This window comes from Anastrepha ludens, chromosome 2, assembly GCF_028408465.1.
Source record: "Anastrepha ludens isolate Willacy chromosome 2, idAnaLude1.1, whole genome shotgun sequence".
NCBI classification, from domain to species: Eukaryota; Metazoa; Arthropoda; class Insecta; order Diptera; family Tephritidae; genus Anastrepha; species Anastrepha ludens.
This window is the reverse complement of record NC_071498.1, coordinates 175837915-175910003: the sequence shown is the minus strand read 5'-3', so window position 1 is coordinate 175910003 and position 72089 is coordinate 175837915. Positions and strand designations below refer to the sequence as shown.

General features: G+C 38.3%; 4 protein-coding genes and 1 long non-coding RNA gene across 6 annotated transcripts; 3 read left to right on the top strand and 2 right to left on the bottom strand.

Moving 5' to 3' along the window:
* Positions 1–18659: 18659 nt before the first annotated feature.
* LOC128860545 (trypsin alpha-3-like) lies at positions 18660–19540 on the top strand. Its single transcript, XM_054098137.1, has one exon. The coding sequence runs from the start codon at positions 18660–18662 to the stop codon at positions 19452–19454; it is 795 nt and encodes a 264-aa protein (XP_053954112.1). The 3' UTR covers positions 19455–19540.
* Positions 19541–31451: 11911 nt separating this feature from the next.
* LOC128860539 (uncharacterized) lies at positions 31452–32341 on the bottom strand. Its single transcript, XR_008454257.1, has 3 exons — positions 31979–32341; positions 31862–31910; positions 31452–31769 (listed from the first exon to the last, which is right to left on the bottom strand). It is a non-coding gene; the product is annotated as an uncharacterized LOC128860539 (long non-coding RNA).
* A 1759-nt stretch (positions 32342–34100) lies between these two features.
* On the top strand, positions 34101–34916 carry LOC128860531 (jerky protein homolog-like). The gene is made up of 2 exons (XM_054098118.1): positions 34101–34532; positions 34601–34916. The coding sequence occupies exons 1-2, from the start codon at positions 34173–34175 to the stop codon at positions 34772–34774; spliced, it is 534 nt and encodes a 177-aa protein (XP_053954093.1). The 5' UTR covers positions 34101–34172; the 3' UTR covers positions 34775–34916.
* Positions 34917–35938: 1022 nt separating this feature from the next.
* Positions 35939–38151, top strand: LOC128855912 (histone H1, gonadal-like). Its single transcript, XM_054091151.1, has one exon. The coding sequence runs from the start codon at positions 36060–36062 to the stop codon at positions 36777–36779; it is 720 nt and encodes a 239-aa protein (XP_053947126.1). The 5' UTR covers positions 35939–36059; the 3' UTR covers positions 36780–38151.
* A 1519-nt stretch (positions 38152–39670) lies between these two features.
* LOC128855911 (calnexin) lies at positions 39671–47990 on the bottom strand. Of its 2 annotated transcripts, none has more exons than XM_054091150.1 (12): positions 47881–47990; positions 47520–47784; positions 46066–46392; positions 45777–45848; positions 45563–45696; positions 44750–44957; positions 44567–44687; positions 44224–44483; positions 41746–41886; positions 41492–41617; positions 40731–41006; positions 39671–40639 (listed from the first exon to the last, which is right to left on the bottom strand). In XM_054091150.1, the coding sequence occupies exons 2-12, from the start codon at positions 47664–47666 to the stop codon at positions 40586–40588; spliced, it is 1866 nt and encodes a 621-aa protein (XP_053947125.1). In that variant the 5' UTR covers positions 47667–47784; positions 47881–47990; the 3' UTR covers positions 39671–40585. The 2 variants fall into 2 exon arrangements, with proteins under 2 accessions (XP_053947125.1, XP_053947124.1); XM_054091149.1 differs by lacking the exon at positions 41492–41617 and adding an exon at positions 41111–41242 and having other exon boundaries at positions 47881–47989.
* Between the last annotated feature and the right edge of the window lie 24099 nt (positions 47991–72089).

Below are 72089 nucleotides of genomic sequence, written 5' to 3'. Positions count from 1 at the left end.
AGACCTGGGGTCTGAAACCTGCTGTGGTGCTATGGATATACACATCACTTATCAGACCAATCATCACTTACGTTTCTTTGGTATGGTGGAGACGAAGCATGGTTAAGTCCACAATACGGGTACTATACAGGCTGCAAAGAAGTGTATGTTTATGCATCACGGGTGCCATGAGTACAACCTCTGGTGATGCCCTAAATGCTATGCTTGATTTGCTCCCTCTGGATCTTAAGATACAACAGGAATCAATAAAAGCTATGTGTAGACTCCATAAATAAGGTTTCTTGCACGAAGACGGAACTTCGGGACACAGAGAAATCTTTAAGTTGCTGTCGGAGCAGTATCCTCTGTTTTGGCACCTAAAGACGACCTGATACCCACAGTTTCATTTGGAAGGAAATTTGATGTCAGATTTCCATTCGAATGGATAATCGAGTGGAGATGGAGAGGTAAACAGATTGGAGTCTTCAGTGACAGTCAGGCTGCACTGAAGGCCCTGGACAACGCGAAGCAAACCTCAAAGATTGTTCAAGAATATAAGAAGAAGCTTAATTCTGTCGGAAGACAAAACAGGCTTGTACTTATATGGGTTCCAGGACACTCCGGTATTCAAGGAAACGAAATTGCCGATGAATTGGCCAACCGTGGATCAGCGGTTCCACCACAAGGGTCAGAGCCAATAATCGGAATCAGTTCCGCAGGAATCATGAACTGGATCAGCGATTATGTAGGTAATCTACATAAAGAGCGATGGTCCGGTCTAGAACACTGCAGAACTGCAAAGTGTTTTGTGACCAGTCTGAACAGAAAACTGGCAAACTTTCTACTAAAACTTAGAAGAAAAGACATTCGGTTGATGGTCGGTATCATTAGAGGACACAACCCAAGGGGCCAGCATATCTCCACTATTGCAATCAAAGAGGACCCAATGTGCTTATCTGCTTATCTGCTGGAGGAGGCGTCTAGCACTGAGCACTTTTTTTGTGAGTGTTCTGCCCTTGCTGGGACAAGATCACGAGTTTTGGGTTCCGATGCCGTGAGAATGAGTAATATTCGTTCTCTAAAACTGGAGGATATTTACAGATTTGCCAAAGAATCTGGAAAATTCTCACAGGACTAACTATCTCTATCTCTGTCTCTATTCTTCTCTATCTCTTTCTCTGATACTTTTCTCCTTCCCTCCTTGATTATCCACCCTCTTTCCAGAGATTTAAATACAATGGGCTTTTTAGCCTGAGTGTTTTAGGAGTCACCAAATCTCCTGGTGCTCCTTGGCTCGACCTTTTCAAATTTCAATTTAAAAAAAAAGTAAGAATGGTCGAGCGCTATATCTGCCCACAAGTGCTCGATCGGGCTTAGATCCGCGACTGAGATGATGTTTCCAAGACGTTCGAGGTGTAATAAGATGTGATCAATTGAGAGCTATGGATTTTAAATAGAAATAAAACAACGAAAATTGTAATTTATTGGGTAATATTTATTAATTTTTTGTAGAACCATTCATGACATTTATTTTTTAAAGATAATCCCTTTCAAATGTGCGCCGTAGTTCGGGCATCCGTAACACCAATTTTGAATGACTCGCTGGAGGACTTCGCTCGGTCGGTCGGTATCTCGTGAATAACTTCAGTAATATTGGCTTTCAATACCTCAATCGAAGCTGGTTTATACACAAAGCATTTAGACTTTACTTAGACCCGCAAATAAAAGTCAAAAGGTGTGATATCAACCGATCTTGTCGGACAATCCACTAGTCCGAGACGAGGGATAAGTTGCTCACCGAAATGCCGACGTAATAAATTCATTGTTTCATGAGCTCTATAGCAAGTAGCTCCGTCTTATTGGAATCAAAAGTTGTGGAGATCACGAGCTCCTATTTCCGGCATCCGGCATCAAAAAGTCGTTTATCATGAAAGAAATGGTTGGAAAAAAGCGATTATTGTAACTCTTTTTTAATTGTTGTCTTTTCTTTTTTCTTTGAAAATTCTCTTATCTTCTACACATCCAAGTATGCACTCTTATGAGTTCTTAAAATTCTCTATTAAAATCCAATATTTTTGTATGCTCCTTCCTTTACTCAAGTGCATCCTTTCAACATTTAAAAGCCCTAATAAACTTTTATAGCACCTGGCTACCACAATAAATTGCTTGCAAATATTTAACTGCTTATTTGTGTATACCTGCATATCGCACCGATATACAAAAATGCACAGCAAGCCGACCACAAAACATATACGTACGAGCATTCATAGAAAATATTCATTCACCCCAAAACTATGCAACTTTCACGCTTCTCGCTTTACACACACACACACGCACGCTCAAGCTGCTGCATTACAATCGTCAGTGAGCCAGCCAAACACCCAGTGAGCTTAATTTCTCGGATAATTTAAGTGCAGTAAGTAGAAAGTTTAAATTAAAATGTTGTTTTCCATAATTTTTTTTTTTTTTTTTTTTTTATTTTACATTGCGACTAGTTACAAAGAAAAAATTTTATTAACTAACGAGCAATTTGTTTAGAATTTAGAAAATAAGGTATATAGAACAGTTAACGCTAAGGTGTGGTTAGTACATTAAGTCTTTGGGCTTTCTGCGTTTCAGTCTTCTTCTCCAATTAGCTGGATTAGCGAGAATAGTGGCCTCCGTATTGACGTGGTTTTTTAACCTTTCATCATGGGCTTTTGCTATCTTTTTTATCGTGTCTACCACCGAGTCAATATATGAATATGAATCTTCTTGTTTTACTCTGTGGAATCCAAATTGGTGCGTCGGTATAATTTTTTTGTTTTCTATTATTATGTTGATCCTTTTGATTAACAATTTTTCCACCATTTTCGATAGTATTGGAAGAAGGGAGATAGGCCTGTATGATGTTACATCGTGAGTATCTTTACCTGGCTTATTGAACATAACGACTTCCGCTGTTTTCCAATATATTGAAAAATATTTTAGCTTAAATGTGGTGTTGACGATATTCGTCAATATAGCAATAATATTGTTCGGGAGCTGTTTCAATATTTCAGCAGTAATGAGGTCGTAGCCTGGCGATTTTTTTTATCTTTAGATATGAAATTTCTTCTAATATTTCGTCTTGTGAAACCGGAGGGATCTCGTTTATAGCATTGCTATCGCCGTCGTGATCCATATCATCAGCCATTACCGATCCATACGGTGTGAACGTCTCCTCGAGGTAGTTTGCGAATGTATCTGCTTTTTGTTTATTTGTTTTGGCGCACTTATTGCCATGTATCTCGATGGGTGCGTTCTGAGATAACGGTTGTTTTCATTTTTTAGTACATTTCCACAGTGAATAATTTGTCTTCCGTTAATTTGTTAATTCTTGCAGGTATTTTGTGAATGAACTGTTTTTGTACGCTTTAATTTCGTCGCTAAGTGTTTTGGTTATTTTATTTAGCTGAGCTTTGTCAAGAGGTGATCTTGTTTGATGCCATCTTCTTCGTATTTTCCGTTTCTTCAATACCATTTCCTTTATTTCTTTGGTATACTTGTGACCTGAAATGGTTTTCCTTATAGTTGGTGTACTCTGCCAAGCTGCGCGTTGGATGTTATTTGTCAATCGAAGTACTTCGTCATCGAGTTGATCCTTTGTGCTGATTATCGGCAGGTGGTCATCTGGGCCTTCCAAAATGTGTTTAAAGTAATCCCAATCAGTAAGGTGGTTAGTCAATTTAAAAGGATGTTGTATTGTCGTTACATTTTCGTGCAGTGTTAGATAAATAGGAGAGTGATCTGATGACATATCCATGCCATTCTCAATGTTTACATAAGCGGTATACTTTTTTAGCGATGAAAAAATCAATTAAGTCCGGTGTTTTATGTGGATCTGTTGGCCAGTACGTTGGGCTGCTCGTCGATATAGCAATGCATCCTGTCTTCTTAAGTGCATCGTAAAGTTCTCTTCCTTTGGTTGTTGTGAGTCGCGATCCCCAGTGAGTATGCTTGGCATTGAAGTCGCCACCCATTATAAATCTATTGTTGTGGCTGTTTATCAGTTCAATATATTGGGCGCATTTGATTGTATGTCGTGGAGGGTTATATACTGCGGAAATTGATATTTCAGTTTTGGCGTATATCGTAACAGTTGTTACCTGGAATTCTTCCGTGAATATTTTTTGGTCTTCGTGATGTTTCAAGTTTTTTTTGATGATAATTGCACTCCCTCCTCTTGCACGGTTGCTAGGGTGGATAGTGTGATAAACATTGTAATTTTTAATTTTTATTGATGACTCCTTTGTGAAGTGTGTCTCTGCAATCAAACATACATCCACTTTTTGAGAATCTAAAACAAATTCCAGCTCTTTTTGATGCTTTAAAAGCCCGTTTGCGTTCCAGAGCATTACTTTCAGGAAGTTTGGCATTATGACTTATTTTGCAGATATTTTTCGACGTTTTGCAGTCTTTTTTCGAGTACCAAATTGAATTCATGTTGTTTTGTTAGTTTCTCTAGGATCAGTTTCAAAATGTTATCTTCCTCAATTTTGTTAGCCTTCAATGCTTCTGCAAATGTAAGCACCTTTGGTGCCGTATCTGATGATAGCAGAGTTTGCTGTTTATTTTCTGTTTCAGGTAGCCCATCTTTATTATCGGCTTCAGCTACTTCTTTGTTTGGGTGTAAAGTTCCGGTAGTAGCTTTATTTTTTTTGTTAGTTTGCTTGTCACGTATCTTTTGTAGCTCTTTTGCTACAATGCAACCTCTGTAACTAGCCGGATGGGCTTCTCCACAATTGCAACATTTCGGATGATGTTCCTCCGGTTTTGTGCAGAGAGAAGTTTGATGCTTGCCTGCTGCATGCAGGATTGCGCTCTCCAGTAATCGATTAAGCCTCGTTGTTCCTGCTCACGCAAAAAGTCCCTTTCCAAGCTGTTATTTACCTCGCAGAAAGGTTCAGGACTTTTGAAGAGAGTGTTTGCCTCCTTCTTCGCTAAAGTGTCCGCAATTTGTTTCCCTTCGTGCCCTTCATGTCCCGGAACCCACATCAAGGTAACAAAGTTTCTTAATGCTAGGGTGTTGAGGATTTTAAAACATTCCCAGACCAACCTTGATTGGAATTAAAAGCTATCCAGCCAATTTAGAGCTGCTTGACTGTCAGAGAGAATGTTAAGAACGGAATGTTAACCCTGGGCTGGGCAAACCGCTGTTCGAGAGTCTCGAACAACTAAAACTTGGTTAGATGTCAACAACCGGATAAGGTTCTTGAATCGTACAGATTGGGCATAGTCATGCTGCAAATAACTGGTAAACAAGTTGGTAACGAGGATGTGGCAACAAAATGGTGCGGAAGCGCTAGTTGGTTTCTGGACGATGGCCTACAAGCCTGAGTGTATCCCACAGGGCAACCGCTTCAACCTAACCTAACGAATAAATTTATTTCATAATCCATTCCTCTAATAAAAAAACATCACTAAATTGGCGGAAAGAATAATTTCAAAGAAAATCGTATAACTCTTTCCAAATTTGGAGAAAAGGAGGCGACTCAACCTTCTTGAAATGGGTAAACTTTTTTAATACTTTTAAAACGTGCGGTGGGCGTACAGACCTCTATACTTTTCTAAGTCGTTTTTGTGAGTTCCTATTTATAGAAGCTTTAGAATTTAAAACAAAATCAATAAATCCGATTTTATGCTGCAATTCCACATGCTCACCAAATAAGACGGGTTTTGCTTACTGGGTTATATTTTATTTTTCCTTTAGTCTGGCATTTTTGCTGCTGCGGTGCTAAGCAATTGCATTTTCCATTGCTCTTCTGCGTGTTTGTTGTTGCCTTTGCTATGTTAGCTTTCATCTTCCATTCAATTTGCTCATTTCAAAAATATATTTCCCCCAGTCTCATTAAAGGGTATTTTTCCTCTTCGTTTATTTTCCATGCTTGCGCACACACAAAGGGTTAACATTTACCCTTAAACGCCAATGCATGTACGTACTTGTATGTGTGTGAGTATATGTTAAGTATGTGTGCTTGGTTAGAGGAAGAAGTGCACATGAAGTTGCAACGCTTTACCTAACACCCAATGCAAAAGTGAAAATATCGCAGTCTGTCGCATAAGCACAATCCACTTTTACGGAGCGAACACAACAGAAAAGAGGAGAAGAATTTTTTTTTAATTTGCTTAGCAACGAAATGCAACTGTAAATAGTATAAAATGTTGGGGAATGCTGCCGAAGTGAGAGTGCTTGGATAGATATAAATCCGGGGATGTTCCGTCAACGTAGAACTAACAGGCGTCCGAAGCAAATCAACTTAATTTCAGACGAATCGGCTAATTAAATTTTGCAGTGTTCGTCTTCTTCTCAATTGGCGCGATAAACGGTTACATGATTTTGGCCGAGTTTAACAAAGCGCGCCAGTCGTTTCTTTCCCGTGCTAACCGGCGCCAGTTGGACACACCAAGTGAAGCCAAGTCCTTCTCCACCAGATTTTTCCAGCGCAAGGAGATCTTCCTTTTCCTCTGCTACTGGTACCGTATCGAATACTTTCAAAACCGGAGCGTTTGAACCCATTCGGACGACATGACCCAGCCAACGTACCCGCTGGATCTTTATTCGCTGCGCTATGTCTATGTCGTCGTAAAGCTCGCCTGCGATATTCGCCGTTGCCAACGTGCAAAGGTCCAAAAATCTTACCCAGAAACTTTCTCTCAAACACTCCAAGAGTCGTTTCATCGGATGTTGTCATCGTCCACGCTTCTGCGCCATACGTTAGGACGGACATGATGAGAGCCTTGTAGATTGTTAGTTTTGTTCGTCGAGAGAGGACTTTAATTACTCCAAAGTAGCTCTTGTTGGCAAGAGGGATTCTACTTTGGATTTCAAGGCTGGCAGGGCACGTACTATTGGCGCCACCCTAGGAGGCACCTCAGCTTTATATATTCAATGTGTATTCAATCGCGATTTTGAACTTCAGTTTTAAATAAAGGCACAAGAAGTCAGGATAGTCGGCTTTGTAATCTGTATACTCGCCAGCGAGAAAAACTGAAACGTATTGACTGTCCGCGCCCCTCTGGCGAAAAGTATTTTAGAACAATTAAAGAAAGATGAAATGAATTTTCAAGATTGTCGGTCACAGTGCTACGATAATGCTGCTGTAATGGCGTGAATGAAAAACTGCCACAAATAAATAGACGTGGCAATGGTCACTTCTTTTGGAACGATCGAAAGTTCGTATGCGAAAGTCGCGTTCAACACAACGTTGGGAAAAACTTAAGGAAGGTCATGAAATCCAAATCTGATGCCAGATGGAGTGCAAACGTAGAAGCAATACAGCCAGCTTACAACCATTTGGATCAAATTCTGGAAGTTCTTGAAGAAATGACCGATGACAAGTGAAACAAGAGTGATGCCCAGCAACTAAACAACCGAATGTTGAAGTATGTTTTCTTGATTTTGCCGTGATTTTGGAATAAAGTACTAATCCGCATTGACCGCGTTCAAAAGAGGCTGCAAGATCCCACGATGAACTTCCACGAAGCTGCTGAAGATTTGAAGGCTCTTCAAAATTATTTCGAAAATAAAAGATAAGCCATCGTTGATAGTTCGCTCGAGCAAGGGATAATTTTATGTCAAAAATGGGACGTTGCAACTGAAAGACGCCGACGAAGAATAAAAAAAATGGATGGTGAGATTTCGATTGATGCAGGTTTGAGTGCCATTGAAGAAATGAAAAGGGTCTCGAAAGAAAGAGTTGATCGTCTATTTCAAGAAATGAACGGAAAATTCGTGCGGTTGAATGAAATCGATGAAAAATTTGGATTCCTTATCGATGTCAAAGGTCGTATTTTCCAGGAAAAAGAATACGGTCTCAAAAAAAGTGCAACGAGTTAGGTCAATTCTGCGGAGTGATACTGATAGAAATGAACTTCACGAAGAAGTTCTTGACTGCAGGATGTTGCTCACGAGCCGAAAAAACGCCATTTTAAGACCAGAAACACTCCTCGAATTCATTGTTCAGTTCGGAGATGAAGGCGTGTTCCCGAATCTTCGCGTCGCAATTCACATTCTACTGACCATAGCAGTTTCCATTGCTAGCTACGAGAGATCCTGCAGCAAGTTAAAACGTATACTGTCTTATTTAAGAGCAACAGTGGGTGAAGAAAGATTGTGCGATTTGGCGTTTTTAAGTGTAGAAAGGGATGAAACTGAAAAAACTGATCTCGATGATATTCCCAATGAATTCGCGTCAAAAAAGCAACAAAAGGAACTGTAATTTTTTCGCTGCCATGGGCGCTACGTCCTCCAGGTACGCCTCTGATATGTGGCAAGAAGTATTCAAGTAGAGAGTCAGTTGGAGATGATCAGCGCTCCTGCCGGCTGATTAAGACGACATACACTGTTTCAGCCCAATACATATTTTGGAGGAAATTAGTGGGAGCGGGCGTGGAGATTTGGGATGATGCTTGAATTTCTCGTAGATCAGGCAGAAATCAAGAAAAAACAACGATAAATGGGTGTGAATGATTTAATTTAAGGCAGCCTCCGATACAAACCTAACCTCAAAACCGCTTATGAATGCCATAGAGAGCGCGTTGATGCATGTAAAACACCGAAATTTTGTCCATATATTTATAATAATAATATAAGTTAACACCAAGTTAATGGCTGTAATCGGTTTACTTTAAAGCCTACCTCACATACCAACTTAACCTCAAAAACGAGCCAAAACTGCTTTTCAAAGGTCGCCGCTGGGTGGTTGCATAGACGTTTCAGTTTTTGTGACTACTATTCGGTAGAGCCCAGGATCACTATGGTCATGAAACACCAAATGGGAGAAAAAGTATTTTTTTAACCCTTTGGGGACGAGTGTCGGCATATGGCCACCCAAATTAGTTCATAGCTGCAAGGCTCGCGACGTCTGTCGTTTTGAGCGATAAGATACGCATCGGTATAGTAAAAGAGCGACGTTTTCATTCAAAGACATTGCAGGCCATTAGAGATGAAGAATTATCTTCCATATACAGTAGGTTCTGTTTTTATGCGGTAGATACGTTCCGCAAGAAACAGCATAAAAAAAAAACACCATAAAAAAGCTACTAGTTCTATAGTAAAACTATAGATACGTTTCAAAGTGCTAAAACCGCATAAATCTGAAATAATTAAATAAAATCGCATAAACAAAAAATTGTATTTTTGAAAATTACATCTTTATTTAAGAAACGTCAGAATCGAAAAATAAATTTACTTCGTCAGAAATTGAATCAGACAATACCCGCATGTTGCGCATTCGTTTAGGATTTGGCGTAAAATCACTTCCGTCACTTGAGGAAATGTACAGGTCTGATCTGGATGGTGATGCAGGCGGTTCCATACTTGTAGGGTTAGCATTTTTGATGTAATCTGTGATGAGTTTTTGCTTAGCTGGTTTAGAATCTTGTTTATATTTACAATTCCCGATAGGTCGACATGTATTTTGTAATTAAAAAAAAAAACCGCACTATTTCAAAACCGCATAAAAAAAAGCCGCATAAAAACAGAACCTACTGTAATGTAAACTTGCGATGTGAAACGACGGTAGAGTCAAAACGAATTTCAGTTCTTCGATTCACTCTCTCAGTGCCACTGCCAGAGGAACCAGCAGGCCTTTTTATATATTTTATCAAACGTAAGAAAGCTAAGCGGTCTAGAGATGATACGTTAGATAGTGACAGTTCTGACGAATATTACTTTGAATCTGGTAAGACGAAAGATAACGACATTACTTCGTCAAGTGGAAGTGAAATCCGTGTAAAAGGAATCAACTCAGGCATTTCAACATTCGCAGTGATAGCAGTTTGTTTATAACAGTTTTTCGATTTATTTTCTTTACTGCGCACCCCAATATCTCTCATCCTCAGCAACGCTCGCCCGTCGAACGGCTCCGTCCACAAATATTAATTAAACTAAATTAATACCCATCGATCTTCGGTAGCCCACGGCAAACCTACGCATATATTTCAGCCGTGAAAATGCTCCTCATAAAAAACCAACTACCGTTTGGCGCGTAATAAATCTGTAGTTTCATCTAACATCAATGCGTATACAACATATCCGACTAGAATCACCAGGTGACGCTTTAAGTCAACTGATTTTCCGTTCTGTTGTTTTTTTTTCTTTTGTTAGGTTGCCACATCTGTGATTAATATTCCTACCGAAGTTTTTTTGCCATTGCTTGGCATTTATAAAAGTTATCTCTGCAAGTGTTTTTGATTTTTATAATTTGAAAAATAGATTTGGAGTTGCAGTGACAAGATTGTATTTAATTGCGTGTTAGAAATAGATTCAATGGTGCGAAAACCTTAAACAATTTTGAAAAACTGTTTCGGTAATGGTTTTCTAAAGAAAACAGTGGCATGAATGCTTCAGAAAAGATCGTGATTCCATCTAGGATGATGAAAGCAGTGGCAGGACGTCGTCATCGAAAACTGATGAAAACATCAATAAAGGGGAAAAATGTGGATTGATAATCTCAAAGCAACCATCAGAAAGCTGGTAGAAAACTTAAGCATTGCCTATAGATTCGTTAAGGGCATTGGAGTTAATTATTTGGGTTTGGGTCGTGTTGCTGCAAAGATAGTCTCAAAGAACCTGAATTTCATTCAATGAAAATATGTCGCCAACCCAACCCATGTCGGACCCAACATTCATTAAATTGGATACGAGACGTGAGTTTATGAGTACGACACGCAATCCAGATATCAGGCGGGTGAGTGGGGAGCGGCGAATGAACCAAGACCAAAAAAACTACGTCCTTTTCAGTCGAAAGTGATGCTCACGATTTTTATTGATTGCAACGGACACCTTGAATTTTTGCAAAAAGGCCAGATAATTAATAAAGAACCTTCGAACCTACGTTCTCTCTGAGTTCCGAATGATAGTCACGCACCAACCCATTCGGCAACGGCGGTCGCCCAATAATAAAGACTATTACTTGGGCGTTGTGATACATTTACGTGAAGCAATTCGCCAAAAAAGAAGAATTTCTGCGAAAACAACTCGTGGATTTTACACCACGATAACACACCATCGCACAGTACCGTGAATTTTTTAGCAAAAACGAAATACCAACCCACAGCCATCGAATTCACCTGATATGGCTCCCTACAATTTTTTGTGTGATCGAATCAAAAAACCACTATTTTCACAGCCGAAAGGAAGTAATGGAAAAATTGAAGACGGCTCTGATGGCTATACTGAAAATAGAGTTGCAGAAATGTTTTGAGAGCTGGATTAAGAGCTAGGTATTCAGGCCATAAGCTACACTTAAGCTACGAACACTATAGCAATCTCAGCAACTTTCAGTTCATCCTCATGGTGCTGGATCATTGTACACCCTCGCTAGGTCCGAGCGGAACTTTATCCATTCATATTCCTTCACGGGAAGAGTGGGCGGGGTGCAACTTTGGGGCATGGCAAATATGTTTACGGATAGCTCGAAGTTGGACGGAAGAGTTGGTGGGGGAGTATTCCGCAAGAAGCTCCCCATCAAGCTCAAATTTAGACTTCCGGACCACTGTAGTGTTTTCAAAGCAGAAGTAGCTGCAATTAAGGAAGCTGTAGATTGACTGCTCGCTTCTGTAATTAGAGTAAAGGAAGTAAATATCTACTCTGACAGCCAAGCGGCAATTAGAGCCTTGAGCTCGCTGTTTGTGCGTTCGAAAGTAATCGGTCAATGGCTGACTTCCGTCTTGACTGCATCGGAATACTTCGATATTAGCCTCATTTGGGTTCCCGGTCACAGGGGCATGGAGGGAAACTGCTGGGCCCTGGGCCGATGAGTTCGCCAGACAGGGAATGCTTGAGATGGCTTCATCGCAATATGAGAGGATTGCAGTTCCCTTAAGTACCTGTTTTCTGCTACTGGAAAGATGGGCCCCGCGTCAATTCAGCGAGTGCTGGGCAAACGTGCAAAGTGGCGAGGTCTTTCTGGCTGCAGGTAAATCGGGGGCGTTTGAGAGAACTTCTAAGGCTAACAGCTATCGAATTTCGCAGGTTTCCTCACCGGACACTGTCCGTTAGGTTGGGCTTGGCATTGCGTCAAGCCCTTTTTGCAGAAGCTGTCTGGAGGACGAGGTAGAATCATCTCAGCACCTTATTCTCATCTGCCCTGCTCTCGTCGGACCAATGTTTAAACTTCAGGAATCTCACTTTTTCGCTGCACCAGTGGATATTGCGGACTTAAATTTCACTAATCTGGTGAAATTCATTAGCAGCATCAAGCGGTTAACACAAACGTAAATCGCCACTCGTTGGTCGTCATCCTCAAATCTTTTAATCCAAGTCCTGGACTCTACTCCCTCACCTCTCCCTGTATGGTATCACAACAGACAAATTTTAATTTTTGTCCAAGTGGGCCCCTCGCATGGGCAGCCATTTAACCTAGCCTAACCTGGATCAAAGGCTGGAAATCGTCAGTGCGTTGCAGTTGATGGGGAGTACTTTGAAGGCGGTAATATCACTTTTGAGGAACGAACTTTTATTTTGAATTTTCTGAATATACATTGTGTAAAATAAGTACCCGGAATTTAAAAAAAAAACACACTTTTTCATATTATTCATCATTATTTGTTGGATCGCCTTCAAAATAGGCAAAAAATGTTCTGAGCGGTCATGTGAGAGATGTTAAGCTCACGACCGATCTCTCTGGTACTCAAACGACGATTTTCAAATATAATTTTCTTAATTTCTTCGACGTTTTCGTCGGTCGTAACGATCGATGGTCGTCCGGAGCGAGGCAAATCTTCTACCACTTCACGGCCCTCTTTGAACGTCTTGTACCACTCGTAGGTTTGTGTTTTGGATAAACACGAGTCACCATAGGCTTCCCACAACATATTTAATGTATTGGCACACGTAATTTTGTTCGCAACGCAAAATTTAATGCAAACCCTCTGCTCCACAAGTTTATCCATAGTAAAATTCGCCAAGTAAACAAAAGATCAACTCACTTTGACTGCAGAATAAAACACACTAAGTAATAGATCCCGTTCTAATAAGGTGTGCATTCAAGGACATGTGTACCAACATGAAAAAACCAAATTTGAAGTGTCAGGTATTCCCGGGAGAGTTTAAATTATAAATTCCGGGTACTTATTTTACACAATGTATTCCGGGTACTTTCTGATCAAGGAACTTTTTGATCGTCGATTACAAGGAAGTGGTCCCTTGGGGGAACCTGTTATCCCTATAGGGCGCGTCCCCAGGTGGTGGATAGGGGAACGCCTCCCAGATATGGAAGATAAGAGAGTAGGTCTCCCGCGAACCACATAGGTCGAAGACGTAAACTTCGTTAAAAAAAACTTCCTCAACCCAAGGCTGTCTTCGTACGGAGCCCTCCTGATATCAGGTCGCCTCAGGTTGTAACGGTGGCCTTGCCATGGTATGGGGCGCTGCGACATGGCGACATGCGCAGCTCCCTCGGCGGGGCAGGTGACCGTACGAACCAGATGAAATGAAACCACAAAAACTTAAAAATTCGGATGACGGGAAAACAAACACGGAACAAACGGACAAAATGACGGGAAAACATACCGACGCATCGACAGCACGGACTGATAAAAAACCAAACACGGGGACAGAACTACAGGACAAGCAAACAGACAGACAGGAGGAACCGACCGACGCACTTAAAAAACAGTCAGACAATTGGACAAGACGTACAAGCAAGGACGCACTGAGGATGACGAGGTCACCCTCAGAGGATGAGCTCTTGGCCTCCAGCCAAGAAACAGTTAAGGGCAAAGCTGTGAGCCACAGTACGCCAACAACTATAAATCAACCAACAACATCCGCTCAAGCCATGGGGCAAAAGCGTGGTAATAAAGGTCCCTCGAGGTATAAACTTTACCAGAGGTCTCTCGCTATCCTTGGCAGGATTCGGAAAAACGAGACCGAAGGTAAAGTTCATCCCAAAGATGAGACCGACAAGGCAAGATGTCAAAAGGTGGTTGATGAATACTTGGCATTCCAAGCCGGCAACAGGACAGATGCCAAAAAACGAAACCGCTCGCATGACGAAACTGGGAAGGTAACAAAGAAGCACAAGATATCGGATCAGGGTGCAGTTGCCTCCAAACCTATCAAGCGATTTAGTGAGGTGGCACGGGACCATCTCCAAATGGCATTGGTAGACGAAACCTCTAACCGCGGAAAACCAGTGCTTGACAAATGGTCAGAGATTGAGGCACGGTTGTCTCGCATAGTCGTTGACCATGTCATGGCGAACCCGGAGGGCCAAACACCAGGTTTCGACTCGGTGGAGGTAGTCCGCGGTTACCGAGTCATTAAATGCGATGACCAATTCTCATTGCATTTCTTGACAAACGTGATTGGTAAAATCCAGAACAGCTGGGAAGGCTTGAAACTCAAGCGAATTCCGGCTAGCGAGATTCCTCGAAGGCCGAGGGCTCACATCTGGGTACCAAACATGGAGTTTGATGCCAATCAACTAATCCCCTACCTTCAGGCGCATAATCGCTCGGTGCCGATGACCGATTGGTCGATCATCAAAGCGGAGGCTCCGCAAAGGCACAGCAGGTCGTTCCTCCTTCTAATTACAGAAGAGAGTCTGGAACCACTGGAGAAAGTGGGAAACAAACTTCAGTTTGGGATCAGGAAGACCCAGCTGAAGATATTCCGTTCTGCAAACCCGGAAGAGGAGCAGGATGAGGTCGATGGTGCCAATGAACTGCTGACTGGCATGCAGCTAGATGACACCGAGTCCGAAAAAGGAAACCAATAAACATGGGTTTAAAGGTTGTCCAAATTAATCTGCAGCACTCACGGTGTGCAACGGACAACCTAACCGTTCTCCTGGCGGAGGAGGACGTGGACATCGCACTAATTCAGGAACCCTAGGTGCGGAGCACCGAGGTGAAAGGGTTCACTGGGAAAACCTAAAATATCTATTATAAACGGATAGAAGGTAATCCCAGAACATGTATTGTAGCTAAAAAACATTAAAACACATTTTTAATTCCATTATATAGTTCACAGGATGTGACGGCTGTTGAGGTGGAAGAAACTGACGGAGTCAGAATAACGCTTGCCTCTATATACATGGCACACGAAAGACCAGCACCGCCTGAGGAGGCTCGTAAACTTGTGCAGGAAAACCCGAACAAAACCCTGCTTCTCGGATGCGATGCCAATGCAAGGCATGCTCTATGGGGAAGCTCCGAAACAAACGACCGAGGTGAGTCTCTTTATGGTTTCATAATTAACACTAACTTGTCGGTATGTAACAGGGGTAACACTCCCACTTTCACCATTCCAAGTACGAAGTACTTCAGGGGATGGGAGGAAGTGATCGATGTTACCCTAATGTCTGAAAACAGTTCAGTAAGGTTAGACAATTGGAGGGTCTCTGATAAAAGGTCTTTTTCGGATCACAGCTGGATCCTGTACGATCTGGATCTTAATGTTGATCCGCCCTTACCGTATAGGAATACACTAAGAACCAACTGGAAAAGGTTCAGAAACATAGTCAATAAAAGGATAGGAGAGATTCCCATCCACAAAATCACTCTCACCGAAAACCTTGAGAGTAGGGTCACAACACTGGAGAAGGCATTTAGTAGGGCCTACAAAACGTCCTGTCCCATAAAATTTAGCAAAAAATCCCATCCCCCTTGGTGGAGCAGTGAGCTTTCAAAACTAAGGGAAAAATCTAGATCAACATTTAACCTCAGCTACTCGACAGGAAGTTGGCAATTGTACAAAGAGAGTCGGAGGCAGTACAAGAAGGCAATTAGGGCCGCCAAGAAAGAGAGCTGGAGCGAATTTTGTTCGTCAATCGAATCCACCAGGGATTCTGCTAGGCTTAGCCGTGTTCTGTCCAAAGATCATTCAATGGCTTCTTGGGTCAAGAAGCCTGATGGTACTTGGACAGCTACGACAGAGAAATCGCTAGAACTTCTGCTAAACACGCATTTCCCGGGGTGCAGCGTCCACGAAAGTGGGAGGGGAAGTATCAGGCGGAGCCAATATAATCCACAGCACCTCGCAAAAGAAATAATTACAAAGGAGAAAGGTGCATGGGCAATTAAATCTTTTCCACCTTTTAAATCTCCGGGGCCAGATGGGATCATCCCAAAGATGTTACAGGAAACCTTGGACTGTATCCTACCATGGCTAGAGGAAATTTTTAAAGCGTGTTTAAACCTAGGTCACATTCCAGATAGTTGGAAACTAGTCAAGGTCGTCTTCATTCCAAAAATAGGCAGGAGGGGACATGAATCAGCGAAAGACTATAGGCCAATCAGTCTTTCGTCTTTCCTGTTAAAAACCTTTGAAAGACTTTTGGATATATATCTTAGAAGCTCTTTGAAGAGCTCTGGTATATCTACTGCTCAACATGCGTACCTTAAAGGCAAATCTACGGAGACAGCGCTTCAAGAGGTAATCCGAACAATAGAGGGCTCTCTAGAGAACAAACATTATACCATGGATGTAGAAGGCGCCTTTAACAATGTTAGTACAGATGCGATCCAACGGGCGTTGATAGACTTAGAGGTGGACAATTGCATCAGTAATTGGGTCATCTCTATGCTAGAAACCAGGATCATCAAAGCTAATAAGCAAACATCTTAATTAAACTTAATAGAGGGGGGTAAAGTAAAAAGTAAAGTAAAAGTGGTGGTGCACGCTGATGATGTAGTGCTAATGGTGTCAGGACTGTGTCCCAATACGATCAGTGGGATCATCCAAAGGCATTAGGCGGGCTTAACTCTTGGGCCACAGGATGTGGCTTAAGTTTAAGCCCACGTAAAACAGAACTTATGCTTTTTACCACCAGATACAGGGTACCAACTTTTAGCCTACCAAATATCAGCGGACAAACTCTTTCACTTTCACCCCGTGCAAAGTACTTAGGGGTAATTCTGGACTCCAAACTTAGCTGGAAGTTAAACGTCGAAGAAGGGGTAAGGAAAGCAAAAATTGCTTTATATGCCTGCAAACGTATGCTTGAAAGAAGATGGGGTCTTCAACCTAAGCGTACATTATGGCTGTATAAGACGGCTATACGACCTATTCTATCATATGGTTCGGTAGTTTGGTGGAAGGCTCTAGAGAGAGAGTACAATACCAAACTACTAGGCAGAATACAAAGATCAGCATGTGCAATAACGGTCGGTGCAATCAGATCATGTCCTAGAGAGGCCCTCAATGCACTGACACACGTCATTCCGATAAACCTACATATTAAGAAGACGGCAACCATGAGTGCATTTAGGTTAAACGAAGCGGGCCGCTAGAGAGAAAAAACTTATGGTCATGCTAGTCTATTATTGCGACAAACTCAGTTAATCTCGGTGAGAACTGACTACATCGTCCCGACGGTAACTTTTAATAGGAATTTTGCCACTCTCTTTCCAACTAAGGAAGAATGGAATAAGGGATTCTCTCTAAACAACTTCGACACTACAGTTTATACGGATCGAAGTAAAATGGGCTGCGGTGTTGGAGCTGGTATATATTCTCACAGACTTAAAATTGAGAAATCTGTGCGTCTCCCCAATACCAGCAGTGTCTTCCAGGCGGAAGTACTGGCAATTGGGCAAGCCTGTAGGCTTCGCAGATTTCTCTTTTAAGGGTAATATCGCCATTCTCTCGGATAGCCAAGCTGCAATCCAGGCACTGGGTTCGGCCAAAACAACCTCCAAAGTGGTGGAACAAAGTAGGAATAACCTCACCATCTTGAGTGAAAACCATAAAGTACCATAATCTGGGTCCCGGGACATCGGAACATTGAAGGTAACGAAAAAGCAGATGAACTGGCAAGAGGGGGATCTGCCATGAATAACGCTCTTGCAGAATCGGTACTCACACCATTAGGTGCAGTCAAGAGCACAATTTCCCTAAAATACCTCCGAATCGCTGACTGTAGGTGGAAATGCAAAATTAATATAGCAGAACGTCATGGCCCACCTACAACCTCAAGCAATCGTCGGCATTAATAAGAATGAAACAACGGGACGCCTGGACACTAACGGCAGTCCTAACTGGCTTCTGGTCTATCGGAGAACAAGCAGTCAAAATGGGTATCCCTCACAATACATACTGTCACAGTTGCAAACAACCGGAGAAAAAGGAAACCATCTTCCATTTCCTCTGTGAATGTCCTGCCCTATGGAAGGACAGAATGTTAACCCTGTGCCAACCGCTGTTCGAGAATCTCGAACAACTATCTGGCTTAGACGTTAACAACCTAATAAGGTTCCTTAACCGCACAGACTGGATATAGTTTTGCTGTAAATAACCGTTAAACAAGTTGGTAACGAGGATGTGGCAACAAAATGGCGCGGAAGCGCTAGTTGGATTCTGGAAGAATCACCACTTTAACCAACCAACCAAACAAGGAAGTGGTTGCCTGGCGATATATGCAGCAATACTTTTCATACATCCAACATCCATCATCCATCTTACTCATTATTTCCTTTCCCTCAATATCGAAATGTTTGAGAACCCAGGTGATAGTCCCAACCCGCGATGCTATGCAGCAATAGTTTGTCGAATGGCTTGTCTATATGTTAACAATTATTAACTTTTATCTTTCACTTAACATTCCATGCGCTCTACTATATTTTCAATTATCATCACCTGTCAAGTTTTCGTCATTCACGCCGGTATATAAATTCTGGAGCTGTCACAAAACCACTATCGTAGTCGCGAAATGCGCCGCAGTATATTTTGGCTCGCTGCGATCGCCGTCTCTATAAGTACAATCAACACCGCTAAAGCCAGTCGTAGGGAAGATAACTCGCCCGAAGCAGCTCACGTGTCATTGCGCATTATCGGTGGTCATCCGGTGTCGATCGCAAACTATTCCTATCTGGTATCGATGCGAATATGGGGCTTACATTTTTGTGGCGGCAGCATAATAAGTAAACGAGTTGTATTGACCGCCGCGCATTGTTTCAAATATGAGAAGAATGCACGCAAGTACAGCATTCAGTATGGCGTCACACAAATTGGGGGCACAAAAAATATCATTCACGCCTCAAGGTTGCGAAAGCACCCCAAATTCAAACATACCGATTCGGACTACGATGTCGGTTTGATATTCCTCGTCCATGCCATACCGCTTGGTGTTCACGCGCATTCCATTGCGCTCGCTACCCGTCTACCAAAAACTGGTAGCCCAGCCAACATCGCGGGCTGGGGCACAATCGAGGAAGATGGCAATGAACTACAGCATTTGCAAGCTGTCATCGTGCATACACTCGCTCGTGCGGAATGTTCCACAAATTACAAGGACTATATTAAAATAACCCCACGAATGCTGTGCGCTGGCGAGCCTATTGACGGCAGAGATACCTGCGCAGGTGACTCTGGTGGCCCGCTGGTGGTGGGTGGTGTGCAAGCGGGTATAGTCTCGTTTGGCACAGGCTGTGGACATAAGGAGTATCCGGGTGTTTATACTAATGTAGCCGCTCTTCACAGTTGGATCGAGAAGAATATCAAGTGAAAATTGTGTATAAAAAAGTATGTAGTACAGTCTGTGAAAAAAATATGGTACTTCAAAATTTTGACACGTTTTTTATTACTAAGCTATTTATCTATCTATTTTTTTTATTTAAACTATTTTTTTGTAAAAACATATATTAGTTCACTCTTTAATAAAGACGATATTAACCTAAGTTTTAAAACTCCATGCAAAATTTATAAAAATTCGACTAATTATAATCAAATGTTTTATTAATATTAAATATTAATTAATCGGAATTAAAAAAAAAAATGGGTACGTAGTTTTATAGCCCACCACATTTTAGTGCAATAGAGAGTAAATTTAAGTTGCTCCAAATTCTAGTTGATTCTGGATAGTTGTTTCCTGACGCAGTTCATAAAAGAAGGAAGAAAAGGAGGATGGAATCCGAAGTGAGCAACCTTGAACAACAGGTACCTGGCAGTTGTACCAACTAACGCAGAGGAACGAGTTCCGCGGGAGCTAAGATTGTAGAAGTAGAGCGAAAGCGAATCCGTCTCGGGGTCCTCTATCGTCTGTTGGAGGTAAATATGCTGCTACAGGGGCGACCGGTATGATGATGGAGATCTTGTGGTGATAGATATATCCAATTGAACTTTGTCGACAGCCAAGGTTAGGAAGCTATAGGGTAATCAAAAGATGTACCTAGATTGGAACGAATGAGAGTTGAGTCTGTAATGCCAGTTTTTGAGGCGTGTAATTTTGCCGTTCAGCAAACGAACAAGATTCAAAACCTGGTGAGCGCGAGCGCGCTGATCTTTGGGCTTCCAAGGCAGCCGCGAGCGATCATCTCTAGGCTTCATACTTTAAACGATGGATTTGAAACGACGCACTGGAGGTCATACCACTATTCCAAAGCGGTAACGGATCCTAAATATGGAAACGTTTCCCACGTAATTCTTGATACGGACCCAGTCATGAAAGTCATACGGTCTAGGTATGGAATGAGCTTAAATCTCGGCCGAGTACTTGTTACTGTACTTGATTCAGATATGGGCAAGGTGTAACTTGAAATTATGACTGTCCCATATGACTCTCAACATTTTCTTGACACAAACTAACTTGCACCACAGCATTTCGACTACGGCTTAAGAATGCCGGCATAAGAGTGCGGTAGCCATGCGAAACTGCACAGAAATCCTCAAATACTATTAATTCAAGAACCGTGCGTGTCTAAAGGACAAATACAGGGCTTGGGAGATATAAAATGGGGATCTATCCTTTATAAAAAGGGAGAGGTCCGTCCGTGTATTAATTGCCAAAAGCGGTCAATTGGACTGATCGAATAGACCATGTAACGGCGGATTTATGACGGATATCATATTCAAAAAATAAATCCCATGATATTATCTGCCAAATTATTAGATTAGGCAATAAGTTCGTAGCGTTTTTACCAAAGACTTTTATTTAAGCAAGAAATAATAATTATATCACTAAGTTCATCAATTACACATTTTGCCGTTGCTGTTTACAACCTCTTCCCACCTCTCGACCAACTCGTTCATGCCGTTCCGCCTAAAATCCCCTGGTCTCGTGTCAAAGAAGTTGGTGAGCCAGTTTTTAAGAACCTCTTTGCTATTGAAGGTCACGCCTTTCATATGGTTTGGCAGGGAGTAGGGAACGGAAAAGATGGTAATTGGTCGGTGCAAGGTCCGGAAAATTCGGCGGAAGCTGAAGGACCTCCCACTCGAGCTCTTGGAGTGCGGCTTTGACGACTTGTGCAACATGAGGCCAGGCGTTGTCGTGAAGGAGTATGCTTTGACCATGTCGATCAGATTGCTTCAGTCAATGTAGCTGGGCAATATAGAGCTGCTTGTTGACCATGGCCTTCAGTTGGAGCATTTCCCAGTGCACCATTCACGCCCAGTCCCGCCAAACACATATCATGACTTTCTTTGGATGAATATCCGGCTTGACTCTCGGCTTTGACGTGTCTCCTCGAGCCACACACTCCTTTCTCTGCTTCATATTGATGTAGAGGCGCCATTTCTCATCTCCCGTGACGATTCGGAACAAAAGCGCTGTTTATTCGAGCAACACGCTCGAAGGCGGGCGAGATGCTGAGAAGCAATTTGAAGGCGACTTTCTTTTACAACTATCTCGATTCAAAAAACAGTAATAATAATTGCCGCATAAACTTCTGTTAGGTATTCGACCGAGCTCGTTGTCTTATTTGTGTTGTGCGTCTTGTGTTGTTCCCTAAATGGTGTGACCTCCAGCTTCAAGCGGACACCGTACGGTGAATGCTTTTTTTATGAGGAGCTCTTTTCATCGCAGAAATTCACTCCTGGGTTTGCCTTTCCCTGTCGTGTGTTTGCCTTTTCCGACCGCTTTTAGAAAAACTTTTTCTTCATTTTGGTGTTTCACGATGCTACGTACTCTGAACTACACAAATTATTTCTCGAGAAAGAGCAGAAGAGAAGGAGCTCCATTTATTCATGTGCTATTTCGAAAACCGTTTGGCCCCAATACGATGCACGGAGGACTCAAGAAGTCCTTTGGAATTCTCGCCATTCAATTTTGTAGCTGCGTTTACCGGTCACTGGACGATCGGCACGCACGCGGAAAAGCTAGGGTTACCATGTAACCCTTATTGCAGAAGCTGTGGGGACTTTTCAGTGAAGAAGACTGGTGAGCACTTTCTCTGTAAATGTCCGGGTTTGGCAGTTAGACGAATAATATTACTGGGTGCTCCTTTCTTCGACAGCGAGGGGCAGTGCGCCAACCTAAATCCCATCAGTCTTCTCCGTTACATCAACAGCTCTGGCTGGCTGTAGATATCTTTCATCATTCTCCATGTGCTTCGGAGACCATGGTCTTTTGTCTTCAACTTTCCCTAGTTTTTTATTTTTTTTATTGCAACTAGTTCATAAATATTTACAAATGACTAACAAGCGACTTAATTATGATAAAATTACACAATTTTATTTAACTCTACATGACATAAAGCATTTCTATGGAGGAGTGAGATCGCTAGGTTTAGTGCGTCTGAGCCTTCGTATTAATCCGTTGGTTTCAATTACATTAAGTGCTTCTTCATTGATGTGGTTTATTAGTCTTTCTTTATGGGCAACTGCAATCTTTGCGATTTCAGTGTTGACGGAGTTTATTTTAAGGTCGCGCTCAATGCCGGAACTTCTGCAGTACCATGGTGCTTTTGCAATGCACCTAAGGACCTTATTTTGGAAGTGTTGGATTTGGTTTTTCATACTTTGACTGGCTCACCACCATAGCTGCGCACCATAACTCCATACTGGCCTTAGTATTTGCTTGTAAATTAACAGGTTGTTTTCTATCGTGAGAGCTGATCTGCTACCCATGAGCCATTGCATGTTTTTGAGTTTGATGTCCAATTCTTGCCTCTTTTTCTTGACATGCTCTTTCCATCGCAGTTTGCAGTCAAGTGTCATACCTAGGTACTTCGCATAGTTCGAGTATGGGACCTGTTGATCATCTATGTATAGTGGTATATGATGTATTTTAGTGTTTGTGAAAACTACGTCTACAGATTTTGTATGAGACGAACTGATATCTACTTTCAGATCACGGGCAAAAGCAGCAATACTCGTACTTTCTGTACTAGGAACCGCACTAATCCGCATTGCAAATAAGTTTCCAACGCTTCGAAAAGCTATTCAAGCCTAAAGGTATCCATACAGAGTTTCTGCCAGCTTTCTGAGCACGAAATAGCAGTCAGTGTTAAAGTAACCAGCCGATTGCCCACCCTTTACATGTATGCAAAAGTCTAACTAATCAAATTTACTATACTAAAACTGCTTTAATTCACGAAAGTAAATAGAGGAGCTAACTGCGTACTTGAACGCGAAAGTTGTTTTAGATGTTATAATGGGTAGTATTGCACATGTTTACATACATACATATTGTACATACACTAGATATGTCTATGAAATGAAAAATAAAATATCCAGCTGACTTCTAAGCATCCATAGGGCGAGATTTTATCATTATATAATATAATTTTATTGCTACTCCACATATACGCACATATGCGCCTTCTACTAATACATACATAGCTGTGCTCCCATGTGGTTTGCCCTCAACCTCCAATTAGGCAATTCAAAACATCTGAAAATGGCCTTTTACCCTTAGATTTGTTGATGTGTGTGGACGATTACGTTTTTATATTTGATTTTGTGTTTTTTCTTATTTTTAGATAAACAGTTAAGGGTCTGAAGCAGTCATATAAAATTACTTTGTCTTGCCATTATTAGTGCTTTCATTCACTCTGAGATATGAGCACCCATTGTCCGCTGTGCAGTGAAATTTATAACGAAAACATTTTTTTTAATAAAACAGCCGCGTACGCACATTTACGTAAATACGAAATTACTTACTTATTGTATGTATGTATGTCTGGATGTATGTATGTATGTATGCATCTGTAGTTACGAGTAAAATAAATATGAATGGATTATATAACAGTCCAATAACAGGGAATTATACTCCTTCAAGTGCACATCCGCTTTTTTGGCCATATGAGCCACCCATTGGCGGAATATGTGAACACATATACATTCATACATACATATCTAGATACAGTTGCTTACATTAAACTACGGACATAATTTTTAATTTAAAACTACGAACATAGTTTTTGCTCCATTTCCTTTCACATGCGAATGTTTTGAATTTTTCTTTTTTTGCAGTTTATTTTATGGCTACATAGATTCTTACAAAAAAAGTACCGGGGATTGGTCAGTAAACACACAAAATATACTGAGGTATAAAAAATAACGAGATTCCGACCTTGGATTCTGCGAAAAAGAACAAAAAAAAAGAAAAGTGTATCAGCGATTTGAAAATTTGGGTCTAAGTTTTATTATAGGGATGGTTAAAGCTCCCACTTCGCGCACACTCTATTGATACTTCGGCATAAGAAACTATGCCGTCTTTTTTCATGATTCAAAGCGTGTCAAACATATCTTTCTTGTGCTAACCGGCACCTATTGGACACACCAAGTGAAGCCAAGTCCTTCGCCACCTGATCTCTGTAACGGAGAGGAGACCTTCCTCTTCGGCTACCCCAGACAGCTGGTACCGCATCGAATACTCTCAGAATCGGAACGTTTGCATCCATTTGGACGACATGATCCAGCCAACGTAGCCGCTCGATCTTTTTACGCTATGCTATGTCTATGTCTTCGTAAAACTCATACAGCTCATCGTTCCATTGCCTGCGATATTCACCGTTGCCAACGTGCTAACAGTACTTTTTGGCAAGAGAGATTCTACGCTGGATTTCAAGGTTGACATTTTTATCGGTGTTTATGCTAGTTGCTAAATAAATGAAGTCTCTTACGTGGGTGCTGTTCGCTCGATCAAACTCAGGTAAATTCTTGCGCCTTCTCTTTGTTACCTGCGAGTTAAAACATCTCCAAACTTCCATACAAGTTTGACGTCAGGTTATTTTCAGAACAGTCCATTGGCGAAACTCCCAATTCGGGCAATTTATTTTTTTATATGAAATCCCATCATAATCATTGGGCAACAACTTACCTAACAATGCGTCGAACACACCCGTCGCCATTGAAGGCAAGAGTTAGCGCGGCGGGAAATAAGAATACTGCTCTGTGGTAACTCTGGACGTTAGAAATGCTTTTAACACAGCTAGCTGGCAGCGTGTGCTGGAAACCCTCGCAAAATTAAGGTCGCCTAGTTATATAATCAAAATAATTGAGAGCTATTTCAGGGACCGTAAACTGAGGTTTAGAAGTGACAAAGGCGTTGAGGAGTATATCGTATCAGCAGGGGCTCCTCAAGGATCAGTTCTGGGCCCACTGCTATGGAACCTAATGTATGACGGAGTTCTAAGACTGGATATGCACCCTAGAACTAAAGTCATTGGATTCGCGGATGACATTGAACATATCCACGAAATTGAGAGGATCGCCAGCGAATCAGTAAGCAGGATCAGGACTTGGCTAAGGTCGATGAAGCTGGAATTAGCTGAGCATAAGACCGATGTAGTTCTAACAAGCAGCAGGAAGATAGTAGAAACTATAAATGTAAATGTTGGGTCTGTAACCATTATTTCAAAACCCGCTATTAAATACCTAGGAGTGATGGTTGACAGCCGTTTAAACTTCAAAATGCACCTGGAATACGCAAAATAATACTATATAGCAGGGTAGTCAGCTCGGTTATTTTGTATGCCGCATCGATCTGGGCTGATGCACTAAACTTAAATAGCTTCACAAAAAACTGACAGCCGTCCATCGGCTAAGCGCTTTGCCAACCATCTGCGGCTTTCGTACAATTTCGGACGATGTTTCCTTCGTTATAGCAGGGCTAGTCCCCGTAGACATTTTGGCGAAAGAAATGCAGAGAGTGTGTGTAAGGCTATCTGAACACAACGGTAGAGCAAGTCGTAAAACTATTGCCGAAGAAGAAAGGCGTCGTTCGATCGCCCACTGGCAAGACCGGTGGAACAGATCACCGAAAGATAGATGAACGCATGGGCTAGTACCCATTCTAACGACGCAGTTAGAAAGAAACCATGGGGAACAAATTTCCACCTAACCCAATTTCTTTCAGGGCACGGAGTATTTCGAAAATACCTCCATACATTTGGCCATGACTGCCAAACTGCCCAATCTGCACGGATAGGGAAGAAGACGCTATGCTCCCGAAACTTGTGGTATTTTAAACGGAGAAAATATGATTGATTTTATACTAAAATCGACCGATAACTGGAAGCGAATCTGCACGCATGCAAAATATATCCACAATGATCTAAGACGCGCGGCGGTTCGTAGACGAAATAACTAGTAGCCTATGAGCAAACCAGCCCCGTGAGGTTATTCCTCCTTGGACAGTTCCGCGGGGAGGGTGGTAGATAGTGGAGAAGTGTTTAGCTCGTAGGCGTAGCTGTGGGGCTACAAGTCGAGCATACTGCTATGCCGATATAGCAGTACTCATGAGAGTTCCCTCTTCACGGGCGTCATCCCGAAAAAAAACCGTCGCTATAGCACGCACCGCCTCTACTCCTTATCTAAGGCATACTGGGGGGCCAACGAGTCTAAATTTGAAAATTTTACTAAATTTTAGTCCCATCTCGGTGTGGTTTTGACCTCATTGCAACATTTTTGTCGCATTTTCGCTGTTCAAAGTCTAAAAGTTTGGAGCAGCACGCCAAGCGGTTAAGGGGTTACATCTAGTTAGAAGCCCTGAAAAATGAGGTTTTTAAAAAAATTTTCCTGAGAAAACTTCTGAATTAATTGTTTTAAGCCTTTGTACACATATTATGGTAACTTTGAATAATATTTAAAAAAATTTTATTTGCAAGAATAACAGTTTTTATAGCTGCTACAGCAGATTTCCAGGAACCCCTCCAAAATAAGACGTTTTACGGTGACCACTATATCTCCGAAGTGGATTATCTGAAATGAAAAAACCAAACGGATTTGATTAAAGTATTGTATATTCTTGTAATTAATCGAAGGAATAAGCAAAAAAAAATTTATTGACAAAATGGCGGCTTCTCAAAAAAAAAAAAATCTATTTTTTGGAATAGTTTTGGCCTTAAATTGTGTATAAACAAAAAAATGTTTATCGGTTTTAAAAATGCTTCCATTAAGTACTAGAAAATATAGTTCAGAAGCCGGTGCAAAAATTTCAGACTAACCGGTTTAGCCGTTTCCGAGAAATCGTGGTCACCGACTTTCAAAACACAGTTTTGAGAAAAACAAGGTTAAAGTTTTAAAAACTAATTTAAAGTGCTCTGACGCGTCGTTACATTTATGCGTATAACTTCAAAAATAATCTTCGGAATGACTTGAAATTTTCATAGTGTTTACTTAAATATATGTACATTACAAAAATTAAATAAAAAAAAATCGATTTTTTGAAAATTCTAACTAGATGTAACCCCTTAAATCAGCACTTTGAAGACTTCAACCAACGAATTTTCCTTTAATGTCATTGACAGTATTTTTGACGCCTTACACATTTTTTTCTAAATTTTATTTTCTTTGCTAATTAACGCTTTTACCTTGTTCATGAATGTAAGAAGAAGCATAATTCTATTGCAAAACGGAATACTGTTGTACTTACATGGGTTCCAGAACACTACCCAGTTCAAGAAAATGAAATTCTCGATGAACTAGCCAACTTCGGATCAACTGTTAGCCCACAGGGACCAACACCAAATGTGTTTTGCAAAAAGGCCGATGATCCGGTCTAGAACGGTGGAGAACTGTAAAGTATTTTGTGACAAGCCGGCACAGAAAACTGTCAAGCTTTCTACTAAAACTTGGAAGAAAGACGTTCGGTTGATGGTCGGTATTATTACAGGACACAACTCATGGGGTGAGGATATGACCAGCATTGGAATCATTGATGACCCGATTTTCCTATCATTGCTTAGAGGAGGCGGAAGCACTGAGCATTTTTGCTGTGGGTGTTCTGCATTTGCTGGAGCAAGGCTACGGATTTTGGATTCCAATGTCATGAGAATGGGTAATATTCGTTTTAGCAAACTGAGGGATATTTTCTGTTGTGCCAAAAAATCTGGAAAATTCTCGATTAGGACGAGAAATAAATGACTGGCGCGCTTTGTTAAACTCGGTCAAAATCGCGTAAGCGGTTACCGCACCAGTTACGTCTGCCTCTGCCTCTATTCTACACTATCTCTTTCTCTCTGTCACTTCTCTCCGCTCCTTCTTGACTAACTACTATTTTACTTTCCAGAGCTTCGAAGACCATGAACTTTTTAGCCTGTCTGTTTTAGGAGTTAATATTCTCACGGTGCATCTTTGCTCGCGTTTTTCAAATTTCAATTTCAACTGTTTCACCACAATTACACAACCAATTTTCACACAGCACAAACACTTTATAAATGTAAAAGCCACTAATTACATTTATTTTTACTGAAAATCTAGATTACGTGCACAATCTTATACTTTTTGGTGCCTAAATCATTTAAAATGCCAGCCTACTATTTATCCGGTTTTTTATGCACCAAACTGTATACTTAAATGTTTTATACAACATCCGCTGCTTTGCGTTGTTGGCTTTTAAATCTCTTGCTCTGCCATACTTGGTCCATATGTCTACTTAAATTGAATTTGCAAAGTCCGGTGCATACTCGAATCTACCCCTTGCGGCTAAATTTAATATTCTAACTGCTGTTTTTTTTTTATCATTTTGAGCAACTGCTTGCTTGTTCACAAAGGATGACCGTCATGTGTAGAAAAATGCTCACTTGAGTTAATCCGTCTGGCATAAGCGGAAATTTGTAATACCTTTCATGTTCCTCCTTCTGTGTTATTGATTCCCTAAGTGATAAAAAATGTGTAAGCGAATGCCATACATAAACATTTCTATTGTAATATTTTTTTTTGTTTTTTATACATATTTTTAAGTATCCGAATTTATTAATTTGATTGTATCTTGTTATAAGAATAGTTGTTGTACAAAATTTGGAGGAATATAAAAGATCATTCAAGGAATTCATTTGATGCTAATCTCAGATATTAGAGTAATGAGTTTGAAGTCGATAAAAAAATGGTATTTATAGAACTTCTTTTAAAACTCCAAAATATCCCCTTGCCAGCAAATAAAAAACTTTTTTCAAGCGAATTCTTCTTATAAAAAACACATTTTTTTAAATTAGGAACCAAGTTTTGCTTATGTTCGCAAAAATTGGTCTCGGAATCCCATCAAAAATATTTAAAAAAAAAGTAGGCGAGGTATATGAAAGTTAATTTGGAGGCTTACTTGGCCAATTCATGATAATAAAAAGTGTTACACCACACACCGAAGTCTACTTTTACTAAGGCTGATATAAAGGGTGATTTTAGCTGCATGAGAACTATCGATCTCGATAACTATGCTTTGACAGCTGAGAATGGAAAACTGTGTTGGCAACTCTTCTAATTTTAATAATTTAAAAAATGACGCTGAAGTTGACGCTGCCGAAAAATTCGAGCTGGACGGTATTGACTATTTTCGCTCTTCTATTTATCTGAAACACAAAAACCAAAAAAAGTATTACTAAGAATGACGGTAACTATGTTCCGCACTAGAATAAAAAAAATAGACAAAGTGGCGCGGTTTTTACAGTTTTTCAATAAAAAAAATACGAAATAATTGAAATAATAATATGATTCTAGTACCCACGATAGCCATTGATGTTGTGAACAACATATAAAATTTCAGACGATTCGGTTGAATAGTTTTTTTTTTTCAAAAACAGGCCAAAAAAGTCATTTCGCTCTCTACATAGTTAATGGGCTGTAGAAGCTATAAAATGAAAATTTCGCAACACGTTCTTAAATACTATACTTTCAAAATATCGAAAAAGAAAAAAACTAGCTTTTTTTAAATTTTTAGACCACCGAGTCCCCTTAAAGGAACAGATACCTGTAAAATTTCGAAAAAAAATTTTTTTTTTTATAAAATGTTAATATAATCCTTTAAGAATATGTCAAAAAAAATTTTAGAACGTAAATTTAAGTATTTCCTATATTATAGACGACTCTATTCTTTCCGTTCGAGCGCTGGGAGAGGTATAGTTACGTTGTATTTAAATTTTAAACGCGTTTTTCTCAAAACTATATTTTTCGAATTGGCGTACACGATAAATCGAAAAGTTATTAGCCGATCTTCCTGAAATTTGGCACACATCTTTTTTATGATTTAACTTTCTATGCGAATTTCCAAGTTTTCGAAAATTTTTCGAAAAAATAATTTTTTCGAAGCAAAAATAGTAGGAAAATTCACCACAAAATTCATTTTTTCTAAGCATTTTATTCTGCGATTCTTCCCCCCATTTTTGTTAAACTCATATAGAAATTATGACATTAATAAACAAAAAAATGTTTGGTTTTTTGTATGCAGGTCACTGACGCTGATGCTACAATGCCCGCCAATTGAGAAGCCCCGCTGCGACCTTCCTGGAAGAATTGAGTGTACATCCGCCATTTTAAATGATTAAAATAAAAAAATAAAAATATTATTTTAATGTATAAGTAAATTGTATGCCAATTTAAAAAAAATACAATATATATTGACTTCTTCATTTTAAATAATTTTAATGAAAATCAGGGAAAATATGGCCGTTTACAGGTATCTGTCCCCTTAAATAGCCAGCGTTATATTAAATATTGGTATTTGTATGTATGTTCGCTTTCGCTTTGTAAGCAAAACAGTCATTAATAAATAAGTAAATAAATAAAGAGTTCGTGCCAACACTTGTTTAAGCAGCAAAGGGCAAATACATGATTCAATTATACAAGGTTAAGTAAAGTTTGACAACTGATTTCGGATGCTACTTAATCCATTGATGCAATTTGGAAGCAAGGGAAAAAAGGGCATAAGTTTATCCCCTTTCTGAAAATGTAATATAGTAAAAAATTTAAAAAGGTCGTTGTACGCCATAGAATAATTTTATGTTATTTTATAAGTGGTACTTAATTATTTATATTTTTAACTTAACTATTCCCATGAATTTGTGTCATATATATATGTATTTTGACCATGCATCGGATTGGAATCTATATGTGCCACTTGTAAACCTACACTGAAGTAATAAATAAAACAACTTGAGGAACGAGGAAAAACCACTTTTATTTGCTAGTATAGGTGGTATAGGTACATATATTGTGAGTGCTGCTAAGGGATAAAATACCCTTTTATACTTAATGATACACTGTTGGTATGAAATATATCTATTAGGGAGTACCACCTGGCACTCCAATGCTAGGATACACTCGTTGCATGTGAATGCTACATTTATCATAGCGAATGTTTTTTTATCGTATCACAGCAATGTTCCAAACAGTCCACATTTTCCCATGATCCCTAAAGTCTCTGAAGCATTAATACAGCGAGTAATGTTCTTAGGGCTGAACTCGATAGGGCCACCTTCATGAAGATTGTCTTACCGAAGCATAATTGTTCAAAGGAATGGATCGTGTGATTATATCAACAATAGCCCCAAATGCCCCCTAGCTTAAGTTCCACTTCAGCTTTTAGGATCTAGAGAGCAACTGTTAAAACAGTTCGTCAATAGTAAAAAGAAATTTGAAGTTTGGTCTATGTGGGACGTTAATGAACATTTTAGACTGCTGAAGATTTTCAAATGAATGAATTTCTTCACCAAAGTACTTCTTTGAAATATTTCTTTATTTTTTCCGTTCTTTCATGGCACCCACATAATTGGAGTATTGTAGTGATTGTACTCGCCAGCTCGTTCAGTCTGTATAAGTCCTCGCACTTTATTTTGAAGTTTTCCCATATATCCGAGGTGACCTTGATAACTGCTTGTCTATCCGACTATTTCAGAAGCACAACCACCATCGACCCAAATAATTAAAAACGTTATTAATTTAAAAATTAATTCAATTTTATCGTAATATGATACTTACTCAATGAAAAGCACAACTGTAGGATCGCAGCAACGGGCTCTAATCACACCTGTGTATATAAATTTTAAGCAGTTATTAACAAAAAATCAGATTGATAATCTGCAACAAAAGACTTACCTAAATGTGGCTATATGGTAGCTATTTATCGCAATGATAAGCACAATTGTAATGTAATTTTCACAGAACTTTCAATAGAATTGAAAGATGCGAAAGTCTAAGCAAAATGGAATAGGCAAAACAGTATTGCCTGCTAACTTTTTCAGCAAAAATTTTAATTTCTACGCTTTTGAGTACTTTTTCTTTAGAATTTGCTCTGAAATAAAAAGTAGCTTTTCCAAGAGGACAACACGGATTTATTAAGTAGCTTCAAGATGGCTAACACAGGGTGAAATTAGGCTACTTACATCACCTTTAATTATTGCTTCATGGGGCAAATACACATATTTTTAATAAATTTGCGTCACACGGCGGTATATTCAACTAATTTTATTAATCAGTTGAAAAACGGGAATGTAGCTTGACAAACACCATACGAATAATTAATATAATAGCCAGCTCGAATGCCTTTGGAGCTTTAGCAATAAAAACTACAAAAGAATTGATGCAAAAAAATGCTTGCCTTCAAATTTCTTCGACGCCATGGGAGCCAAGTATTTTTTATGGCACTGAAAGCTTTATTTAGTAAAAATTCTAATATTTACTTATCTATTTAATTAATACAGCTAGCAACACATGAGATCAAAGAAAAGCTTTATTACTTACCTATCAGCCGCAGCCCTGCCGCAACGCTCAAAACGTATTCGTTCCGATAGGCAGGCATAAAGCCGAACAGGTGGTTTGTAAGTTGTGCTACTGGTTTTAACTGACGCGTCTTGAATTTTTTGCGCACATTCACATCTCACTTTGAATTTATCAGCTAATCAGTTGAACTATAAATTTACATGCACTTTACTTAATTCACTTCTCTTTTCTACACAAAACAAACGTTAAACTTCCAACTTTCTGCGTGGTAGAGCAAAATATTTAGCACAAAGTCAAATATTCCCGCATCCGCTGGAAATGGCATCATGTCGATATGGCAGTGCATTGCTTAAAACGCTTAAGGTGCGCCAACCGTCAGTTAATATTAAATAATATACATTAGGACGGCCCTATTTGCTGAAGTGCATAATTTATATATAAATAAGTGGTTTGAACCCAAGCGTCGTCAGACTAGTCACAGAATCTTTTTTATAATCGCTTTCAAATTGAAGAATTTCGGAAAGATGTTCCAGGGCAATGTGAAATAGATAGTAAATTTTCGAAAATATATTTTTATTGTGGTGGAACAATTTTAAAGCATTGTTTAGAAACAGCATACTATGTATATACCGCTGTTTTGAGAAATTCCCTTATATTTTTTGTTTGTTTATTTATTATTATTATTATTTTTTTTTTGTTAAACACAATTGATCCATTTTTAAATTATTGTAATAACAATCAAAGTACATATATCACAATCCACGTCACCATTAAAATTTCTACGAATCATAAAAACTAATACTTTTTTTTTGCAAAATGGAATCTTTCTAGTGTAAGGCAGCAAGTTGAAAGTAACTTTTGAACAGATTTTCTGGCTAAACCATTTTCCTTTTCGCAATTCAAACAAAATAGTCTTGGATGTTCTCAAAAAAATTATAGAAAATTGCCTTGAATTCAATGCCAGTGAAGGATGGCTTCAAAATTTTAAAGAGATATGGCGTTCGGTTGATCTAAGTTTCTGGAGAAAAACTGTCTGCACAACCCCAGTTAGTTGACCCAAAGGCGTTAAAGATGAAAATGGAGGAGATTGGATTAAGTAGTGAGCAACTATACAACGCCGATGAATCCGGTATATGCCGGAAACTTTTGCCACAAAAGGCGTATGTGTCATCGTTAGAAAAAACTACCCAGGGGCAAAGATGGAAAAGCAAAGAGTAACTTTCTTGTGTTTTTCAAATGCGTCAGGATCTCATCAACTCAAGCTTCTTGTAGTCGGAAAGGCTGAAAATCCCCGTTGTTTTAAAGGTTTCGACTGCCCAGTTCATTATCGACATTCGAAATCAGCATGGATGACTGCGGCTATTTTTAAAGATTGGTTCCACCGTTCATTCCTACCTGAGGTAAGCTTTCATATTTTTATCTCAGTAGGTTAAAACTCATAAAATTTATTTAGATTACAAAGTTTTTAATGGAAAAGGGATTACCAATAAAAGCTCTCCTTTTAATTCATAACGCTCCATCGCATCCACCCGAAGATGAACTAATAACTGAAGATGGCTGCATATTAAAAATGTTTATCCCACCAAATGTCACCCCTCTTATACAACCTATGGATCAAAATGCCATCAGGATTACGAAACTTTACTATAGAAACAGTCTTTTGGCTTTTGTTGCTGCAAAGGGGTTTGATTTGCTTGAGGCTCTAAAGCAAATTATGCTTAAGGAAGCGATTGTTACCTTAGAACCTGCATGGAGTAACGTAGATGCTGTTGTGCTATGCAAATGCTGGAGCAATGTCTTAAGTATGGTAGAAAACCAAGAGGATCCTGAAGATGACGTTCCTTTGAGTGTTCTTCGAAGCAACTTAATTATAAATTTAAGGGACTTGGAGGGTGATGCAGCCAATCTTTGGTCACACTTGAGACCTGAGGTTTGTGTTTTAGAACCGTTAGTCAAAGGAGTTTGTTTTTTATTTTTTTATTTTTTATTTCACTTTAGGCGGAATTCACTGCTTTCAACGTTAGAGAATGGAACGATGATGCTATTGAATGCAATAACAATGATATACAGGAAATTTTCGACGATGATGTGGACTGTTCTGTGAAGCCAAAAAAGACGATTACATCAAAGGAAGCTATTGACATGCTTACTAAAACTTTGGAAAGGTGCTGAGATTGAAATGGTTGATAAATGGGATTTAAACGTGTTGAAGAAGCTAAGGGAAAAGGCAGTTTTTAAGATGCTTGAACAAAAGAAACAACAAAAGCGGATTACTCTTTTTTTTTCGACGTGAACTCAATTTTTTTTTAAATTAAACAAAGCATGAATTGAAGTATGAACAACTTTTTGACTGTAACTAATCCTTTATTTGTTAAATGTGAAAAAATGAATAAACAACGTTTCTTTTGCGGTTTTAAATAAAACAAAAATATCTCAAAACTAATTAAATAGAATATTTTTTAATTTAGTTGCCATTCGTAAATATGAACAATCTCGCAAAACTGAACAAGCGTGGTTTTAATTAGTTCATATTATCGCGAGTGCATTGTATGATAAAAAATTAGGAAGTCAGACGTTTTGTTTGACTTTGAAAAAATATGCTATTGCGGTTATTACTTAAGTAAACGGAGTTACCGTTACTATTAAAAGTGCAATTTTGCATATTGAATAGTTGAAAATGAAATGTATTCAACTCAAATGATTTCTGAAAAATCTGTGCATAATTGCTTTATTAATCATAATTTAATTTGTTTGAATATTGGTGTCCCTGTTTCTTTTTGGTAGAAGAAGAGGTTTTCTTCCATGAAAATATACTTTAAATTAGGTTATGAATTGCTACCTCACTCAACATAACTATGCTCCAGTTTAAACCTTCCCTTTCACATATAGAAATGGCTCGGTGATGATAAATGGCTTGGTGGATTATATTAAAAGGTCGCAAGAAAAGGAGTAGAAAAAACGTTCGTCTCAGATGTGATGAAATGAGCCTACATTAAAAATTATCTGTTTTTTTGCTGAGTGGTCTTCTTTATTTGGATTTCCAGAGATTTAAAGGGGGGGCCCTTGTATATTCACACAAAAGATAACATAAATAATTAACCCTTTTGTATCATTGGACGCGGAATAATACGCGAACAAAAGCTCTCTCTTATCTCCAAGAACGGAATAATCCGCAATAAATTTTTTTTTTGTTTAAGTTTGAGGTAAATAAATAATTTTGATAATGCTGTAAAATTTTTCCTCATTGGAACAAACAGTAAAAGTCTTGCCGACGTAAGGCATTTTGAGTACAGCGCGCATTTCGAGCGGTGATACAAAAGGGTTAATAACCACACCGCTAATGAAACCCGTTATTCGAAAGATAAACATTTGATTTAATTTTTAGCTAAGTTTAGTAATTCATTTTTATTTATCCATACATCTGCGCCTTATACTTTGCAAATTTTTTTGCATTTCAATGTTCTCATACCTAATGCAGCCGCCCATCGCGCATTCCACACTGATGAATTCGCACACCTTCAACATTCGCTTGAACACGCATCGGTTGCCCTCAACGGTGTCTATGGTGGAAGAAGCGACACTTACACTGGACAGCACGCGCGGCATCTCGCTGCAGAGGCTGAAGAAATACATTAGCGAAAAGTATCAGATTGATTTGACCGCGCGACGCTACAGCCTGATCAAGGAACATTTGCGTGCACAATTGGCCATTGGTGCGCTTAGGAATGTAAGCGGACGCGGCTTGTCGGGTAGTTTCCGACTGCAAGCAAAAAAGAAGAAAGCAATTGCCAGCGACTCCAGGGATATTCTCGCAGCGAACACATTGCCGGTTGCAGGCAAAAAACGAAGAGGTAACGGTGGTGGTGGCAATGGTGGAAGCATCGTTGATGAGCACACCGTTGCGCATAAACGCAATAAGGCAACAGGTAAAAAGAAAAGTGAACCATCAAAGAATGGCAAATCTAAAGGTAGGAATCAGCAGATAAATGCTACGACATTCACAAGAACGCCGCCTAATTGTGCTCCACTTGCAATGGCGCCGTTTGCACCGCATCGCAATTCATTGGCGGCCGCCATGAGCCATGTGAATCAAGGGAGTTCAACTCCGCTTAGCGCTGGCGAGCAGGTGGGACGAAAACGAAAGCTTTTACCAGCAACAGAATCGCAGGGATTTTAAGAAATGCAGTGCGTAGTTGTTGCTGTAGCAGTGCTGCGTAAACTCAAGTGTTGAGTTTATTACATCAACAAAGGGCAGTGACTGGTGAAATACTCGCTATGAAGATGGACTTCATACCTTTGTATTATATGTGCGAAAATTCGAATTTTTTTGTAGAAAAAAAAACTCTCGAATTTAATGTTTTATTGACGTTTTTTGTCAATATTTACTATTAGGCTGCATTAAATTTATAGGTTATAAGGCAGAAATAGTTGAACAAATATTTGGCTTATTGGCTAATTTACTATGTGAAATCTGTAGGAGGATAAAGTCCATATATGGCAACAAATTTGTAATAGTATTTGAAAAGGTGGCTTAGTAAAAAAATTCCAACGCACAAAATGTTAACCAAGTTACAAAAGAACTGAGAAAATTTTGTGTTGAAAATTCAGACTTTGAAACGATTTAAGTAAAGTGTCCATACTGGGTGATGGCAGCTGTTGTTGTAGCAGCATAAACATGCCCCATAAATATACGGGGAATGCTGCTGAAGTGACAGTCCTTGGCCAGATATAAATCCGGGTTGTTGCGGTTACGTAGAACCGACTGTCGTGGGAGCTCTGGTGCTGGCAGCTCGCTTAATTCGCTTAAAGCTGAGCTTTGCGAGTAGACAAGACAGTTAAGAATTAAGAACTGGTTTCACTTGATTTGGAAATATGAACTGTAATTAATTTGCTTGCTTTCCTTAAATTGCAGAAAAAATTTCTAAGTTTTAATTAAAAAAAAAAATTTTGTTTGTTAGATAAATATTTTTGGTTGAATCTAAGAAAAAAAATTCTAGTTCTGGAAAAAAAAAATCGCAGCAAAAAATTTCTAAGATTAAGTTAAAAAAAAAAAAATGTTTTGTAAATATTCTTGGTTAAATTTAAGAAAAAAATCGCAGAAAAATATTTCTTAGATTTAGTTAAAAAAAATTTTTTTTTGTTAGATAAATATTTTTGGTTAATCTAAGAAAAAAATTCTGAGTTTTAGTTAAAAAAAATACTTTTTGTTAGATAAATATTTTTGTTTGAATCTAAGCAAAAAATTTCTAATTTTAGAAAAAATAATCGTAGAAAAAAAATTCTTAGTTTTAGTTAAAAAAAATACTTTTTGTTAGATAAATATTTTTGTTTGAATCTAAGCAAAAATTTCTAATTTTAGAAAAAAAATGGCAGAAAAAATTTCTAGTAAAAAAAAAATTTTTTTTAAGATAAATATTTTTGGTTACATCTAAGAAAGCAATTTCTAATTTTAGAAAAAAAAATCGCAGAAAAAAATTTCTAAGATTTAGTTAAAAAAAATTTTTTTTGTAAATATTCTTGGTTAAATTTAAGGAAATTTAAAATTTTAATACTTCTGAGTTTTAGTTAAATTTTTGTGAGATAAATATTTTTGTTTGAATCTAAGAAAAAAATTTCTAATTTTAGAAAAAAATCGCAGAAAAAAATTTCTAAGTTTTAGTTAAGAAAACAAAAAAAAAATTTTTTGTTTAATAAATATTTTTGGTTAAATCTAAGTAAAAAATGTTTAATTTTAGAAGAAAAAAAATTATAGAAACAAATTTGTAAGTTTTAGTTAAAAAAACATTTTTTTTTGTAAATATTCTTGGTTAAATCTAAGAAAAAAATTTCTAATAAAAAAAAAATTGCGTAAAAAAAAATTCTGAGTTTTAGTTAAAAGAAAAATACTGTTTGTTAGATAAATATTTTTGGTTAAATCTAAGAAAAAAACTTCTAATTTTAGAAAAAAAAATCACAGAAAAAAATTTCTAAGTTTTATTAAAAAAAAAATACATACTTTTTGTTCGATAAATATTCTTGGTTAAATCTAAGTAAAAAATTTCTAATTTTAGAAAAAAAGTAGCAGAAAAAAATTTCTAAGTTTAGTTAAAAAAAATACTTTTTGTTAGATAAATATTTTTGGTTAAATCCAAGAAAAAAATTTCTAATGAAATAAAAAATCGCCGAAAAATATTTCTGTTTTAGTTTAAAAAATTTTTTTTGTAAATATTCTTGGCTAAATCTAAGAAAAAAATTTAAAATTTTAGAAAAAAAAATCGCAGAAAAAAATTTTAAGTTTTAATTATATTACAAAAAATTTTTTTTTGTCAGATAAATATTCCTGGTAAAATCTAAGAAAACAATTTCTAATTTTAGAAAAAAATTCTGAGTTTTAGTTAAAAAAAATACTTTTTGTTAGATAAATATTTTTGGTTAAATCTAAGAAAAAAATTTCTAAGTTTTAATTAAACAATTTTTAATTTTTTTTTTTAGAAACTATTTTTGTTTATTATAATAGAATTACACTTAATTTCGTGTGGTGCTCATAGCTAATTCAGAGTTATGCTGTTTTGCTTTAGCGGCTCAAAATTTTCTGATAATACCGCTGAGGTGACAAACCTTGAACAAATAAAATGTTGTTGTAGCAGCAAAAACATTCCACATACATGTACGAGGAGTGCTGCTGGGGTGGCAGTCTTTGGCCGGATGTATATTTTAGTAAATGCGGGTCATTCCGGTAGCGCAGAACCACCTGTTGGCGGAACGCCAGTCGTAAGAGCGGTTAATTTTAATCTTTAGATCTCCAAAAAAATTAAGCTACTGCTATGTCTAATTAAAATCATTGAAATCTAAAAGTAATGAAACTTTCAAAAAACCAGACTCCCCAAATGTCACTTTCATGTGAACTGCATATTTTCATTTACGCTCGCACTCACTTCTTAGCTGTTCGCATAAAGTGTTTAACCTGCAGCTGAATTTCTTAATTTACTTTTAATGGCACTTTTTTTTGTTTTTGTTTACGGTTATTAGTGAATTCTCATTTCAACAGTCAGTCAGCTTAAGTGCATCCGAAGTGCAAATGAGGTAATGCTTTTTATAAAGTTCACTGTTTATTATTTTTATTGTTGTTGTTGGCGTTAATTAATATTACAATTAAATACGCATTTAATAAAAATTACATTTTAAATTAAAGTAATGCTTGTTGTTGTTGTTTGATTATTTCCATAGGTCGACTAATATTACTTTACACTAATTTTTTTGTAGCTGTTTTGGAGAATTTTCTTTGCATTATTTCTTTTTTTCTTTTTATTACTCGTATTTTCATATTTTTGCTTTGTTTTAGAATTCATTTGTTGGAGAAAATACATAAATTTGGTGAAGAAAATTCCTGTAATGAAAATTTGGCTAAATATAAACAATACGAAACCAATTTTATTTTAATACTTTTTTTTTTAAAACTTGCAAAAAAAAAAAAAAAATTAAAAAAATGCTGGCTGGCTGGAAATTTTTAATTTTTGTTTAATGAAATTACAAAGTTTATGAGCTCTCTCCCATAAAACTGGCCGTTATCCCACTAGTATACATATATTTGGTGTGTATGTATTTTGTATGTGTCTGTGTGACGCACAAAGAGATTTTACTATTCATACGCGCCTGTGCGCTCACACACATCTCACGCGCTCCAATTATGTTTCATTCCGCATTAACTGGACTACAAAGTACGTAAAAACAAAAACAAAAAAAAATTAAATAATAAAAGCTCACATAGCGCGCAAGTTTGGTATGCGATTTAGTTGAGAAAGTGCTTGTGTGAGCTTAGATAAAAACTAAACTACAAAGAAATGCGTACCGCATCACATCACGCACGCAGTGATTGATAACTTTCCCCTTTTTCGTTTGCGACTTTTTGCCGCAGCACGCAGCTGCAATTCTACTATAAATTTATTTAAATATTTTATTTTTGGAATTATTGAGTTGAAATGCGTTGCACAGCGCACGCTCGCCTTAAGATTGATCCTTGGGCACACGACGTTTGCGCACGGTTTTCGTCGTAGTTTCCTGTAATGGATATGAGAAAAGAAGAAAGAAAAAAAAAACCAAAAAAATGTTGTAATAACCCAATCTCATGCGCTGCATTCCGTCAACATACCCCAGTCTCGGCATCGTCTGCATCATCATCCTGCGAATCCTTCTGATCGCTGCCACTGTTTGCAGCTGCTGCTTCGGCGGCAGCGCTCTCATCACCACCTCGCTCATCTTTAACATCTAAATCAGACTTTTTGGTTTTAGGACTAGATTTTTGTGTAGCATTGCTGCTGCTGCTGGCGTTAGCTGCTGCGTCGGCATTGCCACTCGAATTGTCCGTAGCATCATCGTCAGGTTGCACGGCATCGGTTTTCTTCGCATCAGCGTCCGAACTAGACTCCTGCAGCATTCGAAAAGACTTTATTAGCATACAAGTTGTGGACAGATTTCCAAATGAAGTAAGCTTTACTTTTACGCTGGCACATTGACTAGCTTGGTAATTACCTTTGAGCCGGATTTTTTGAACAAGCGATACAAAGTTAATGATAGCGGTGTGCCACCAGCGAGCACAATTGCTACACGCCACAGCCAAGAGCTTTCATTGAAGAAGCCTACAATTTTATTGAAAAATGTCTCCTACGAGATTTGTGCAGTTACACAGATATATAACAAGCAACATACAACAAAGAAAAGAGAAAATAAAAATGGGTAAACTAAATTTAAAAAAATCGTATATGTACATGGTTTTCAAAATTAATTCTAGTAAAATGAAAAACAAATTTAATACAGTAAATACACAATTCATAAAGCGTGCTGGTGCTACTGCTATTTGTTGGTATAATTTACTTATGCATAGTTTGGTGAAAATCACTTAGTTTGTGGCACCTCTTTAGCACGACGATATAAATAAAATACGTAGCAGCCCACTGGTATGAGTAAATATGTAAAATACAGCGCCCACCAACCGGGCTTGTAATTTATGCGCTTCATTAGACGGTGCCAAAGTGTTTTCTTTTTATTTAATTTCGAAAAAACGAATATGATTAGTTATAGTCGACGCACTCGCGCCTCAAAACGTTCACTCGAAAAATCATAGAAAATATACAAATTTTTTATTATTTTACTTGATTCACACTTACCGACTCTTTATCGATGTATTTGCGCTTGATATCAAAAGTCTTGGCGGCGAATTCCTTAGCCAACTCAATGTCGTCGGCGATAATCAAGTTGTCAAACAAGATGTTGTCCGACATCGACCAGAGCTCAAGGCCTACAGCAGACTAATATAGAAAAATAAGGTTGTTAGATGAGGCGTGAATGCAAAAAACAAACAAAAAACAGATATATAAAAATATAAATAATAAAAAAAAAATATAATAAGTAAAAAATAAAAAAAAAAATATAAAAAAATATTAATTAAAACCATTTTTAGTATTGAAAAATAAATGAAAAGAAAATATAAAAAAATAAACGATAAAGAGAAATAAATTATAATTAAATAAATAAAAAACAAATACCTATATAAAAAAAATATTAATAAAAAAACTAGTAATAGAAAAAACAAAAATAAATAATAATAAAAAAATAGATAGATAATTAAAAAAAAAAACAAAAAATACAAATATATAAAAAAATATTACTACAAAACATAGTAATAGAAAAAAAGTAATTATAAAAAAACCAAAATACATACAAAAATTAACGAAAATAAATAATAATAAAAAAATAAAAACCAGAAATATATTATATATATAAAAATAAAATAAATAGTAAAAACAAAAGCAATAAACAAAAAAAGTTAATAATTAAAAAAAAAACAAATATTTAATAAACATAAAATTATAAAAAACTCAAAATATAAAAACAATAATAAAAAACTAAAAAAAAATAATAAAAAAATAAGTAATTAAAAAAAATAAATAATTAAAAAAAATATATGTTTAAAAAAATAAATATTTATAACAAAATAGTAATAGAAAAAAATAATAAAAAAATAAAGAGCAAAAATATATAAAAAATAATAATAGAAAATAGTAATAAATAATGAAAAAAAAATTATAAAAAAATAAATAATAAAGAACAATAATCAAAAAAAAAATTGATAAAAGATAAATAAATAATAAAAAAATAATAAAACAATACATAGTAATAAAAAAATTAAAAAAAAAAAACATATAAAAAAATTCTAAAAAATAAATAATTTAAAAAAAATATATATAAAAAAGTATATGTTATTAAAAACGTAGTAATAGAAAAAAATAATGAAAAATAAAAAACAAAACATAAAAAAAAAAATTATTATTAAAAAAAAAACAAATATATATCAAAAATAATAAATATTAATAAAAAAAGTAATGGAAAGAAAAAATAATATAAAATAAAAAACAAAAATATATAAAAAAATAGTAGTAGAAAAAAAATTATAATAATAATAAAAAATAATAATATATTTAAAAAAATAGTACAATAATAAAATATAATAAAAAAAATAATAGTAATAAAAAAATTACAAAAAAATAAATAATAATTAAAACAAATAATAAAAAAAAACAAATATATATTAAAAATAACAGAAAATAATAACAAAAATATTGTAATAGAAAGAGAACACATAAAATAAAATAAAAAACCAAAACAAAAATACATAAAGAAATTAAAAAAATAAATAAACAAACATATATCAAAAACATATATTAAAAAAATAGTAATAGAAAAAAGTTATAAAAAAAATAAAAAAAATAAATAAATAAATAAAAAATAAAGAACAATAATAAAAATAAAAATTGATAAAACATAAATAAATAATAACAAAAAAAAAATTTAAAAAAAATACTAAAACTATACACAATAATAAAAAAAATCACAAAAATATATAAAAAATTCTAAAAAAATATAATAAAAAAATAAATAATAAAAAGAAAAAGCAAATATATTAAATAGTATATGTATGTTAATAAAAAACAAAGTAATAGAAAAAATAATAAAAAATAAAAAACAAAATATAAAAAAAATAAATTATAATTAGAAAAAAAACACATGTATTTATTAAAAATTATAAATATTAAAAAAAAGTTATAGAAAGAAAAAATAAATAAAAGAAAAAACAAAAATATATAATATACAAAAAATAATATAAAATAAAAAACAAATATATATTAAAAAAATAGTAATAAAAAAATTATAAGAATAATAAAAAATAATAAAATATATAAAAAATAGTAATAAAAAAAAATAATAGTAATAAAAAAATTATAAAACAAATAAATAATAAAAAAAAAAATAAATAATAATTAAAAAAAAATAAACAAATATATATTAAAAATAACAAATATTAATAAAAAAATAATAATAGAAAGAAAAAGCATAAAATAAAATAAAAAAAAAATATATATAAAAAAAATAAATAAAAAACTAAAAAACAAACATATATCAAAAACATATATTAAAAAAATAGTAATAGAAAAAAACATTATAATAATAATAAAAAAATAAAAAACAAATATATATAAAAAAATAGTAATAAAAAAATTATAAAAATAATTTTTTTTTCCAAATAAATAAATAATAAATAAATAAAAGTTGAAAAAATAAAATATGCCAACTCTTTCCACACTCACAATGGGTGTCATCCTGAACGGTGTGAGATCTTCAAAGAAATTCGGATTGGGTATTTTACGCGCAGCCCATTTGCCTTGATAGTTGGGATTGTCGATGAGCGGTGCACGCCATTTGCCCTTGTATTCTTTGTTTGGTATTAGTGGCGCTTTCCACTCACCACAACCGGGCGCCTTCTCGCAAACGGGATTATCGATCAATGGTGCTTCCCATTCGCCGTCCATTTCAGTATCCCAGTCAGCCGGCTTGGTTGCGGTGGGATCTTTTGAACAAAAATATTTTGAGTTTTTATTATTTATCTACACCAAGCAAAATTTAATTGTATATTGTATTAATTAAATATACCTGGTATCATTTGTGATTCGTCCTCAAGCCAACCGTCAGGTATAGCCGCTGAGGGATCGGGAATTTGTGGTGGCGCATCATCATCCCAGTCAGCGGGTTTCTTGGCTGTGGGATCTGGTATCTAAGTGGTAAATAAAGACATGTTAAAATTGTACTTTTTTTTTTACAAACGAATGCGCTTACCTTCTCACGCTCATCCCAGTCCTTTGGCTTCTTGTCCTGAGGATCGTCAATTTCGGCTGGCGGATTAACAGCCGGCGTGAATTCGGAGAGCAGCGAACCCTGATTCACTATCTTATGATCAACGCTTATTTCGAATGTATTATCGGGTCGCAACACCAATTGATAAAGATGTGGCAATTTGTCCTTGAAAGGCTCCTCCAAGCGATCCCTAATTTGTAAGCAAAAAAAAAATTAAGATTTCAAAACTCACTGGCCCGGATTGATATCCAGCCAAGGACTGTCACTCCAGTAGCATTCATCGTACATGAATTTGGAATGTTTATGCTGCTAAACTACAACAACAACAACAATAATAATACCTTGATATAATTTGCCACCGCACTGGCTCGTATTTTAAGCCAGGCAAAGACTGACACTTCACCAATATTCCCCAAAAATTTACAATGTATCTATGTTTTTAGTAGAATCATAACGGTACAACGCAAAAGCGCTTACTTTACAATAATTTTAATTTCTATTCAAATCTAATTGCAAAACTTAAAAAAAAAAAACATTGCTGAAAATCACCGTCACCGGGTAGACAACAGTGCCCATACACAACGCAAGTTAAAAATCCATAACATACAGTAATTAGGGGGAAAACAGACAATTTCAAAATGTGTAATATTGGTGAAATTACAGTTACTGCGCTATAGGCCTCCGGTAATACGCATCTGCGTAAGATATATATACAAACACGATTCTTGGCGCTTTTTCGGCGCAATTTCACGGCATTCTAACCAAATTCGATTTTTTTTTTCACTCAAAACTTACTTTGGCTTTTTGCAATGTTTTTCCTCAATGCTGCCATTAATTGGATTAACATGACGAAATATGAAGTGTAATTTAATGTCGCTACCGCATTTGTCAGGCCCAAACATAATCGTGTATGGCGTCTTATCGTTGAACTAAGATAAGAGTAAAAGTGACAAATTAACAACATTCTAGGTAAATAATCATCGAATATGGCTAAAATGGTATACCATACCTTTGTGAGGTCTTCCGTCTGCTTGCTTTGTGAGAGCAATTTTATGTATGAACCGCCACATTCTTGCCCCTCCTGCGCACGAGAAAGTAAACGCACACAAAAAAAAAAAAAAAAAGACATTTAGTAGGTGCACGTATGTGTGGGTGTATGTGATCAATTTAAAGCGTATGCAATGGAGGGTGAGATTAGTGCCAATGTACTTACTATCTAATTAAATTATATTACAAATGTGTTTTCAACTTGTCAACTGTTGTGATAAATTTTGTTATAGAATTTAACATTCACTCACCTGCATAGTTACTTCGTACTGCACTACGAGGGGGTTATCCTGCTTAAAGGTGAAGGGTTTGTTAAGTTTTGAAGCGATGGCGGCATGTTTCGCCTTGGACTTGAGTACGAGTCCAATATCTTTCTTCGATACTATGCGTTGTGGTGGCTCCCAGTCCCATTTGCCGTCGTACTTGGCAATTTCCTCAGCTGTATCATCTTTCTTTGCTTGTGATTTTACCCAACGCTTACGCGAATCGGCGATATCATCGAAATGGTCGGCAAAGTAGAATTTACTTTGTTCATATACGGGGCTCTCGTAGACAATTTCCTCCAGCTCGCCATCATCCTGCAGGGAGAGAAGAGAAGAAATTAGAAATTGAGGTTAAGGTTAAGGTCGAAGTGGCAACATAATAAAAGTGTGTATTTTCTAATAAGCGAAAGATTACTTGTATAATTATTGTTTTTTGGTGAAATATGAAGAGTTTGTGCACCAATAAACTTTTTATTTTATGTCACATTCATTTTTTTTTTTCAATACAAATAACACTTTTCTGATATCTTTATGAAGTGCGCATAACAGCAGCGTGTTTTGGCGATACTCTACGTAAAATATGATATAAAAAACCTCAACTATCTAAGCAGTTACCTCCCTCTAAAAGCATCAACTTTAATTAAAATTAACCTAAATTACTTTCGCGTGCGTGAATTTCTGTTCATTTTGGAAACTTCATATAAAAAAAGAAACATTTTATGTATTCAGCTAAGTATTTTTTTATAACATAGTCACTAGTTATTAAACACCACTCAAACATACCCTCCTAATTGATTATATACCCACTGCAACAGCCAGATATACTGAACTTCACTTTAATGTCAGCGGAAAATGTTATTCTATCCAATTATTGGCACACTTTTACACTATCTCCATCCACTTAAATTAATTTAAATTCATATATTAACGATAATTAGTGCATTTCCAAATGCTCATTCATATTTTCGGTGTAGAAAATGTTTAATCCGCAGCAATGAATTGATAAAGCAGCAAAGAGCAAATTGAGGTTATGGCGAATGAAAGTAAATATAATTAAATAATAGTTATTTTCCTGTGAACTATTTAAGCTTTACATGAAACGTAAATTAAAAATATGTATTTACACAGACTTCCTAATCTCAATACCGCGCACTACAATAAAAAAAGTCCACATGCATATAGAGAATGACGTGGTATTTACTAGCATTAAATAACTAGTATAAATGCAATGGCAGGTGTTTGTCGCTAAGGGGGAGAACTATAGAGAATTGTAGATGTAGAAAAAACCATTGCCGGTTTTCTTTATCAGCAATCATCATATCACATGCGCGCCATTACGTTGAAACAAAGGTGGCATTGGCCTCTTTTATGTTATTGCTAACTATAGCTAATTAATTAGAAACCACTCGTAGGCTCATTTTCACTACAATTGCAGTACTTACATGCATCTCTTCTACTTTGCCATCGTCATCATCAATCTCTGCGAAGTCCTGCTCCACTTCAGCCCGAACACAAGAGAAACTTGCTAGAAGCAATGTAATAGCCAGCAATGAGCCTAAATGAGGTCCCAATAAGTGTTTAAATCGCATTTTGCCACTTTTTTCGTTGTCACCAAAATTGGTCCAATTTGTCTATTGATATATACACACACCGCGACACACGAATCGAAATGAGTGTGCTATATTTCGTATTGACAACTTGAATACTCTAGTATTGATACGTTTGGAAGTGGAAGAAAATGAAAAATGTTCCTTTAATTATTGTGGAACAAATTAAATTTAATTAAATCAATTGTATGCTTACTCAATGAACAACCGCTTTGCTTCGCTTCTACAGTCAATTTCCTTGTTTCAATGAAAAAGGTGCAGAAAATTCTTAAGGGGAGAATGCGAATAATGGAGGAATAAAGGTTGACAGCATACTTACAACACTGTTTTACCGACATGATACTGCATTAACACTAGTCAGAGTTGCATTTATGTGTGAGAAAAATTTGCAAGAAAGAAGTATGTATGAAGTGAAAAAGTGCTTTAAACTCATGTATCTATATAGAAAATTGCCCACGTATAACAGTATCTTCGGAAACTACCATGTCGACAGTTTGACATTTCCTGCGGAAGCGGGATCAACTTATTGTTTAGCTGTAGTGCGGTAAAAATTGTAATTTCCAACATTTTGTGCTATAGTTTTCCTGTTAATTTATTTAAAAACTGGTGTAAAGATAAACACGGTTCTATAAATAGTACCAGTACAAGTAGTAGTGTAGTATTTACAAGTAAAAATAGATAATAAATATACTTATAAAGCCTGTATTCAAAAGTGAAGCCGAAGCTTTTATCAGCACTTTAATGGGTGGAGGTTAGAAATTCTTTGCCAAAGTAAATTGCGCCAAATAATAGCCTGTTGCCCACCCTGCTGGGAAAAGGAAGTTGATCAGTTCTTAAAATTAATTTGGGCTCAAGGATCTAAGCAGGGCTCAAAAATGAGCAAATATACTTTGGACCGCGTAAGACCATATTTATTCCGGGAAGTAGAAACCAGCTAGCATAAGTACCTACATTCTAACCCCTTCTCCACACATCTACTCTAACGCTTCCTGGGCTTATCGCTAGTTGGCCTCGGTGACAAAACACACACGGCTTACTAAGCATGTTACAATAACAGCAACACTTACAGCGACCGTCGTCTACTGCGTCATGTGGTGTGGCCACTAAAACCTTTCTTCTCTGGGGAGGCTCCCTTCCCGGAACTTAGGTCCATAAATATTCCCCATACATATACAAGGTATGATGCTGGAGTGACAGGCCTTGACGGGATATAAATTCGAGTCGTTTCGGTAACGTAGAATCGACTGCCGTGGGAACGAGAAATAAGCTAGTCCATAAAGCTGGTTTAACGGTAAAAATGTGAGCCAACTTCCAGTTAATATTCAAACAATCCGGCGTATACAAGACTCGAACTAAGACGGAAAACTTTCAATAACTGCAACGATTCCTTTTCATATACTTATATGTATTTCTTTTTTCGCGTTCACTCCTCTCGGGAGCATACGGCCTCGACAAGACATTTATCTTGCGTTAATCTATTTGATTTCTGACAGGGTAGGCGATTAGCCTGCCGCTACCAGTCCTAAACTAAATTGCCTTCTTACTGCTGAGAGCGCTATCTGTGTATAACATTTTTTTGCCAGAAGGATCACACAGATGGTTGAGGACTTTTTTGTTGTTGTTTTAACAGTAATGGTAGACTCGTCAGTGTAGGGCATATCACCGGTCGTCTTCGTCTAGCTCATCTAGGGGTAGGCGCAGGAAACATGCTGTTTCGACAGGTTGGGTCCAGAGGGAGATGGGTGTTAGATGAGTCGGTTTTTTGCGGGTATGTGAAGAGGTGGTTAGTGTCGTGCGGGGTATCTTCACATGCCGGACATGTGTTGGGAATGTCGGGGTCAAATTTGGATATGCAGGAGTTTAACCTGCTACAGTATCCAGAACGTAATTGTGCCAGTGTTACACGAGTCTCACGGGGAAGCTGGAGCTCTTCGTCTGCAATAGGTGGTGGTTGGACTCCGATTACGGTATTCACAGGACGGGAGTTCATGAAGGTGGTGACGGTCTCCTGGTGGATGTCGTTTATTTACTGTCTAAATACTGTCCGGTCCAGTAGATTGCGGATGGTTGTGTTAAAGCTTACATTCGGTTTTACGTTACCGGAACCTTACGGAACCTTACAAGCCGGTTCTACGTTACCGGAATGACTCGGGTTTTTCCCGACCAAGGGCTGCCGCCCCAGTATACTAGCCCTGTCTAGTGAACAACATGGTTGAGGACTTCGCTAAATGTGGTGTGTCTGCGCTATTACCGCGGTTGCCCGCTTCCTCTTGCTGGTGCCACTGATGCAATGTGTAACATATTTTTTGCTTATTTTACCAGCAACAATGCAAATAATGCGCTGACCTTTTGTGCGAGAGCGAGGATCAAAAGGAAGTTTGAGTTTGAGGAGTGAGTTTGAAAATGTTTTTGGGACGAAAAATTATTAGAAAGAGAGAAAATAGGTAAGTTAGGAAAAGTACGTGGACCGTGCTTCACGTGGGATTCGAACCCACAACCTCTGGGATGGCAGGTTAGTGCATTTACGCTAGACTACCGAGGTCGGCTAATGTATATCGTATATCACGGCCAAAATCTTCTCGAAACGGAAAAACTAAAAAAAAAAAACTAACAAATATAGTAGAATCAATGGTAAAATATTCATTATTTCATGCAATTTTCTGCAAGATATTTTCTTTTTTAAAAATGTGAAGCGTTCGGCAGATCTAGGACGACTTAAATTCTTGCTTTTATTTATTGTCTTATCACAAAATACCACGAGATCGAAGTGCAAACATCTAAAAAATCAAGCGAATGCTCTCCCTATTTTTCTTTTTGAAATAATAATTCTCTGGCTGATGCTTATGTTTAGAAGTAGGCAATCAATTGTATGATTATAGTGATAATTTTTAATCGGGTGTCATTATTCCGACTTTTTTCTGCATTCAAATTTCTCATGAGCATTACGACGGTGTTCGTTTAACTCAAGGCTGTATTCTAAAAGTGTTGCATTTTGAATTTGGCGCCTAATAATGAAAACTCAGTTAAATAATAATGAAAATGGCTTCATACACGCCTGCATTCGGTTGAACTAATTTTCAAAGCATTTTTGCTACTCAGAAGTGGATACATCCAAAACGAGCTGTTTAAAGATTTCAGCAAGGCTTTAACAGCTTCTTAAGGTTTTTGATGTTCGCGAACAAAACGAAATCATTAAGTGCCAAATCAGTGCTCTATGGCGGATGGCCCATTAATTTGATATCTTGAGTGCTCAAAAACTCTCTCGTGCGAGCCGATACGTGAAAGCTCGCATTGGCTTAGTGAAAGATGATTCGTCTTCGGCAGTTGGTTTCCTTAATTCTCTGAAAACTTCTGGTAAACAAAAGGTTGTGTACTACTCAGAATTGACTTGAAGTTCCTAGCCCTTCAATACTGCGCCAAAAGCAAGGGTAAACACATAGTTTGCTCCGACAATTTGTCCTGTTTCCAAGCCATCCAAAACCATAACAAGTCAAGCAAAATCATTGACTGTATTCAAAACATACTCATTTCCCATCGGAGCAGTATCAAAATCATATGAATACCTGGGTACTCCGGCATCCAGGGTAGCATCCTGGCAGATACAATTGCCAAGGACATTTCCGTTACACCAACAATCACATCCGAAGTCATCCTACCCAGCGACATATACCGACTTATTCATGAACAGAGGCAAACAAAGTTACTTCGTGAATGGTCGTATTATAAACACCATTATTCGAACATTAGCCCCACACACAAACCCTACCTATTCATCATCGGTACCACCAACCAAATTAGCCCATACGCATGACACCGTATTGGGCACACCGATATAACTAGCGCACATTTATGACAGGATATCCAACACAGTATATCCAACACCTGCCCCTTCTTATCACCACTTCAGCAACAGATATCCTTTTTAATTTTTAAAAGATGCCAATGAAGATATTATAAAAAAACTTACACAGTTTTAAAGGACACCGACCTACTCCGTCGTGTCTGATCCAACACACATCACCAGCCAGCCGAAAGCTTCTGTTGCTAGCGCTGCGTTTGCTTGAGTTTACTAATAATTTTTTTGTGAAGTAAGTTAAAAAAAAATATAAAAAAAAGTTTTTTTAGTGGTATTGTTGCGATGTGACTGGATTTTCCAAAACAACAGGCGAGCATTTGTTTTGAATGGCTTCTCCCGCGAACAATCCTTCTTGGAACAGCCATACTGTCGAATGATGTTTTGTTTTCGACTCCTTTGCATAGAGATTCTTCTTCTTCTTCTTTTTTTATGGAATATTGAAGGTATGGCGGTGCTATTAATGCCCGAAGATGCTTCTATCTCGCGATATGTCTCATGACGATTTTATGTTATCAATTGACCCACAGCACAACAACCGTTTTTGAACAGCCTTCACGAAATTTATTCTGTGAGTATCGAAAACTAAGTTCGGAATTGTTGTACCAGCATTTCGCAGTGGCTAAGTCTGGTGTTACACATTGAACAAACTTACGTAGTGTTGTATTTAAAGTTGTTAACAAAAATTCAGAGTACGCATCTTTTCCAGCATCAGATTAATGAAGTCACACACCAGAGAGTCAGCCTGTCTGAAACCTCGTTTGGTATCAAATAGCTCGGAGAAGTTCATCTCCATTTTGACGGAGCTACTGGTATTGCTCAACGTCATTTTTCACATCTGTAGGTCTTTTCCATGGCTTCCATTTGTATTGTGAATATCTAGTCAATTGTGGATTTTCGAAGTTTTGTGGTCCAAAGCCGCACTAATAAGGCCCTGTCAGTTGATTGATGGTGGTCTGCAGTCTTTCGCAAAATACGCTCGATAGAATCCCATACGGTAAAAGCAATAAGCAAAAGAACTCCAAGACAAATATCGCATTTGAAATCTGCCCTTCCCCTTTTATTAGAATCCTCGCCACCATATTTGAATAGCTCATGTCAGCAGTACGTCGGCTTCCGCGGGTTTGTTCTTCTTCAGCTGCGTTATTATCATTTACATCTCGTCAACGAACAGCACATTCTCTGTGGCATCCACGGCTGTCATCATTCAGAAAGTTCTAGCAGTGTTTCTTCCATATTTTAAACATGCTCTGGATGTCAACTACCAGATCGCCGTAATTTGTGCTTAGACGAAATCACTTTGCGATGTATGCCGCCGAACTTTCTGGCAGCGTTTTCGGGCGCTTTTCTTATCGGGCAGCATCTAAAGTCCTTCGCGTTCACGAATTTCGGTTTCTCGTTTCTTCTTTCGGGTAATAGGTCTCCCTTCACTTCTCAACTCCCGGTGGGTGGTGTGACATTCCTCATCGTCATCAATTGTTTTTTCGGTTTCACGGAAATCCGATTTTTTTTCGGCGGCGTTACGCAGAGATAAATGGGGCTCTATTGCTCGTGCATACCGGCTTGTTGAGCAGGACTCGAGAGTCAAGTGGTGAATCGTCTGGCTGTCTTTTGTAATTGCAGCATTCCGATGGCGCAGATATCTTGGGTAGTTTTGCTGCACAAAGGCGTGGGCGAATTTTGGCAGCAAAGGGATAATGATCCTAGTCTATGTTAGGTCCTTTGATCGTACGTCTATCTAAAGCACTCATATAACCAAATAAATCAAAAATTATCTAAATAATAATACCCTTATGCACCTAGGACGACTTTCTCGGCAACTCAGTATAAAAAGGTCGATAGATGTCTAATGTGAGTATCAAAGATTTTACTGGCTATTCAATCATTTAATATTTTCAATAATTCAGACAGGTATTTCTGCATGTATGTCCATCTATATATACATATGTGCATAATTAAAAAAAAACTACTTATTACAATGTTAAACAGCTTCAACATCTATTGAGAATGCGGCAATTCCACTTCATTTGCTTAGCTTTAACTGCCCATTTTTTGATTTTCACAAATTATTGCACCTCCTGAGGTGATAATAAGAACTTCATGCGTAAATACGATTGCTCAAATCACACACCACGTAACCACTTCAAAAGACTTATGTATGTACGAATGTGTACGTATTTACATAGATGCCGCTTTAGAATGCGACATGTGTTTCAAAGTGTAAATGAATAAATTAGGGTTATCAAATATTTATGTACAAATATAACCGCATGTAAACATATGTACTTTCAAACGTTTGTGTAAATAGTAGTAAATCGGGCGGTCAAAATAACCACAAATGTATGTATGTGTAACCACATATGTAATGTATTAAGCTATCTATAATATTTCCACGGAGGTACTGCGGAATGTCGCTCGGTTAGTGTATAACTACATGGTTTATTTTAGAAGGGGCTAGAACGCACTTGATGAAGCATTTTTGTCATGGAATGATTTAATAGAGGCCAAAGAAAAATATTTAGCCAACGAAAAAATAGATAAATATATAAGAATTTGGACAACTAAAATTGGCATATAGCTGTAGACTTTTCTATGTAGGGAAGAAAAGTTGGTCCAGCGCTGTAAATTCATTAAGTGAAATAAGGTTTTAAAGTAATCTACTAGCCTTACTACATCAAGGCTTTGTTTTTTTTTTTCTTTTGGGTAGGAGGTTAAATCAAAATGTCAGAAACATCATCAAAGGCGCCGTCGCACCAGTGGTATGTGGGGCATGCTCCCACTAACACTATAACATTCCCCCCCACTGTTTTCATATGTGGTTCTGGAGGAAACGGAATATCGGAAAATTTGCGATAGCGCACTATTTACGAACTATCGTCTTGTCTTCTGTCTGATATTATTGTGAGTGATTGACTCAAGTGTCTGTGTTTGTCGTCATTCTCTCCGGAAACAGTTCATCTCCATTTCGTAATTGCAACTGTAGCTGCTGTTGCTGGGTCTTGCGCTCTCATTCGATGAATTGGAGTCGTGGCATATCACAATGAAAAGCCACGTGTTCCGCGCTTTTGATTGCATTAGGACAGCTTGGGCAAAATGGGCTTCTACATCAAGCCTATATTGCTGTAAGGTGTCCTCAGACTGTCGTTAGGCAAATAAATATCGACTACAGTCATCTCTTATATAATGCGGTAGTCTTATAGCGCGGTTTCCGTTCAACAGCATCCTATAAGTTCCCTCCGTGCATACTACCAATGACTAGTAACTAGTGTAACAGTCAGCATAACTCAGCCGCACGCCCAAATGATAAGTACCTTCCGATTCTAGCTGAATACTAACTAACTAACTACTGGGCTGCCCATATTCGATTTGACGATAATAATCATTTTATTTGGTTCAAGTAGATTTGTTGACATCACTTTTTGAATATGATATCTCTCAAATGTCCGCCTTGTGGCTATACGGCGTATTGTGCCCATTTTGCAGCATTTTCCATAGTTTTAGGTAACATTTCGGCTGGATTAGCGGCTATTTCCTCACGGCTGTTGTTCTTGAGCTCTTCTATGGTCTTTGGCTTATTAATATAAACCTTTGATTTTAAATATCCCCACAAGAAGAAGTCAGGCGGCGTTAAATCGGGCGAACGCGGTGGCCAGTCAAAATCGCCATTTTTCGACAACAAATGACGTCTTGTTGAAACCAGAACTGCCTCATACGCTTTCGACGAATAATTGGCATCACAATTTTCTTCTTCTTCTTCTTTTCACAATTGACTTCTTTTGTTGAATGTAAATTTCAACAATTTGGGAGCGCTCGCATGGCGTGTACTGTTCATGGTAAAAATCTGCTTGGACTGACGCTTCCAACGCGGTATGCCATTACGCGATTTCACGTCTCTGTCAAAAGATACAGGGTTGCCAGATGGGTCCGTCGAATATGGGCAACCCTGTACTTACCGTCAACCTCTTTTATTCATTTTCTCTTCATGTTCTCTTTCTAAGCATCCTTCGTTTTGAATATGCCTTACACATTTATTTTCCAGATATTCGAAATTCTTACCCATTTCGCCTAAATTCCTACAATCCCAATGCGAATGCATCGACACTTAGCTACCTTCCACTTTGTCTAAGCGGCGCCTTTCATAAGTTACCTTAAATCGTACTCAACCTCGTGCTGAACCTATGGTAAGATCCTATAGGTATGATGCGCATTTACCTACTTTATGCTAAATGTCGGAGTGATATCCGTACGATTGAGAAATTCTTCGGAATTTTGGCGGGGATTTATTAAGCGGCGGAAATTACGAATATACTAGATACTTATGTTTATACGAGTATAAACTGTTGGAGCTCGTATATATTCTCATAGACTTGGAATTGAAAAATCTGTGCGTATCCCTAATGCCTGCAGTGTCTTTCAGGCGGAAGTACTGGCAATTGGGGAAGTTTGTAGGTTACTAATCGTAGATCCCTCTTTTAAGGACAGTATCGCTATTATTTCGGATAGCCAAGCTGCAATCCAGGCACTGAATAGCCTCTAAACTGGTAGAACAAAGCAGGACTAGCCTTACCACCTTGAGCGAAAACCATAAAGTTACTTTAATCTAGATACCGGGACATCGGAGCATTGAAGGTAATGAAAAAGCAGATGAACTGGCAAGGAGGGGATCTGCCATGAATAACGCCCTTACAAAATCGGTAGTCACACCATTAGGTGCAGTCAAGAACGCAATTTCCCTAAAATACCTTCGAATCGCAGATTGGAGATGGAGAGACCAAACGAAATGCAAAATTAGCAGGACGTTATGGCTCACCTACAATCTCAAGCAATCGTCGAAATTGATAAACATGAGACGACGGGACGCCTGTAGACTAACGGCAGTCATAACTGGCTTTTGGTCTGTGGGAGAACAAGCCGCCAAAATGGGCATTCCTCACAACATATACTGTCACAGTTGCAAACAACCGGAGAAAAGAGTCTCGAACAACTGTCTTGCTTAGATGTCAACAACCTGATAAGGTTCCTGAACCGCACAGACTGGATACTGTCATGCTGCAAATAACTGGTAAACAAGTAGGTAACGAGGATGTGGCAACAAAATGGTGCGGAAGCGCTAGTTGGATTCTGGATCAATCACCACACTAACCAACCAACCAACCATTGTCTCCGTACTTAGTCTTTCTAAAAATTTTTGTGGCAAATGCATACGGGAGAACAAACGCGTAGAAAAAAAATTCCGTTATTTTTACTTATGCTCGTATGCATTGTCTATTCATAAATTACACTTAGTTTCAGGGCGATTGTTAACAATGAAGTGGGGAGCTAAGGAAAATCGCATTGCAGTGATTGCATTACCAAAGTGCTTCATAGGGAAGCTGGGTCTGCCGGCCTTCAAATCAATTTCGACAAGATGAAGGTGATGAGCTTGGCAAATAAGATGGGTTGGTGTGTGGAGACTACAGGTAACGCTATCGAAACAGTGAAGGGATTTACTTACCTCATCAGCAGAGATTCTCCGGGCGGTGGCTCGGATGTATACATACGCTCCCGAATTGACAAAGCCAGTAGTTCTACCTCGAAAATCACCACCGCTTACAGTCGCCAGTCGCTTACAAGTTTTGGTCAACCGTTGTCTAAGTATAATATTCCGAATTTTCTGGCCAAAAATAATGCCAAACAAGGAATTGCTTAAAAAAACAAACATCGAGCCGCTAGACATTTGGATTAGAAGACAGAAATGGAAGTGGATTGGGCACACACAAAGAAGGCAATGAAATGGAACCCACGCACAGCAAGAGGAAGAGCACCTTGCAGGCTAAGATAAATCTGGAAAAGAAGTGTGGATCGCTAGTCGGCTTAACTTGGGTTAAGCTGGAAGCTAGTGCAGGCATTATTCAGTAATCGGACGGGATGATGCTTAGGTGCTGTCGGTGCCATATGTCCCGCTACGGATTTAAGGAAGCAATGATGATGATGATGAGTTAAGGAGTTAAGAAGTTAACGAGGAAAGAAGCGAAGTAACAGAAGGCAAGAGATATAATAGAGACTGAGACAGTGACAGAGACAGAGACAGAGACAGGGACAGAGACAGGGACAGAGACAAAGACAAAGACAAAGACAAAGACAAAGACAAAGACAAAGACAAAGACAAAGACAAAGACAAAGACAAAGACAAAGACAAAGACAAAGACAAAGACAAAGACAGAGACAGAGACAGAGACAGTGACAGAGACAGAGACAGAGACAGAGACAGAGACAGAGACAGAGACAGAGACAGAGACAGAGACAGAGATAGTTACTGAGACAGAGACGTAAGAGATGCGTAAGATAAACTAAAGTTTTCTTCAGACACCGTCCAACCCCATTTTATTTCTCGGCCTTGGAATCGTTCGTGAATAAATTTTAGAGGATCTATCTATTGTGCTCCACAAGGCGGACCATACATATATAAATGCAAACTTACCTATGATTTCAGATAATTACAGCTAAAAAGGAGCAACTCTTCTTCAGAATGAAAAAAACTTGTGCATATATAGAAATTGTTGTTAGCTATTTGTGAACGTGCCTAGAAGAAATTGCGTTGACCCTGAAGTTCATCCCGACAGCTTTCGTCTCCTGTCAACCTGATCTAGACGAACGGCTATGCATCTAAGGGACACTGGTGTCTAGGGCAATCTAATCTGAGCTCTGTACAGAGTATAAAAACTTTGTTATTCTTTTGACTAACAAACATATGCTCCCTCATACAAGCGTGTGTGTGGGAGTGTGCATGAAAATTTCGTAGCAGATCGAAATAAACGCTTATGTCAGTAATGTGCTTAAGCTAAGCAAATTTATAGTCGGACATTGGATTAACGCAAACACATGCTAGCTGAAGGCATTCCTCACCACATAAGGGTACACTCACATACATACATACACACATGTACATATGTACATACCATAGACTTACCCTGCAGTGAATTGCTAACTACTCAGCAAACATTCTAGGCCATAAACCGGTATTTGAGGGAAGAATATTACACCAGTTCGAGAGGGACTAGAATTGTAATCGTACCAGTTGCAAAACGCCCAATTAAAGCTGTTTATAAAAGAAATAATTGTCTGTTTTTATTGTTGCTGTGTTTTTAAATAGTAAAATTTCTTATGTTTATTTAATTTTTTTTTTCATTTGGCTGCTGCGTGAGGTAAAGCGGCATTTTACGCTTCACTCTTTCTTTTCACTCATTCCGATCGGTGAGAGCTGAAGCTTCGCTCTTAACATGTGGAGAGAGCAATCGGCTCAATACCAAGTTTCCGTTAGGGATCGCCACTGCGTACGCACTACGGCGCGTTAACAGCACATCTGAATTCTTTGTTTTGAAACTTTTGTATTTGCAAGGTGTTGCTGATGATTGAACCAGCGAACGTTAAAGATCTCTGTTTGAGCAACTCCACAGTTGGATTCCATACGGTTTAAGCATCTGCATTCTACTCAAGGACGCTGTCGAAGGCAGAACGAAATTACGCACAGATAGATAGAGAAGCAGTCGCCCTCGCCTCTGGAGTTAAGAAATTCCTCAACTATATTACTTATACGAGTATGGCAGATGTTTTACGCTTGTCACCGATCACCGTCCACTCTCCCCGAAATTTACACCACAACAAAACCGGTCTCCAACGTAATTTCAAACACAATGCTTCGTCGAACAATTTTTCTCAGCGCGTACAACTTCTATTTGGTACACCACGCTGGTCTTAGAATGGGCAATGCTGACTTTTTGAGTCGTTGTCCAATGCTGTCTGTAGCAGAGCCTACGTCGCCCGAATACATTCTCATGGTAGAAATATCGGCAAACCAGTTGTCAGAGCACAGCTCATTACCTCTGAAACTTCTAAGGATCCGGAGCTCGCCAAAGCTTTCAACTGTGTGTTAAGAGGGTGGCCCAGCAAAATCAACCGCTCCGAGAAGCTGTATCAATACTTTTGCCGTCGCACTGAACTCAGTGCAAAAAGTTGTCTAGTTTGGCAAAACTGCGCTGTAATCCCGTCTACTCTTCGAGAGTCTATTTTGAAAACTCTTTATGCACCACATTCTGGCATCGTCAAAATGAATGCCGTTGCTCGAAGTTATGTTTGGTGGCCTTACATCTATGCGGAAATCGAACTCATTGTGAAGAAATGCAGTTTATCTCAACAAAATCCCAGCGAGCAACGCCAAATAACAACGCACCACTGGGAGGGTGTTACGCCAAATATTCGCCACGCATAGACTACCTGATGAGCTCGTGTCGGACAACGGAACAGCTTTCACATCTGAGAAGTTCAAAAACTTTATGGAGAACAATCTAATTCGACATATCCGTTCTGCGCCGTTCAACTTGTATTTTCTTTTTAAACATTGCCAAATCTGGAGATTTTCTTCACAAATCGGACCAGATTTTGTTTTTTTTTTTTTGCCCAATATGAACCAGTTCACTGATTGGTATAATGCGGATGCATAGACCGATAATTGACACTTTATAGAACATCGAAATGCGGAAAGACGTTTCCTTGCATAAGTCTAACGTAGAAGTCGAGCCTTTAACGCGCGGTGGGCGCTTTGCTACTTTCACACATACAAACATACACATATTTATATATGGAAATATCCGACAAAAACACGCATAAGCACTTGCAAAGCAGTTCAGTTGATTCAACTCCATGTCGAGATGGCTAATTTAATTTTTGTATGGTTTAACTAGGATTTCCAGCGCACGGCACGCAATTCAGTAAACGTCAGCCAAACTCTATGGAACTTATCCCCAAACAATTGTGTATTAATGTTTTCTGAATTCGTGGCACAGGAAGTTTATTTTGTGACTATTAATAAAGTAATAAAGTTTTGTCATTGGGAAATAAATATATCAACTTAATCAAGTGTTGTTCAAACAGACTCGCAATTCACGCCAAGACTAGCCGGCTGCCAGCCCACTGCTCAATGCTGCTATGGCAAGGGATAGAAAACGGGTCATTTTGTTCATTTATTACTTTATTACTTCATTGCTTTACTGCGCTACTTTGCATTCCTGGTGTTACAAACCAGCATATCCGCAATTTAGCTTACTTTCGTGCTGCTAAGTGTTCGCCAAAATGCTCTTCGGGCTTCGGCTTACTTTAGCAGTCTAACCAGAAGAATAGAGAAATTTGCTGTTAAATAAGGATTAGGGTTCCTCTGAAATATATTTAAAAGTTCAAAAGGTATTCCTGTTGTTTTATATCTCGTATACCGTTCGAAATTTCATACCCTATAATCAGAAAGTCCCGGAAATGTTTAAATAAAACAAAACAGAGTTAAATTTCAGGCAATGTATTTTATTTCCTTCAAAATAGGACCCGTCTGAAGCAACACACATGTGCCAACGTTTAACCCAGTCCTCTATGCGCCCCTGATAGGCCGACGAAGGGATGGCCTTCAGCTCCTTCGTCGCATTGTCTCTTTGATCTCCTCTATCGACTGAAATCTCCTTCGGCGAAGTGGTAACTTCAATTTGGGAAACAAGAAGAAGCCGCACGGGGCCATATCAGGGGAATACGGTGCTTGCAGGATGGTATTTACTAGGTGTTTGGTCAAATAGTCCAGCACAATTTGGGCTCGGTGCGATGGCGCGTTATCATCATGCAATTTTTTCAACAAAAAAATGTTTATTTTTCAACAAGTCCCATTTTAGAAAGATACACTTCTTCCAACGCTCCGCACATTTCTTAACTCCTTCAAAAAATTAGATTTCTCGAACTCTCCAAAATACGCCTCTGTCTCGGCGATGACTTCCTCGTTTGAACCTAGGAGCGCAACTAAGATTTCGTTGTTTTGTTTTATGAAAATACAACTGCATTCTGAAGAAATGGTTACAAGTCAATCATTGAAAGTATTGCCCATCGCTGGCTACTACTTTTTTCCATCTTTCTGGTAGATCTCATATACAGTCGTGGTGAAACTGTTCATCTTTTGAAGCTATCCACGGATCAAGCCATTTTTTGATGTCTTCATATAAATGGAACTGCTGGTCAGCTAGTCTATGTGCCATCGATCGGAACAGGTGATAATCGGACGGCGCAATATCTGGAGATCTGGAGAATATGGCAGGTGAGGTAGGATTGCCCATTTCAGTGTTTCCAGATAGGTTTTAACGGGTTTGACAGCGTGCGGCCGAGCATTGTCATGCTGTAGAATAACTTTTTCTTGCCTCTCCGCGTATCGCGGACGCTTCTTGCGTAGTGCTCAACTCAATCGCGTCAATTGCATCAATTGAAGTCGATACCGATTCCCAGTGATAGTTTCGCTTGGTTTTAACAGTTCATAATAAATAACACCAACTTGGTCCCACCAAATACATAGCATAACCTTCGCAGGGTGAAAATTCGGTCGATGCGACGATGTAGGAGCATGACCGGGCAATCCCCATGACTTCCTTTTCTTTGGATTGCTGTAATGAATCCATTTTTCATCACCCGTGACGATGCGATGAAGAAACCCCTCCCTTTTTTGCCACTGGAGCAGTTGTTCACAGGCGAAAAAACGACGTTCAACATCCACTGGTTTTAACTCATAAGGAACCCATGCAAGGGGTATGCAAGGGAACGTTTTTTAAATGAGTGAATGAAACTTTGACACAGATCTGTGGAAGCGTCAACCTTTTCCAGTTAGTTTTCGAGAAAAGCAGCTATAATACATTACCCGCTCACACCACATTACCCGCAGCTATTCTGTAGATTTATGTATGTATTAAGAAAATGGCATAAAGCCCAAGAATTAGCTAAGGCGCTAGTTAATTATACTGAAATATTAAACGAAGAATTCGATGATAAGTCATTGCATAAACGATCGAACAAACTGAAATCCAGACTGCAATTTAAAGAGCTTCAAGCCATACAAAATGTTGTTTTTGAGTACTACAAAACTCTCTTCCACCGCCTACATCCAACGCGCATATTCAAGATTTTGATGCCAGCTAAAGTACTCCGATCATCACGGATTTTTAGTACCGCCCAGTGAAATAAAGCAATGGGAAAATTGTAAAAAAATATTAGCTGAAATAAGACAAAACATACAGATATACATTACGTACATAGAGACATACATATATGTATATACGTATGTATACACAGTGTGCAGTAGTTGTGTAGCATTTGTCGTGCTCACTAACGGAAGAGAAAATTTATTACAAACTCTTCATCATGAAGCAAGCACCATGGTGCTCCAAATGGTCAACACATCGAAGGAGGATAACTTTAAGGTACTACAGTATTGTGCAAAACTTATGCAACTATAAAGGAAATTGAAAGATAGTTAACTTTTATGACAACAAATTGGTTTCGTTCTATTGGGTCGGGCAATAAGTTCGTAGCGTTTTTACCGCAGATTTTTATTTAAACAAAAATCAATAATTATATGCTGTCTACAGCCTCTTCCCACCTCTCGACCAATTTATTGATGTCGTTCCGCCAAAACTTTTCTGATCTGGTGTCAGATAAGTTGTTGAGCCAGTTTTTAAGGACTTCTTTGTTATCGAAGGTAACGCCCTTCATATGGTTTCGATCGGTGCAAGGTCTGGGGTATACGGCGGATGTTGAAGAGACCTCCCATTCGAGCTCTTGTAGTGCGGCATTGACCACTTGGGGCCTGGCGTTGTCGTGAAGGAGTATAGTTTGACCATACCCAGCAGGTATTTTCAGTCGAATAGCCTCATTCAGCCAAAACCTTCATGAAAATCAGCCTCCTGGGTATTCCAGTTCTAATCTTCAATACTAATAACAAATTGAATAACTGAAAAATACGATTAGCGTAGTTTGGTAGAACAGAAAGAGTTTTAGCAAATGAATACTTACCCTTTGCCAAACAGCAAACAAGTCGTTGTAAAATAAAAGAAACCATAAAACACGCTATGAACTTATTCCCCGACTCAATATTTTGACAGGATTCGTTAGACTGTAGATTTATATATTCCTAGTACTCAATAAATTTCTTTTGCCGATTAAGCTTCTCAATCTACCTTGAATACTAATTGTTAGCTTAGTAGATATGAATGTCATGCATTCCAAATGGGTACATAAATGACATTCAAAAATAAGAAGTAAAATCTTCTTATGAAAAAGAAAATTAACTTCATTGGAGTCTCAAATTAAAAGGTTTGTCATTGCCTGCCGAGGAGCGACCGCTATTGGAAAAACCTTTTTCTCTTATTTTGCTGCTTCATGCACGGAGATTCGAACCTACGCACCATCGAATGATAGTCACACACCTACTACTATTCGGCTACGGCGGAAGCTTTGCGCAACACTGTACGAATATTTGTTACAAAGTGAAAATGTGTAGATATGAGTTGTGTATGTATGTGTGTCTTGTAAGTGTAACTCTTTTTTCTTTCGCTCATTGCAAATTTATGCTTTGTTGTAACATAAAATTATAACATTTACGACATAAACATTTTTTTTCCTTTTTGGCATAAATTTGCGTAAGTGTCTTTCTTCCGTGTTTGCGTGCGGAACAGCGACTAGTAGTTGTTGTCATTACTATCTTTTGCCCGTTCATTGCAACAATCATTTTCCTTTTGATTAATTTCGCATATTTTTGCATTTTAATCCAAAGTAAAAGAAAGATATGCAAATAAATATGTGAGATGCGAAATGAAAGTAAAATAGTGACAGTTTTTGGTTCGTTGGTTACTAGCTCGGGTTTTAACTTTTCCGTATTTAATTCGATTGAAGTTAATTTAATTAAGTGGAATCAAATCTTATATAAAATGATTAAATTTTTTTTTTTCCATTTTTTTTAAATTTATGTTATTTTATTTTTGTTTATGTTACTTAATGTAATTCAAGTTAATTAGAGCTCAGACAAGCCTGTTTCCGCAATAGAAGAAGGTATACCAGAGCTAGGCGAAACAGAGACGCAGAGCAGAAGCCCGACGATTTCAGGCATTCGCGAAGGGCGCTGAAACAAACAATAACTGTTAGTAAGAAAGCAAAATGGGGAAACCTTCGAAGTGATCTAAGCAGTAACCCTTGAGTAAGCCTAGGGGGGAAGCTACGTGCAAACTCTACATACCCCCATCCACACAACGATGAAATCCGCAACATCGTAGACAAACTGTTTCCTTTTGCTGCGCGGGGACCGACACTATCAAAGTGCCGAGATGTCCCCGCCCTTCACTGAAGAAGAACTTAAAGCAGCGGCAAGAAGTCGCAAAGGAATAAAGCTCCTGGCCTAGATGACGTTTCAGCTGAAGTCCTCAAGTCTATGGCCGAAACCCGAGCAGACGTGATGCTCGAAGTTTAACACGTTCCCTGTCCCAATACAAAAATGCAAAACTGACCGACAAGTCCAATATTTCACAACGTAAACATGTCATATAATCGGTTCTCGTCAATATTACGTTGCTGGCACTTTGTTGATAATGAAGCTCCGAAGGATCAAAACGAACGTCTATACAAAATAAAACCACTTTTGGACCTTGTTATCAATAACTGGAAGAGCTTACTAACACCTGGTGAATGTATCATCATTGACGAGTCGATGATGCCGTTTAGAGGCAGGATATCTTTCCGTCAATACAACCTATCAAAAGCTCATAAATACGGCTTGAAAATCTATAAACTGTGCACACAAGAGGGGTTTGTCTGGAATTGTGATATTTACATAGGGCGTGACCCCGAGATTGCTGATTTGGATAAGCCTGGGAGTGTCATAATAAGAAATAATTAAAAATAATTTGTGATTTCTGCGTAAAATAAAAATATTTTTTCGTATGTCCCGGCGTTTTTCTTTACTTTATTATCGTACCAGCACGTCCAGTGCAGAAACTGTACAGTTCCGTTACGTCCAGTTGTTGTTGTTGTAGCAGCATAAACATTCCCCATACTTACATACGGTGAATAATTTACGTCCAGTCGAATAATTTGCTTTAGAAGTTTCATATACCTCCTGACACACATATGGCTCAGGAACGTATCAGTGCTTATCAGGCGCACGTTTCCTGAACCATATGTGGCCCAGCGGACAGGGAACGTGTTAAAATGCAGCAGTGCACGCAAAGCATCTTCCCCAAGCTGTGGAAAAAGCAGCAGCTAACACTAATTAGTAAAGGTAAAGGCGATCCAGCGCTATTGTTAGGTTGGCGCCCGCTTTGGTTGCTGGACAGCGTCGGAAAATTGCTAGAGAAACTTATACAGCGCAGGCTAGCAGAGTCTGTTGAGAGCGCAGGAGCTGTAAGCAAGGAAATTCGGCTTTCGACGTGGAACATCGACCGTTGGCACAATAGAGCAGATGGTAAGCAGCGTAGACAGCGCTCAATGCGAACGCTTCTATCCGAGGCACATCATCGTCCTAGCAACGTTTGATGTCAGAAACGCTTTTAAAAGCTTTCTATGGGCCGACATAATAAAAGTATTGTCAGAAAGATTTCGAATATCTGCATACCTGCTAAGGATCCTCCAGATATACCTGAGCGGGCATGAACTTCTGTACGACACTTCAGATGGTCAGAAAACTAAAGCGTTAACGCCTGGCGCAGCTCAAGAATCTATTCTCGACTACGACTGTTCCGGACAGAAATGGCAGAAGACACATATGTATTTCGAGGGATACGCGGACGCTGTAGCGGTGATCATATCAGCGCAAGCTACCGAGGATCTTACGAGGAAGCTGAAGCAAGTTATGCTAAGCGTCCAATTATGGCTTAAAGACCATGGCTCCGAGCTGGCCATATATAAGACCGAAGTAATCCATGCTACTCGAGGTCAGCATGTAACTAGGCGACACATCCCTAGTAGCTCAAAAAGCGGTGAAATACCTGAGCATTCAACTCGATTGCAGGCATACGTTCTGGGCTCAGATACGGCACGCGGCTACTAAAGCAGCGAAGATCATGGAAATGCTGGGCAGACTATTAGGGAACATCGGTGGACCAACTCTGAGTAAAAGAAGGCTAATCATGGCGGCCAAAAACTCAATTCTCCTATATGGAAACGAAGTATGGGGAGATGCGCAAAGCACTGGAGGCTATGCAACGAACAGCGGCACTCGGAGTTACCTTAGCATATCGCACTGTCTCTCGCACTGCAGTCTTTGTGATAAGTGAGGCGGTACCCGTCAACTTCATGGCCCGAGAACGAATATATGCGTGGGACTCCAAGAAGAAACACGTCACGGAACGGAGATACCAAACCATGTAGCGGTGGCAAAACCAATGGGACACTAAACTGGGTGGCAGATAGACGGCGAAACTCATTCCGTCAATAGACAAATGGGTCCAAAGTAACTTTGGCGAAGTGAATTACTTCTTAACTCAGTTCCTCTCGGGCCACGGATACTTCCAGAGATACCTATACCGCATGGCCAAGATAAGCGATCAGAATGCGAAGTGCCATTAGTTGTGACAAATGGCTCGCGAAAAGAAATGCTCTGAGGAAGCAGATTGGCGACATCGCGCCGAGCAACATAATCAGTCAAATACTCAAACGCGAGGATAGTTCTGAGGAGGGATACATCGAGGACGTACTACGGCAAAAATTTTAGACTTCGATACAGTGCAACAAAGCGAAACCGCCTAGATAGAGACAAAAGAGACGAGGCTATAGCATGAAGCTGGCAACAAATACGGTGGACCCAGACGTGGGTGAATAGAATTTGTTCTTTATGGTGGCCGCTCTGGGCCATTATGAAGTAATGCAGAAAGTAGTCCCGGGAAGGGAGTCTCCCCTGAAGGAGAAGAAGGACTATTGTTTTAGTGGCCATACCGCTCGATGGTCGCTATAGTTAGGTAGGTTAGATGGCAAGAGAATTCCAGGTACACTTCAAGTAGCAGTTACGTGCCCTTTTAATACCAAGAGGTAGAGGAGAAGAGAAAACCATCTACAACCATCCAGTGCTGTTGATGTAGTGGAGGAGAGAAAAGCGATCTAGGCTAGAGGATTTCCTCAAGCCATCCCCAAAGGGCACGCTAAGGAATCTCAAGCGCTTACCCGCCAGAGCCGGCCATGGTCGCTGTAAGTGCGAAGGCATTTTGAACCCTACCTCACGCACACAAACAAAAGACAATTAATTTTATTTGATTTTACTAGAACTGATTCGATTTTGTTTTATTTTATATATTACATAAAGGGTTTTCCAATAACAAGTGTTATCTATCGCTATCGAGAGATGATTAACGATTTTTTATGGCCGGAATTGGATGGTATTGATCTGGACAACGACGGCACAAAGTGCAACGAAACCATTGATCTTTTACGGGAAAAGTTTCCGGACCGTGTTATCTCTCGAAGAGGTGATCACAATTGGCCACCGAGATCTTTTGATTTAACACCTTGTGACTTTTTACTTTGGGGCCACGCTCAGGGTCGATTCAAGACCTCAAAGATGGAATTCGTGAGGCTATCGAGGACATAGGACAGCCACTTTGCAATTTGGTAATGGAAAATTTCATGAAAAGGATATTGCCCTGTAAGCGTAGTCGTGGTGGTCATTTGCCTGATGTGATTTTCCTCTATTAACGGCATATCTTCCTCTTTATAATGAATCGATCATTTATATTAAAAAATAGCATTTTTTTTGAATATCAAAATAACACCTCTTATTGGAAAATTCTATTGTATATGTGTATGGTAAATAATTGGCGCGTTTGACCGTGCTCCTCCTCCTATTTGTGGCGTGCGTCTTGATGTTGTCCACAAATGGAGAGACCTACAGTTTCAAGCCGACTCCAAACGGCCAATATTTTTTATGAGGAGCTTTTTCATAGCAGAAATACACTCGGAGGCTTGTCATTGCCTGCCGTGGGGCGACCGTTATTAGAAAAAACTTTTTCTTATTTTGTGTGTTTCATGGAGACACGAAACTACTTTCTCTCTGAATTCCGAATGGTAGTCACACACCATCCCATTTGGCTACGGCGGCCGCTTTTTTGGATTACTTTCTTAAAATTTTAATATCGTTAAATCCCGCTACTTCCTTCATAAATGGCTTGCCTTTGATTTACCGCAACTTCCTTCTCTTAACCTACTACTATCACTCACTCTCTCAATTTCTCTCTTTTCCTATGGCATCATTCATACCCACATCTCCGCAACGCTGGGCATCACTTATGCAAGTGGCTTAATTTTTTAAATTAAACATCCTTTTCCTATTCATTTCGCTTTTCTTTGAGTTTAGTATTCGCTTTTATCCTTTTTGCAATGCTCCTTTTCCGCTCTGATTTCTTGCCACTTACCTACTTGGCATTTCCATGTGGCCGCCGTAACAAATTGCCTACATTTAAATTTATAAAAATTGTAATTTTGTCCTTTTCTGCAAGCGTGGCTTTTATTTTATTTTATTTTTTTTTGCTGTTACTCCTTTGTTGCTTTGCAGTTTTAGTACCCATTATTGTTTCTGTTGCTATTGCTGCTGGTGCTCTACTGTCACTCCTCGATGTCACTACGCATTTTGTCAGCATTTTAATTCTTTCGCTCTTTCGCTTCAAGGATTTTTGCTCTGCGTTTTTTTTCGCACAAGCATTTCCTTTTCAATTGTTCATGCCTTCGCATATCGTTTTCTCTGGTGCTGGCCCTTGGCCATTGCCCTCACGCGCACCCGAAGGTGTAGGCGGGTGGGTAAATAAATTTGTAACAATTCATTGCAATTCATTTTGTCTCTATTATCCTGGTTGTCTTCCTGTAGTATTTTATATGCCAGTGCGTTTCTCCTTTGTTTTTGCTTGCTATAGATTTTTTTATGCAACTCGTCAACTAGTTTATTGTCTCCGGTTTCCTTGGCAGCAGCGCATAAGTAATTCAAGGACATTTCTTTTACTCCTTCACTCCTTTACTTTGTACATTTTATTCCCTACTATGCCAGTATTCTTATTTCATATTCCTATTTACCATATTTGCTGAAAATCGTAATTTTACAGCACCATTGCAAAATATCCTCGCTTCTTTCTACTTCAGAACGCAACTCCACTTTAGCGCAACAAAATAGGGAATAGCGAAATTTTACATGGATTTTAAGCAGAGCAGAACATTTAAGGCTCCAAGGAAATGTGTAAATTTAAATGAAAGTTGTGCGTACATAAGTAGCTAAACATATTTTGTACGATCGGCCGTGGCAAGCGCTTTTCAGCATCATCTTCTTGCAAAAGTCGGAACTTATTTATTTACTTGTATTTTAAAAATCATTGAGATTTGTTTATCGACTAGTTTCCTAAACTGATATTACCTATTATGTCCGACCGACTGTCGCAGTCCCTCCTGTCACTAATCAGAGGGGACTGTAGGCAGCTGGTAGGATTGGTGACGGGCCACTTTCTATGGACAAAGCACATGGAAAAGGTGGGCATCTCAGACAGTGCACTTTGCCCAGTATATAGAGAAGAGGATGAGACGGCGGACTACTTTCTGTGCATCTGCCCGCCTTCGCTCGAATCAGGCTTGAGGTTTTTGGTACTGATGTGCTAAGGAGCGACCGCCTTGGCTCTTTGGCACCATAAGATCTTCTCAGATTTCTTTGGAGGTCGAGTAGATTTAAAGAAAATGAAAAAGGTAATCCGAGTGCAGTGCAATGTACTTAATTGTGTCTGAGTGATGTACTTGCTAGTCTGCCCCGACAAAAAAAAATGTCTGTGATTTATTGCCGAAATGCAACGAATCTTGAAGCGGGCTTTAACTGGGGATTAAAACTTGGTCATGTATGAGGAGAACGGTCGAATAAGATTATCTTAAAATCGGCGGTACCCGGTACAAATGACTGACGAGTCTGGGTAAATGGGAAAGGAGGGGTTTGCATGTGTTTAATGGGATTGAAGCGAAATTATGCACCACGAGCTGCTACCATTTTTCCAAAGTCTCAATACGGAACTCTACTATGAACAGCTGACCATTTTGAAGGAGGCGAGTGACCACCAGATGCCAAAATTAGCGAATAGGAAGGTTGTTGAGGTAATCAACGATAGTGACTCGCCAGGGGCTAATTTGGTTGGGAAGTTCTATTTTTTTTCTTTGTAGGGAGCATACTTGTCTTGCGTTGGTTTCGTTAATCTATTTGATTTATGACAGGGTAGGGGATTAGCCTGTCGCTAAGTCCTATTATATCTGCTTTATAGAGCAGATCTGCCTTGAATCGAGCGTTTCATTGAATTTTGATGGTACGAAACTCAACTCATACAAAACTCAACAGATGAAATAAGCTGGTTAAAGTTTTTTTTTCAATTGCGACGAGGACGTGAAAGGATAGAAAAAATTATCAGACTATAATTTGCTTCACCATTATTATCCATGGATTTTGCTGTCCTTAGTTAAGTCAAGCTGGAAATCTAACGTAGAATCTCTCTTGCCAACAAGTGCTACTTTGGACTAAGTAGGCCACTGAGTAGTAAAGTCCAATCTCGGCGAACAAAACTAACACTCTACAAGGCTCTCATCATGCTCCTCCTAACCTTTAGCGCAGAAGCTCGGACGATGACAGCATCCGATGGGGCGTCCCTTGGAGTGTTTGAGAGAAAGACTCAGCGGAAGCTTTTTAAATCTTCTCACGTTGGTGATGGCGAGCATCGTAGGCAATGGATCAAGAGCCGTGTAAGCTCTACGGCGACTTAGAAATAGCGCGGTAAATAGAGATAAAGCGGCTCGGCTGACTAGGTCTTATCGTTTGAACGGATAGAAACGCTCCGGCTCTGAATTTCTTCGAAGCGATACCAGCTGGTGGTAGCAGAGGAAGAGGAAGGCCTCCTCTGCGTTGGAAAGATGAGGTGGAGAAGGACTTGCCCTCATTTTTTGTGTTCAACTATCATCGGTTAGCACGCGAGAGAACCGATTGGCGCGCTTTGTGAAACTCGTTCAAAATCGCGTAAGCGGTTATCGCGCTAATCAAGAAGAAGAAGAAGAAGAAGAAGAAGAAGAAGAAGAAGAAGAAGAGGCAGAGGAGGAAGACGAAGTAGAAGAAGAAAAAGAAGAGAAAGAGGAGGAAGAAGAAGAAGAAGTAGAAGAAGAAGGAGAAGAAGATGAAGAAGTTTGAACTCAAATGCCCAGCAAATGCGAGTGTTGACTGCAGAGACAAGTGAACTCGTGTTTGTACTTCTTGAATTCGAGTTTGATCTGCTGTCGCTTGAGATTTTCCGTTGTTGGCGTTAGTTGGAAAAAACTGAGCGCTCATTAAACAGAATTATTAATGAAGCACGTTTTACTTTTAATTTTAACAAAATTAAAGCTTTGCGCTCACTTTTTGTGGAAAGTTGTAAAAAAGTTATAATTAATTTCAATTAAACCCATTTCAATTAAAATGACATAAATAAATCTTTTTCCCCGGTTCCGATTTGCGTTTATTGTTTTCAACGCCACAACAAAGTAAATAACTTGGAAAAGGCAACAAAAACAACAAGTGATGTTTATAAAAAAATAATATTCCTGTAATAATGTTGAATACTTTACAGCTCATAATCGCCAATGTTATCCTGTGTGAGAATCACGAAATATCCTAAATTCACACAAATACAAACAAACATTGGGGAAAAAACATGCACTTAATGTCGACTTTCATAAATCATAATTTAATTTTAAATTAAATG

Excerpts from the sequence above, each read along its gene's own strand:
- LOC128860545 (XM_054098137.1), top strand. The coding sequence starts at position 18,660 with ATGCGCCGCAGTATATTTTGGCTCGCTGCGATCGCCGTCTCTATAAGT.
- LOC128860531 (XM_054098118.1), top strand. The coding sequence starts at position 34,173 with ATGTTTATCCCACCAAATGTCACCCCTCTTATACAACCTATGGATCAA. Across the intron at positions 34,533-34,600 it reads GGTCACACTTGAGACCTGAG|GCGGAATTCACTGCTTTCAA; the intron begins GTTTGTGTTTTA and ends ATTTCACTTTAG.
- LOC128855912 (XM_054091151.1), top strand. The coding sequence starts at position 36,060 with ATGTTCTCATACCTAATGCAGCCGCCCATCGCGCATTCCACACTGATG.
- LOC128855911 (XM_054091149.1), bottom strand. The coding sequence starts at position 47,666 with ATGCGATTTAAACACTTATTGGGACCTCATTTAGGCTCATTGCTGGCT. Across the intron at positions 46,393-47,519 it reads GCAAAGTAGAAGAGATGCAT|GATGATGGCGAGCTGGAGGA; the intron begins GTAAGTACTGCA and ends CTCTCCCTGCAG. Across the intron at positions 41,243-41,745 it reads AATACATCGATAAAGAGTCG|GAGACATTTTTCAATAAAAT; the intron begins GTAAGTGTGAAT and ends CAAATCTCGTAG.